The sequence below is a fragment of the Lissotriton vulgaris genome, chromosome 11 (assembly GCF_964263255.1).
Source record: "Lissotriton vulgaris chromosome 11, aLisVul1.2, whole genome shotgun sequence".
Classification (NCBI taxonomy): Eukaryota; Metazoa; Chordata; class Amphibia; order Caudata; family Salamandridae; genus Lissotriton; species Lissotriton vulgaris.
In genome coordinates, this window is record NC_141699.1 from 708,528,529 (window position 1) to 708,600,617 (window position 72,089).

Genomic DNA, 72,089 nt, shown 5'->3' on the forward strand with positions numbered 1-72,089 from the left:
TGCAATAATGTTGAATCGCTCAAGCTTAAGCATCAATGGATGGGTCAAGTTTTCTTTTCTCCTGCTGTCAATAGTAAAGGTAGTGTAGGTATCTTATGTCATAAATCACGAAATATCAAAGTTTTATCAATTGAATGTGATACGAATGGATGTTGGGTTATGCTTAATGCCACTATTTTTAAGAAACACATTACTTTTTTTAAACAGTTATGCCACTGTTAAATCTGACCCTGACTTTTGCATTATATTAAACTAAAACTATCCTCAATTACTAACCCCAATGTGATTGTTGCAGGTGACTTCATGATTGGTTAGACCCGTTCTCTGACATGAAATCTAATTGCAAATTTAAACCTGATAAATCACATAAATCCTTCCAATCTGCAAATGCCTCCTGGCCTTTGATTCAGTAGACAGAAGCAGCCTTTGGGAAGTGCTAGAAAACTATGCATTGCCGGAGGGTATACTAAATATTCTAAAAGAATTACATAGTGACAATTGGGCCCAGGTCATTAGAGACTCAAAGGGCTCATTAACGCAGAAAATCCTGGTAAAGAATGGCTTGAGACAAGGGTGCGTCTTGGCACCCTTGCTCTTTTCAATCTTCTTAGCTGATCTTCCCGTGATTTTAGAAGTTGATAAGAGTGCGAGCCCACGCATGAATAGTAATAAAGTTGCATGCCTTTTATATGCTGATGACCTAGTGATCGTGGACCAAACCGAAATGGGCCTCCAAAGGAAATTAAACGCTTTTAAAACATATTGTGATAAAAAGTTTCTAACGGTGAATATGGAGAAAACAAAGATCCTATGTTTTGGGAAGAGGGTAAAAAATTTTACATGGTTTTTAGGTTCAGATAAATTAGAGGTAGTAAGTGAATATAAATATCTAGGCCTGTGGTTTGACAGTGCATTAAAATGGAAAACTCACATGGCGGCACAAACTTCAAAGGCGTCCTCGTCGGTCTGTGGACTGAAAAAATTTAATAAGGACTATGGTGACATGTCTCATAGACCGTTACTAAAGGCTTTTGAGGCTATGATACCCCCACAAGTCCTCTACGGTGCTGAAGTGCTCTATCTGAGTGGTAAAAGGGGGTGGGACCGGGAGGAAGGAAAGATAATTAAAATGCTGTTGTCCCTACCTAACGGTTCCATGTTGCAAGCCATTAGATTGGAGGTAGGCTTGATGGCATGGGAGGTAAAGGCACAAATATCTTTACTAAGATTTTGGAACCGCCAGATGCCCGGTGGTGAACAGAAGGTGTCAATTTGGTGTAGGAAGGAAATACAAGCAAGCAGCTTACATTGGGCACGGGAAGTGAGGAAAACCCTTCAGCTAATAGCTACCCAATTAAAGCTGACTCTCGAACAACCTTCATTTGATTTAGTCTTTACAAAGAAAATGCTTAGTGACCGAGGGCACGAACGCTCCAGATCACAAGACCTAGAGTACCTGAAGTTTAAAAAATCAGTGAACTGGGTAAGGAATGAATGGGAAAAGGAGGTCCGGTTCCCATATTTGGATGTACTACCCAATAAATGGTTAAGGTACGAAATCATGAAGGTTCGGGTAGGATTAAACCCATGGAAGACTGATAGTAAACTAAAAGTAGCCCTGATCCAACCTGATGGTATTTGTAAATGTGGCCTAGGGGTAAAGAATGATATTTTACATATACTACTGGACTGTATATTGATTTTAACAGTGCGAAAAATGTTTTTACGCCCAATATTTTTAAAGTATAAGGTGAAAACACGATCGGAGGCTGTTGTTCTCCTTACAGAAATGTCGTTTTTAGATATCACAATTGCTTTGGGGAAATTTTTAAAAGCAACAAGAGAAGCTGTAACGGAGGCATCCAAGGAAGTTGAGAAATTTTAAGATATTAAGATGTAAAATATGGAAAATGTTAATTTAATGTTTAATGGTTTTAAATGTGTATAGAATGTTAAAAAGAACTATGATGTAACATATTCTATTGCTAAGTGGATCCATGGCCTTGTGTTTGGTTTATAGACTATTGTCTAAATAAACTTTGTTTTTACTACTACTACTACAAATGCCTCTTGTCCATTCTATGATGTACGGAGATCATGTAACCCTCATACATATGATATGATTTTTTTTCAAATTTTCATCATACTATGTCTAGAATTGATTATATTTTAGTTTCTAAATCTTTACTCCCCTCTATTCAGTCATCTGAAATTGGCTCTATTTTTTATTTCTGATCATGCTCCTCTTTTATCCTGTTTTGGCCTATCTTTTAATAATACCAAAAATGGTCATTGGAGATTTAACAATTCTCTGTTATTCTATCAAACTTTTATTTCGGAAGCCACCTCTTTTATTAAAGAATTTTTCCAATTCAATAAGCCTACTGACACTTCTGATCATAACAATTGGGACACCTTCAAAGCTTAAATTAGGGCCTTTATTATTGCTTATACTGCCAAAAAGAAAAAAAATATTAAACTCCCAATACCATTCCACTTTAGAACACATTAAGACTCTTGAGCATACCTACTTTACCTCTGAATCCCCCTTCTATTTGTGGGATCTTATCAAAGAAAAACCCATGATATGAGCCTACGCAGAACCTGGAACGCAAGCCATATTGAAGTGATCAAAGAGCTATATCCACAGGGTAACAAATTAATATTAGTCAAGTCCAACCATAGCAGAGTATTATATCCATGGGGTAACTAGTTAGTAATAGTCATGTCCAACCATACCAAAGTGCCACCAATTGGGATAAAAATATTATCCATGGGGTGAAAAGGAAATTGGGCAGATCCCTTGCACGAATCTGTGTAGAACATGAGACAGCGGCCATATTTCAGTGGTTTTAGGAGTATATTGACAAAATGAATTAAACTACAGCAAAACCCTTTGACTTGAAACTACGCAAAGCAAGGAATGGTGACCATATTGGAATGGTCTAGAGCACTGTGCTATTAGATAACTGTGAAACCCATGTTAGCAGGATGGGTAGACATAGTGCTAAACATGTACCACACAAAACTATGTGGTACTAACGATTTGATAAGTAAATCACATAGAGGATGTAGCCTTGAAGCTGTGGAACTGGATTCGAGTCTCGGCAATGACGCTCAACATCCCATGGTTCTGGGCTAATCAATTAATCTCCCCGCCTAACAAAAACAAATGTGTCTATCTGTAACGAAACTGGTGTAAAATATTGGGATGTCTGGTGTTGATCCTGTCAGTGCTGCCTCAAACCCATTCATGTATATTGAAGACAAAAATGGGGCAAAGACGCACCCTTGTCTAACTCCCCTTGTCATCAGAAACGGGTGTGTGCATTTCCAGTCTTTACCGCATCGAACACATGATGTGGACTGGAATACAGCTGGCGGATGAAGGTTTCTATTGGCACATCGATCCCTATCTTCTCCATTATCTTCTGTAGTTTGGAATGGCTTACACTGTATTTTTCTATAGTTAGGCTCAGGTTCAGGCATTGATCATTGTGCGCCTCCCTCTTTGGAAGCCACATTGGGCCAGGATCAGGATGTTCTTCTCCTGTGCCCACTCTTCCAGCCTGTGTAGCAATGATCGGCCGATTAGCTTCAAAGTGCTGTCTAGCACGGAGATGGGACTATAATTCTGTTGCTCATTTTTATCTCCTTTTATATAAATTGGTATAATTGTAGTAGTTCCCCTTGAGGCCAAGGGGCCTGTCTTAGCTATCATGTCAACTGCGTTCAGCAATGATGGGGCACACAAGACTTGGTCAGCCAGATATATATTGATTGGGACCCTATCTGGCCCCAGAGCCTTTGCCTTACTACACTTGCCCAGCCACTTTTTTACTTCTTCTAATGAGAAAATGAGGTAATCTGTTTGTGCAGCCTGGGGACTTTGCAAGACATTCAGATGGATTTCCTTTAATCCAAAACTCTTCTCAAAATGACTCACCCTAGCATGCTCACCCATGTGGGAATCGAATGTTGGATCCTTAGCATTTTTAAAATAGGGATTGTTTACCACTTTCCAAAAATCCCTACTATTTTTTGTGATTGCTGCCCATTCCAAGTTTTCCCAGGCCTCATCTCCCAAGGCCCTTTCTCTTTGCTTTCTTGCTTCTCTGTAGGCCGTACTCTGAGTCTTTATCCATACGTGATCTCTGTGTTCTGCATTCAGGGCTTTATGATGAACTTTTAAATATTTTGAACAGGCTTGGTCAAACGAAGGCATTACCGGGGCCTTATTTAAAGATTTACTGCGAGTCAGGGAATATTTAACTCCCTCTAAGATTTTTAAGAAGCCTTAGGTAAGGAGGTGATCGGGATAATCTGCATCCAGACAATTTAGTACATACTCCATATTATTGGATACAATTTAGGGGATTAATTTTGCCTTCTCTATTCTTTCCCATTTCAGTTGGTAGCCATTCTTTGTGCCCAGGATTGGCTTTTCTAAAGTTTGTGTTTTCTTCTTCTTGGGGGATCCTACTAGTATGGATAATAGGATAATGGGAGAGAATAGCATGATCATGAAAACGAGTAAATAGTGTATCTACTTGTGTCATCTTTCCGCGGAGAGATTCAGAAGCAAGTACTAAATCAATAGTTGATTTGTACTCGTTACATGCGAAAGTCTTTGTGAATTCTCCAGGAGAGTGTATCTACTCTGTTACTTATCTCCAGATTTCTAATGGATAGTAGTCTATTTAGGCTAGGCCCATATCTGTGGTGCAACAAATGATTAATTGGGTCCTCCACAACATCCACTATGCCGCAGACCGTCTTCGGTGAATATTTACACGGCTGTGTATTAAAATCTCCTAACCACACAATGTTAAAGTTATCCTGAATTCCTCCACCAATTTTGTTAAGTCTATTATCCAATAAGGCCACCAACGAGTGCATGTTCCCTTCAAAGTTATTATTGTAGAAGTTTATTAAAAGCCAATCCTGACCACAAAACTCTGCAAATAACTGGAAATGAAAGTAAGGGCAAAGCCTCTCAAATTTATTTTTTCTTTTTGGCAGGGTATTCAATGCTAACGTTAGTATGGCTCCTCTTGCTCTGCCTGATTGGAATGTGATGGCTTCTGTTTGGAACGAGCGGTAACCATCTACAAATATTTGGTCAATTGACCAAGTCTCCTGAAGGAATATTATGTCAAGACTCCCATAGGCCAACCAGTGCGTATTGCCCACCTTCACACTGAAGCCGGCTACGTTCCAAGAAGCTAACTTTAGCCCTCCTTTGGAATCCCCTTCTGCACTCTCTAGGGTGGTTGCTCTGTTTCTATGAGTTGTCCTAGAAGGCTAAACCCCGGTTTAGTGTTTATCAGCTATGGGTAGTCAATCGCAAGATTCTAGATCTGACAGGGGGGCAAATCTATTCACTACTCCCTGGGTGAAACTCACTGAGTTGCCTGGAATGTTGTCATCAACAGAATGTCGCCTAGGTCTGCCAGGGTAAACTCTGTGAGGTACCGAACTACATAAGGTGATGAAGCTGTAGAAATAGTCCAGTGATAAGGCAAAAATATGAGTTCCAGGCAAAGCTACATTGTGAAGTTGACCTCTCAGATAGTTACCAGAAGGTAATCGTTAAAGTTAATCACTAAACAATCCCCCTTTAAATCTTTATTTGAGGGGGCCACCCATTCCACTCTCCTTACCATGATAATATGACTAGCAAAAACCCTGTTTCTTTCTGCCCCAATATAGGCATGTGAGGTGAGCCAGTGAAGTGACTTGTCCATCAACTGCTCCATTGATTCTTTATGACCCTCTCTCAATGCCGGGACATTTGCCAGACCATGACTAAGGGGGAAGCGGCAGGAGGGAGGTCTAGGGTTTGGCTTTGCTGCCTATTATACTCTCATTACATGGACTTTAAGGCCACCGCCTTAGGTGATTCCCCCCTGCCGTGCACTTTTGGATGCAAGTGTACTCTTCTTTGCACCATTTTACACACTTCAACTACATACTCATGCTGTGCAGAGACTCAGTGGACTAGCGGGGAGAGATCAAGGGGAGCGGTAGCTGCAGGCGATATCAACAGTGATGGCGGCTTGAGCGCAATAGTGGTACTTCCCTACCCTGGACCACACATGATGGGGAAATACTGGCACCCTCCCAGGAGCATATGAATGAAATTCACCAGACAAAGCAGGTTTGCTCATAAACAGAGTGAAATTTATTGAATGGTACCAAAAGCATGCATCATTGCTAATTAGCAAGGAAGAAGTCATATCTGCCACCTTAGGGGCTCTCACACCGCTTCTTCCCAGAGTGACAGATTTCTATGTGTTATATACAATGAGTAATGCCATGTCAGTGGAACTAGAATAAGGCACCAAGCCAAATATGGCTGACATGAATGTGCAATGTCTGCACCATGCAAAACAGCCAGATATGGGCAGACCAGAAAGGCAGGCTCTGCACTGTGTAACACTTGCACATCATGTATTCAAAGACAAGCAAGGTGACCTGTAAGGGGGTATAGAATAGCTTGTTTAAGCTTGTCCAGTCAAGGCCAGATAGGAAGCCCTATGAGCTCCAGGCCTCATGTTAATGTGATCTTATATAAGCACAAAATCTTTGGAAGTACATGCAAATGAATTTATATGGATATTCATATATATTTTGTAACAACACACCCCTTCTTAATGGGCATTTCCCATATTCAGTACAGTGTAGAGACCCCCAGACCTTCCCTCTACCCCTACCCATATAGTCCCCTTTGATTCAAGGGAGAATATGCTTTCTTCTATCCTTGTCAGTCTATGTATTAAATGCTGAAGTAGAAGGGTAACCATGTTTTCGAGTCTGAGCCATCCAGCCTCATCGTTCATTGCCAAGCGAAAGTTGGCAATAGTTGACTGATTCATACTAGGCACTCCCTCTGTTGATGTTATAAGTCTCTCGGGTTTTGAGTTTTTTGCCAGTTTCGGCTTTACATTTTTCCACCCCTTTTCCTCTTAACCACTGGTTCGATGTTTACTTCCAATGTGGGGGAGGACTTGGTTTCAGGGTCCTCACCCAAGTAGCCATCAAAACAGGGGGCTTGAGGCTCAATCGAAGCTGGGACGATCAGTTCAGCACAGGTCTCGGGTATAGGCAGTTGAGCCTGTGCTCCATCTGCCCTCTTCCAGAAAGAGCTGACGTTCTGTGAGCTCTATTTCTTGAGAAAGGACATTTGCCGCCTTTGTTAAAAATGCTTCCAGTGTATTCACTATCACCCCACCCTGGGCTTCACTTGCTGCCTTCCACTTACCCATGATCTGGGGGCTCCTTCCAGCGATGCGTGGTAAATGGACTCCCTCCTTCTTCACTCGTTAGAGGGGTGGCCCAACCCAGCCACGACGGGCGTGGTGCTCTTAAATGCGTGACTACTTGCAGGGGCTTTCGGGAGCTGGAGTCTCCCCAGCGGCTTGCAGGCAGCTTCCCCACCAACACTCAGCAGAGTCCAGACAGCAGGTAAATGAGCAGGCAACAATACCGGGTGCATGTGCATGGGGCACTTTAATACATGATTACTTGCCGGGGCTTTCAGGAGTTGTAGTCCTCCCATCGGCTTGCAGGCGGCTTCCAGGTGACAGGCAAATGAGCAGGCGGCAACCTTTTTTGGAAATCTTTGTGTCCAAATGTTCAACAATATTCCAATGCAATATACCACTATCAATTCAGAATGTTTTTTCTTGGAACTATGGCTGATTATTTTGATGACCAATTTCCGAAACCGTATTTGATCTTTTTATTGCACTCACTTTTAAAGTTATACTTACTTGTTGGAAAGATCATTCTAAACTATGTTCGTTAACATGGTTGAATCTTATTTGTCAGAATATATACTGTTTCCTGTTTATCGTTAGCTCAGAAAATGAAATCTGGTTACCCTTCACTACTTTTTGTCTTTTCACTCATCTTTATCCTAATTTCGATATCTCTCCCTTTTACCCTTTCTTTCTCCCTTTTATTTCTTTCCATTTTCTTTTTATTCTATTTTCTCTTTCTTCTCTCCCCTATTTGCATAAAATATAAAATCGATTATAGTTAGAAATGTATTCTGCTCAGCTCTTTACATTTTACTACTATTTTACTAGCTTTGTATTTTAAGATTATTATTTTAACCACTAATCTCTATGCTCTGTATTTTGATACACCGTTCTTCCTCTTTTTGACGATTGTAATCTTTACTTCCCTTTTTGATTCCAAATAAAAAAAATAACTAAAATAAAAAGTACTTCAGCGTGTTAACTACAGCACTTATTGGGAAATTACAAGGATTAACAACCCCAATATATATAAAAGTTGGTAATAAAAGAATCTTGAAATCAAAAAAAAAAAAGAAATGGCATTATAAAAGGAAATTAATAGGTTTTCCCAATGTTTGTTTAAAAGAGTAGTGAGATACACTCTGGCACACAACTACCCAAGGTGGCCAAAGTACCTGTGGAAGTTACATTTTTTTCAGAGGAAAAACCCAGCAAAACCAATTTTTAGGTCGACAGATTACTGCAAATTGAACAAATCTGTTGTAGATACTTCCTTAGGAGATTACTTTGTTTGAGGGGAAATTTGCAGGGAGTAAAAAAAAATCACTTCACGACCTGCAACCTTTCTTACTTTAGCACTTCGGAAGTCGAATTGTAATTTGATCTACTACTGCATGTCTTGAGGCTAGGTGGGGAGAGCGAATCGAAAAGAGAACATAATTTGAACAGAGACTCACATCACAAGATACATCTTGATTATTAAAGTCTGATCTGCTAAACTGCAGATTCAGGGAAGTTTGCTCCTCACTGTGCTCATGATTATGGATATTCTTATTACCAAAGCGCATCATGTTTGTGCACCATTGTTGCTGTCCCCTTGAAATGAATGCACAATGATACTTTTAAATATATTCACTCTTGAAGTTTGTATATTACATCAGAAGTACAGCCATAACTTTGCTTAAACGTCGCATGTTGACCGGTATCAGTCCGTTATCAGTCCGAATTCACCTTACTCATTAAAAAACTGCGTTAGCTTTGATCCTTACCCTTTTGAACCCAATTAATAAAAAAGCAAAGTGACAAAGTTCTTTGCAGATTATCTTCCCGATTTCAGACTGTGCCTGTCTCTTATCATGAACGCGTGTGAACCTTGCCCCTCCCCAAAGGTATAAACGTGTCACGCGGCCCGACCGAACTCAGCTGCAGCTCCTCGCTTCAAGATTAGACCGCGGCACTATCCTCTCAGCTGAGCTCACCCAGACACAACAATGCCTGCCGATTACAATGGCACCTGGGAAATGGAAACCAATGAGAACTTCGAGGGTTACATGAAAGCGCTGGGTAAGAAGAAAGCTTATATGGGTCGAAATCACAGCTGGCATTCTGCTTTTGGGTTTGATTTGACATTGTGGGGCTCCTATGCAGGGCACGAGTCGGGGATGCACGCGGTTGGACGGCGTCCACCCACTTTTTTCACAGGGTGGACGCCGTCCACCCTGCCAAGAAGTTGGGCCCCACTAATAAAGATGTTGAATTCGTCTCGGTATAATTTCCAAACACCGGGACACTTTCAGCAGCGCCTGCACGTTGTTATCTGCTTTCGATCGGCAACAACGTGCAAGCAGGGAAGGGGCTCTGTCATTTCTGGCCCTTAAAAAAGGCCGAGTCTGAGAGGTCATCAGGCCTCCTTTTGTTCGAGTCTCCTGGCTGGCAGCAGTAAGGAGGCTCACACCTAGAAGCAAATGCAGAGAGGGGAAACAAAGGCTCACTCCTTGTTAGCACTTCAGACATACTTAAAAGAGGGAACTTTTTACTGTGTTCAGTACCTGTTTATGAAAAATGCATGCACTGTAAGAACGTCAGATGTGTTGATCTTTCCCAGTATTTGCGCAAAATAAATAGCATTTATATAGTGCTTACTAGCCCTGAGGAAGCGTTGTAATAATTTAGATATCGCTATTTTTTCTTTTAAAGCTCTGTGGCTAGAGGAAGCTTTACGCTGATAAAAATGCAACATTGTTTTATGTGTAGCGTACAAAAGTGTGAATCTTCTGTCTAAATCAGGAGGATTTGCAAGTATACTCGGAATGTGCTCAAATGTACTCATGATAGACCGGCTAAACAAGTATGTGAGGGCTTAAGGTCTGATGTCACTTCTTGTGATGCCACTTCCTGTGATGTCATGCGTCACACGCCGTGTTGTCATGTCACACGCTGTGATGCCACTTGCTTACTGATTAACTAGGTTAGTCCCCCCACTTCTTTTTTTTAGGACTTGTGCCCTGCTCCTATGTACCCATGTTTGTGCAGACGGCCGGGCTGATTTGGCTTCTGCAGGTTTTGGGTCAGGGGATAGAACCTTAGCGATGTTGGTACATTGTTATCAGCCTTTCACCAAGAGATACATTGATCTGATCAAGACTCTGCTGTTGATTGTTATGTATAAGTATACAAAAGGACTTGGGTGGTCTCAGCCTGAATCCTGGTGTATGCGCGCTATGCTTGTATTGGTTTGGTTTTAGTACAAATCTAATCCCATACATTTAAAATGTCAAAAGGTAAAAAAATCATTTTTGATCAGCAATATTGTGTGTACGATGCACAATACACACCATAACTCATGCCCTTGTTATGTTTTGCTCTTTGTAGACCGCATTTTTTAACACCTTAGCAGCTATGGAACGTCTAGCTCCAGTGCTGAACGTTCCATTGCGCAGGTGAGGTTCGAACGTCCAACGGCCGACGGCAGCACTCCCGAGGTAGTGGTGCTGTCGGCCGTTGGACTAGGCGCAGCACTTATGAGGCTAATCTGCACGCCATCTGCCAAGGGATGCTCTAAGCAGTGCGGGGGTGTGAGTAGTGCTGTGCATTGTGCATCGCTAACCATAACTGACAAATTTCAGGTATTTTGGGGGTTAGTGTTTGCTAAACTATAACTGACCTTTAACTGTTTCTTTGCCTCACGGGTTTTCATAATTTTTTTTATTGATACACCACATTCACCTGTAATGTGCCCATTCTGGGCTGTGCAGAGCATTTGGCAGGGAGCCGCCGGGTTGGTTACAGGGCCTGCCTTGCAATGGATTTAATTTGATAGCTTCCAAATTTCATGCCGATTCATCGAACTGCCCCAAAGTTATTTGTGATTGCATTTTATTTCCCCCTCATTAATCTTTGCTCCCTACAGATCTTCTCTAAACCTAACCTAATCAATAGAAGGCTAAACAAAATAAATATCTGAAATCTTTTGTGTGGCTTCATCTAACAGTGCCAGAAGAATTAGCACATGAACATTTCTTTGTTGTCTTGAATTCTGCAGCTCACCTCGAGGGATCTGCTTAAAACTGAACAAACATGAGTGGGCCAAACATGCTAAGTCTCTACCATTTTTCATGCAGATTTGTCAAACTGTGCCAAAGTTATTAGTGAATCAAAAAGGTTTTGACCCTCTTCTTCAACACCCCCTTATCAAATGGGTCTACACAAAAACTAAAATGCCTGTGCTCAGTATAACTTGCTAAGTGCTTGCAAACATTTGATGCTGATTCAAACGATGCTAAAGTTACCCATAGAAAAAACAATCCTTTCAAGGTTCTGCAACATTTTGTGCAGATTTAACACACAGTGCCAATGTTATTAGAAAACAAACTATTTTGCCTCACCCATTAAATTTAGCCCCCTCAATGGCTCTGCAGAAACATAGAAGAGATGGTTAAAGGTGCTTAGTTTCTGCAAAAAGTTGTGCAGGTCCATCAAACGGCGCCATATTTATTAGTGAATCAAAAAAAATGTCCCTTCCTCTTTTACTTTGAACACCCCCAAGCTCTGTACTGGGTTTAACTTGCCACATTTGATGTAAATTCAAACACTCCCAAAGTTCTAAGCAAATTAATATTTTTTTAACCAACCCTCTAACTTTGCCCATCCCGATGGAGTGTCATAAAATTTGATATACCAATAGAAAACGAATCCTTCCAGCTCTGCCAACTTTTGGCTAGATTCATCACACACAGTGCCAAACTTGAACAAACACCTGTTTACTCCTCGCTCCTTTGTAACTGTGCCCCCCAGGATGGTGCTGCATGAATTTAAAAACAAAGACAAGAGTAAATTCAACAGGCTAAGTGTCTGCCAAATTTTATGCATTCTCATCAAATGGTGCTATATGTATAAATAAGCAAATCAAAAGTGACTTTTCAACCGACAAAACATACAAGAGTTTTAACCCTTTCAAGCCCACCCATCCACATTTTAAAAGCTACTATTTCACAAATAACTGAAGGATCTACACCAAATAAACAAAAGGATGGTTTTGGAGTAAAGTTGCACTTTCATGCCAAGTTTGGTGTCAATCTGTGGAGTCGTTATGGGTGTAGATGTGAGATATATTTCCTATGGCAGCTAAAATGGGAAAACACTTCTTCAGCTATGTTCACCAATGCATTTGTATATGTGTTGTGATGCATGAGTGGACATGCATCGTAATGGCCCAGCAGCCATTACAGTTTATTTTACTGATCTGACTTGGCCAACTGTCATTTTAGAACAGTAAATTAAAAGTAAGGAAAGAGTGTAGAAGCACAAAAAAGAGCAAAGGGCCCAGTAGCACCTTGTAGCTGTCAAGTACTTGTTAAAAACACTAAGATAATGGAAGGTGGGATGAGGAGTAGGACAGGGTGCGCCAGGGATCATTAGATGAGCAGGAGAGAGGGTGGGCAGTAATTAGAGAGCACATGAGGAACTGATGCACTGTGATGTCAGGACGAACCAGTGGATGGGTGAGAGACCAAGGAAACACATGCACTCTCCTCAAGTCAGAAATGGAAGGCTACACCTCATTCAATCATAACACCGTGATAGTGAAATTATCCTGGATGGGACAAGCACACACATAAGAAGGAAAGCCATCAAATCAAGAGCAGAGACCTTAGATAGACAACAATATCATTCAGTACTGAGCAGAAGGTCAACCCAAGGGCCACTCTAAGTATACAGTATGCATTCTAAACAATAGGTGAGCGACAGACAGCTAAGGCAGTTCGTGGAAATAGACCTAAAAAGGACAAAGCATTCAGCAGGTAAAAAGCAGAAATACAGAAAAAAGTGAGTGAAGAAATAGGAGTGGAAAGATGCTCCCTCCAACAAAAAAAGTACTGGCAAATCCGATTGGTTTGGCATTTATCTGAACGTGCCTCCATGCCTTCTTCCATGCAGTCACTCATTCATCCTACTATGCACTCAGTCATCTATAAATCCATTCATAAACCCTTAACCTATTGTTGCATTCACCCACTCGGCTATCTACAATACCTCTAACACAGTCAGCAATAAATAGTGAGGTGCTCCCAGTTATTAGCCAGGCCCAATTCAGTCATTATGTGAGTGATGGCAAGAGATGAGGTTGAGTGCTGCTGATACTGTGTTATGGCTAGTCCATGAGAGGTGCATGAGTGTTTCCAGTTGTAGCTGCTAGTTTGTGAAGGGCGTGAGAGTGTAATTGGTAGTGTGTGACTGCTGGTGTGTGAGGGCATAAGTGATTCCAGTAGTGGGTCACTGCTGCTCCTAGAGGGTTGTGAGAATATCACTGGTTGTGTGTGGCTACCACTCTGTGAAGGGTATGAACGTGCAGTGGTTAATGTGTAATTACTAGTCTGTGAGGTGTATGAGTATTTCCAATAGGAAGAGAGGGGTTATGAAGCATGCTGTCAGCAGTACAAGACCACCGGTTTGTGACTGGTGTAAGAGTTCTTCTGGCACTCTGGGACTTCCCTTTTGTAACTAGCATGAGAGTGCTCCCTGCAGCTTGAGACTGTTCTCGGTTACTTTATCTGCCAATCATAGCAGCAGGCCATTCATTAGCAAACTAGGGGAAAGGCTTTCATGAAAAGATGTGGCATTAGATACGTATCAATATTTACACACTTATTCTATTTATTGGGACCAAGTGGAAGTGTAACTCTTAGTGCCAGTAGAAGAATGATTGATTAAGTATTTGCACTCCACACATGTTGATTCGAAGACTAAGGGTTGTGCCTAAAAGTCTTTATTTGCATAGTAAGCATCTCTGGAATACAATGGAAGCAATGACGGAGCACTCACTAGCCCAAGTGCATGGACTCATGCCACATGCCTGCCACTGACTCAACTCCAGGTCCTCTTTGACCTTTGAGCCCAAAACACGCTGAGCTTTCAAAGAAAGACAAAGCAGTGACCTTTGATCTAAAGACGGGCAAGAGAAAGAGAACCCCCTACAGTGCCTCAACTGCATAATGTGAAATCAGAAAACCTGGGAACAATCCCTGCTTCTCATCATCACCAAACAGTGCAACCCTAGGCAAATGTTGTATTTCAACAAGCCTCCCTTTTTCTTCATTGTCACATATGAGAGCACCTTCCTATACATGAGTTCAGCATGTGCGCTGTACAAAAATGTTTGTTTTTATTTTATTAGCTTTTAGTGTTGCTCTATATATTAGATTCTAGGCAGCATACTTTATACACATGACAACTGCCTTTGCCTTAGTTCGCTATGATCAGGATGGAAGTGAGGCAAGATTGATTCGAAATCCCATATTAAAACTATCACACTTAATAAATGGCTTTCATTGCAGTGATATAATCTGATGTACTAAGGTGAAACACTTCTGCATGAAAGAAAGATACTTGCTTGAAGTTGAAAGCGATTATGTCATATTTTAACGTTTGTTGCATGATTTACATGATGCCAAATATTTTCATAACTTGGCTCCTGTAAAGCCAAGTAAGACCCTAGGAGCAACTCAGACTTGGCAAATGAAAAAGGGTTAAACCAAACCAGTGCTTAATTTGTAAAATAACAAATAACTGGCAGGACTCTTGTCAGGAGGCCACTGCAGCTTGCACCACACATTGCCCCTGCCATGCTGCCAGTGATAGTAACAACATAACTTCTAACCATCACACTCCAACAAGTGTGACACTTCAGAGTATTCCAGGTCTCCAAAGCCATAAGAATGACATGGGTGTCAGGTTACAGTAATTTTTTATGAAAATATTGAATTAATAATCAACTTTTGTTTTGGTCATCGCTAAATTGGTCAGACAGCACCACCTTGTGGCAGACTGTACCAAGCGCTGGTGTTGACAATTAAGTGCAGGTACCAAGCACCGGAAACCAAGAGCTCAAATTATGCACCAATACCAAAAACATTCTCTCATTCTTCCCTAAATTGTGCGCCCATTACCTCAATTACAAGTACTTGCTATCTGAGAAGATAAGATATTGTTTCTGAAAATTAAAAAAATAGCTGCAAAAAAACGTAGTGTGATTCATCTGCAAAACTTCATTTTTTTCCGAAAAAAATTTCAAATTCTATGGGGCAGGTTTACAAGGCCCTTGCGCTACTCTAACGTAATTTTTCCCATGTTAAAAATTATGCAAAAGTGGCGGAAGGGGCTTGTAAATCTGCCCCTATATGTCTTCCACAAAGTTGGTATTGACAAAGCGTTGACGACTATATGTGTAAAAAATCAATAAAAATATGTTAAAATAAAAAAAATAACTGGCCCCAAAAAAGAAAATATGATGAGGCAAGAGGACGTTTCCTACTCAACCTCTAATTTTATATTTCTCAAGACAATATATGGGATGCAGAAGTGTGCCTAAGTGAAACAAAAAAGGACCCTGTGAGGGACAGTTTTTTTTGCCAAGAAGAATACGGTTGCCATCTTCTAATGAAGCCCAGGTCAGACTGGTACAATTGTGGGGCTGCACATTGAGCAGTGTAGGATCCTAGAAAGTTAACATCTACACTGTAAAATGATTTTATTATTTTTTTTTAAAGAAAAAGCTTGTTAGCGCACACAGAACGTGAAAAAAGAGAGGGGTGACGAAAGATGGCAACACCTAAACAACCTGAAAAGAAGTTTAGGCAGCTGCAGTAAAGGGGGCAGGCACAGGGGAGACTCAGCAGAAGGAAAACAAGTGCCTGTTGATGAGTTAGTGCTTTATAGCATGTGATCCAGCCCTGCTCAAAACCAAACCTCCAAGCCATCACTATATATCTTAGGAGCCAACACACTTTACTCGCCGGTGGGGCCCATGACACGAGAGTCATTCATTCACACAAATCACCCTGCTGCTGGATTAGCGGAGTGTCTTATTTCATCAATTTAATCTACATTTTATACACTAGATACATCTGCTGTTTATTAGATCTTACCATGGTTTTATCTTAAGAAACTTTAAAACAGCCCACTGTTTGGTCAACGGATCAGCTAGTAAAAGTTAACTAATGGACAACAAGACCAGCTTAATTCTCCATTTATTTAATTTTTATTTAAGATTTAATCTCCTAGCATGACCTTATTTTATTTAACCTTAATTCGAACACCATTAAACATCTAAATTCACCTAAAGAAAAAGAAGATTACATTCAAACAGTTTACATTTATTAGCAGAATAGTTCAGAAAAATAAGTCAAAGACATATTACCCATTATATCGGCAATGGAAATCAGAGTTACGTTAGAATGGTTTCCAAAAACAGCCTCTCTATTCTTTCTTGATGTTCACTTCCCATCAGGACTTTGTCCCCATCAAAGATAAAGTCAAGAAAATTTTAAAGTCTTTTGCACCATGGAAAAATCAATCAGTCCGACAGCATGTCGTGGTGCGAAAAATAAATTCAAAAGCACGCTACTTTCTTTCCTCCAAACAACCTCTTTTATACCCTTTTTCCCTAACTATCTATCTAAAACTTGAAACTTTTAGGGTCCACACTCAATTCTTATTCGTCCATTCAAGGGGTGGATGAGGATCACCTCATGTCCTTATTGTCCATATTTCCGCTTAGTCATGGCTTCATGCATAATAAGGTTTCGATTGTTTGTTATTACTTTTTTTCACTCATGTCCTTTAACTTGTCACTTCACCACACTTTCCCAGACTCATGACTCGGACATCTCAATCTTGGCACGATTCTGCTCTTTAGGCCACGCTGACCTTGACCCACTCTGCACGAGCACAGACTGCTTGCACATCTATTGAGCATAGTCGCACATTCGTGGAAAATCATTATCTCGGAGTCTCGCAAACGCTCCATTTTTATTTAGGCCACATGGGCTATAACGGGAACTATTATAGAAATAAACACAATTAAACGTTAGATTTTGAAGTATAGCCCTTCTGTTTACCTCCCCCCATTCTAAGATGACCCTGTTAGTTATTACCTAGCTTTAAAGCTACACATAGGCATTGTGGGCCTCATTTATGAAGGCCTTGCGCCAGTGGTACGACACTTTTTCCCATTTTAAAAGTGACGCACCGGCGGCGCAAGACCTTCATAAATAAGGCACTGTATTCTTATCATTCTCCATCATTTCTGCCACAATTATACATTTAGGAAGTATACATGCAAAGCTTTTTATTAGATCATGGCATTTACGCACTATATTACAGGCACGGCCAGTAGTAGGTGTAACTGCAGGGAGAGGGAGGGAAAGGGGCAGGGTGGGGGGTTGTAATGTATGGATTACGGACAAGTTTTGTTCGGGCTGGACTGTTCCCATGAGGCACAGGGTCAGACTGATTTGCATATGGCCATGTCTGAACTGGGGTGGTGTGGAGTGCAAAAAAACAATGGATTTAGGCCCAGGTCTCTGTACGGGGGTAAATGTATGACATTGTTCTGCATTCTGTCCATCAACTGTGGTTTTTGCAGGCTCAAGTTTCCAAGCATATTTTAGTGAATGTCATGTGACTTTTCAGATGTGCTACTTCCTTCATGGAGATAATTATATAGCGTAGATTAAACAAATAAGGAATGCATTCACCCTGTGCTAACACATATTCTTTTCTCTCTGTGAAGAATACATTCTCTCCTTGGACGACGCCAGCTGCTGCCCATGCAGGTAAGAGTGTTGAGGCCGGGTGAGGGGGATTTCAACAGTCGATGATGAGGGAAAATTAATTACCCATTTAATTTTCCCTCTTTATATGTCAAACCCATCAAATGCCCCACCTGGCCCCAATGCCCCATCGCTCTCACCTGCATCGGCTGCACTGGAGGAAGCCCTTCCAATACACCCCCAGCAAACCTGGGGGTTATTTATTCCCATTCATGTCATGGAAGAGGAGTTACTCAACCCCATGGCTCGAGTAATGCCAGCCTGTGGCTGGAGTAACCTTCTGACCATTTCTAGTGTGGGAAGTGGTTGGATTTCAGTTTGTGAATGAATGTTAGTTAGCAGTCATAAATCAAAAAAGCAAATTTAGCCTTTTAATGACCATTGCCCCCTTGTCTTCACCACCATTTGCAGGGGATTTCCTACTACTGGTTTCTCCGAACTCATGACCAAGCAATCTGCAATAGTAAATCCATTACACCTGCAGGATTCTTTCTGTGAATTATGGCATGCATAAATAGAGGTATTTTCTTCCTCAAACATTTGCTTGTGATGAAAATACAAATATGAATATGGTCCCAGGACTTTAAAAAAATCGAGCTACAGTCACCACAAAACCTTCTCCTCACAGGAAACTTTGCAAGCAAAAGATTAAAGGTTTCATTTACTTTATGTGACTGCTGCTTCTTAAAGTGAGTGCCAACAGAAATGTTGATACTCTTCTTAAGGCGGCCGTGAAAAGCAGGGAAAGCATCATGGGTGGTTGTTGCTGTAACGTGAAGAGCAAGCCGGGAATCTCAGACAGTCAGCTCTATAGCGTGAAAATCCTGATCGGGGTCATGAACTGCCAATGCTGGAGCTTCTTGTTGTCAGTCACCACATGTACTGACCCCTGCAGCCTGAAGTGCAAATCTTGTGTTGCAGGCCGGTGCTGGCAGTCTCTGTAGTGTGAAGTCGGGTCCACCTGAGCTTTGTGTTGCCTGTCGTTGCTGGCAGCAAGATCTTGGTGCGAAAGGGCCCATTCACAGTTGCAAAGAGACCATCACTTCTGGGTATCTCCTTTTCTTGACAGGAGGAGCTCAAATGATGCCATCCAAGGTCCCAATATTTGGTGAGGCATCTCCTGGGGTTCGGGAACTTAATCCAGCAGAGGCCAGCAGGGATCAGGCATGCTCAGTTGCAGGTCCAGGCAGGTCCAGTGGAGCAGGTCAGCTGGGCGTTGCAAAGAAACCGCTAAGGCTTGTTTTGCTCTTAAAGCTCAGAACAGGAGGTCAACCACCTGACCATTGGATTCACTCTGTCTGGGACAAAGGGAGAAGGTCCAGTTTTCTTCTCAAAGAGCAGCAACAGGCCTCCACAGCAAGGCAGTCCTTCTTTAGCAACGCAGGTTCAGGAGTGTACTGAAGAGTTGGTCTGTGGGTCCAATATTTCTACCTGGTGTCAGCTTTGAAGTGGGAGAAACTGCAGGAGTTCCTCCACCCTAAACAGATGGTATTGGTATTTCCTTCCTGTCCTAGTCCCAGGATGTCTGTAGTAAAAAAAGGCTAGTGTGAAGTTATTTGTGTGTGCTAAGGCAGTTACTTTGAAGTGTAATTGGGACTGTGCACAGCTCAGCTCTTCCCATCCTGTCAGGATGGTGCACCCTACCAACACCCAGACCCCCTTTGTGATACTGTCTGGGAGGAGTACACAAGGCCCAACTGTCAACTACACCTAGTTATCTCATCCAAATACAGACTGCAGGCACCAAATGGTTAGGACTGTAAAAGGACAACTTTCTAAAAGTGGCATTTTCAGAATTGGGAAATAAAATCGGACTTCGCCATTAAAGAGGATTTTAAATTATCATTCCTCACAGACCAAACATGACATTTATACCCGTTCCCAAATAAAGGTTATCACTTATGGGAGATATAGAACTTACAACAGTGTAAAATTAATTGAAGAGTTTTTCACTACCAGGACAAGTTAAACTTGAAAGTACATGTCCAACTTTTTAAATACATTGCATCCTGCCATCAGAGCTATTTAGGGCTTACCTTAGGGGCAACATATATATTAAAAAGGAATGTTTAGGCCTGGCAAAGGGGTTGTTTTGTGAAGCCAAATTTGCAGTTTATAACTGCACACACGCTGCAACGGCATCCCAGAGGCATGTTTTAGTAGGCTAACTAAATGGGGCACAATAAATGCTGCAGGCCCACTAGTAGCATTTAATTTCCAGGACCTGGGTACAGGTGCTACCACTTTACTATGGGATTATAAGTAAATTAAATGGGTCGATTAGGTGCTTCAATTTTTCCATGTTTAAGGAAGATCCCCATAAGGCTAATAGGTCTAACAACAGACACCTTTGGTCTCCACGTAATTGCCACAAATAAAACGTTTAGAACCATATTCAGAAATTACCCATATGTAAATGGAAAACTTGTGAAACCTGTTGTCGATTTTTAGCATATAATCAAGTCTGGTCTTTAGTTTACATTTTGGTAGATGCCACTCTTCTTTACTGATGTGAAAAGCAAATCGTTTGTCATTAAGCAATTGACAGAATAGGACTGGATGAGCCCTCATCCCTGACACTGTGCATGTTTAACCACTATCTGAGACACATGGTGTAAGCAAAAATTATTAGGGTGTGTGTTTGCCTCAGATATTTGCTGCCGTTCAAAAGAATTGAGTGACAAAGCGTCAAAGAAGAAAATAATTTTGGGGGGCAAGGACAACTGATGCGCCTTCAACTTGACCTGCATAGTTGTCCAATGCCATTTCTTACCTAACATAGGGGTACTTGTACTTGTGTTATTTTTATTATAAGTGTGCATCCCTTAATCAAAAAAATGACTGCTGATACCAACATTGCATTTGCTTTCTGTATGTGATAAAATTTCAGAAGAGGCATGCAAACATAATTTATAGGTGTAAACATCGAACTGCCCCACATATGCATTTAGGAAACTTAGCATATATGTACACTGTTAGAAACTGGGTCTCTAATTGGCAGAAGTATGCACCCTGTCCGACTAAGGACCACAATCCTAATAAGGGTAAGCAAGATACGTACCAATGGATTGCCTGTGCTCACCCTCTGTTAGCTTGGTACAGAGAAGTCACACTTATCCAAAGAGGCAATGTGTAAAGTATTTGTGCCACACACACAGTAGCACAATGAAAACACCACAAAATGACTCCACACAGCTTTAGAAACATAGGCAATAATGTTATGAATGAAACAAGACCAAACATAGAAAATTCAATAAGTAGAACCAGAGCTAGGAATTTTTAAAGATTAAATAAAAATCTAGCGCTTGGCGTCAAATAATGCTTAGGTGTTACTTGAGGTTGTGCTAGACCAGGGTAAATCTGAAGCTCAGGCAGACCATGATGGAGGGCAAGCCAGTTACAGGACTCATGTAGGTCCCGCTGAAAAAGTACTTTGATGGTGCAAGTATTGACTGGCTGCATCGGTTCCGATATGCGCAGGTCATGGAGGCTTCAGAGCTGAACCTCGTAATGTTGCTGGCACTGCATTGCTGTCAAGCTGCGCTGTCCATTATCATTGATCCTCGTAGTCCATCGAGGTGATGTAATTGATTGGCTCCTGGGGTGACATCGAAGGGCAATGAATTGGTTCCAAGTGGTGCAAAGTCATCACTGCATCGATTTTGTTGATTCTGGGCAGCAGAAATCATGTTTCAAGGGTCCAGGACTGGGTTGGCACCACATAGTGGGACAGGACTTATCAATGGCAGAGCTCAGGTACTGCTGCAGAGTTGAAGGAAGTCTTTGATGGCCCTAAGACTTTAGAACAAGAGGAAAGCCAGCAAGACATTGGAGTCACTCTGGGTTCAAGTAAGATGGGTCCAGTCTTTGTCCTCAGCAGGGCATAGATCAGTAGGCAGAAGGACAGCACAGCAAAGCAGTTCTTCCAGAGCAGCAGTCAAGCAGTGTGGCAATCCTTGTAGCACAGCAGTCTTTACTCCTGGCAGAATTCTTCAGATTGAGTAGTGCGCTGTCTTGGTAGGGCCTTAGCCCAAGTGCTTATACCCAAATGTGCCTTTGAAATGGGGGTGACATCAAAGCAGACCCTTGAAGTGCACAGGTCCCCTATCATCCCAGCCCTGTCTGCCAAGCTATCTGTGGGAGGTAATTGGCCTTTTGTGTAGGAAACAGGATCCTGCCTATTCAGGTGTAAGCATCAGACCCTCCCCTTTCCTTCTCAGGAAGAGCTATCAGAATGCAGAGGAGTTCTGTCACACCCACCCTTCGTGAGTTTGTGGCTGTCTAGAGGGAATGCACAAAGTGCAGCTCTCACCCACCAGACATCTATTGGAGACGAGCAGCAGACACACAGAGCTAAGTTAAGAGCAGAGAAATGTCCACTTTCTAAAAGTGACATTATTAAAATAGCAACTAAATATTTCAACTGGGTATACTCCAATATCACCATGTTTAGGGGAGAAGCATGTACACTTTAGCTCTGATCAGCAGTGGTGAAGTGCTCAGAGTCCTAAGGCCAACAGAAAGATGCAGCAAAAAGAGGAGGTAAGCAGGTAAAAGGTTTTTGGGGAAAACCACCCTAAGGATGACGGGTCTAACAGAGATGCATCAATAGAAGTATCCCCTTGTGTTTAGATTCAAGCAGCAAACTAGGATTCACTTGTTCTAACATAGGAGCATGAGTCATAGTCGATATTTTAGATAATGCAAGGGCATGCGAGGAGTCAAAGCACTTGGTTGGTGGTCAGTGCAGGCCAGACAATGTCTTTCCTTCAACCCTACTTCCCCACTCTGCTGAACATTTATGTGTCCGAACAAAATATTAATGTTCTACTTCAATCTGCACTTACATTGAGTGCAGCTTTCAATCCAGGGATCAGAGAGATTTGTGATCATGGATTTATTTTATTAGTGCTCTGAAGCAGCCTCTTGTTTGTATAAGAGTTATATAAATCCAATAAATAAATTAGATTAGCACGTATATAAATGGGGAAAAACATATTGTAAAATCACATGAATGTAAGGGGTACTACTCTCTTTTCTAAGTGACAAAAAAGTGGCAAGATTTTCAAAACAAAGTGCAGAAATGTTTGATCGGTACATTCAAAGGGAGTATTTGAGTATGCTTGTTTGACATAAGCAGGAAAAGATGTGGGTGGTTTTGAGCAACAAGGCACACTGCACCCATCCCACCATGGACGTTTCTGTTCTTGCAAAACCATTAATTGCTGAATATGTACAAATTCTGTATACATGTTTTTACCCAGTATCTTAAGTAAGCACAACAGAGCTTCTGCATTGAGCAGTGAATAGTATCAGTCGATTGAAAATAGAAGAATCAGACTGCACTACTTAAGAACTTGCTGCTTAATCCCTCTTGTTAATGTAGAGCCTGACTAAAAATACCATCAGATTACATAGCTACCACAGCATAACAGTGTAACGTATTATAACATAAAATACCACAACATAACACAGCACAACATAACAGCATTGTTTGAGATGCAATACATCACTTTCCCTGTAAGAAACATCAATGCTACTGAAAGCATGCAAAAATATAATTCAGCTTACTGACAAGAACACAGATATGAAACATTCACTAAAAAGCTTGAAAGCAGGATTACCTAGCGTTTTTCTTTAACAATCCTTTTTAAAACTCATAAATGAGAATGCCTGCTCCATTCCAGCCCACATTGCTGAGAGGAAATTGCCAAGTAATGTCATCATTTACACATAAATTTAGAGTTGAAAATAGAGAAAGACTAAGGGCTTTATTGTGAGTTTGGCAGTGCAGGAGCGGGAGTTTTCTCCTGTTTGGCGGTTAGTTCTTTGGTGTTTCCGGGGTGGTGCCTACGAAATAGGCACTGCAATGGGAACATCAAAGGTAGTACCTGCATGGCATGGACTGCTGCAGTCCAAGCCATGCAGGTACTGGTGTGCATGCACTCAAGGGGGCACATGTTGTGCCCCATTGGGTGCATCCACATGACGGGAGGCAACAGGGGCCTGTAGGGCTCCCTCTGTTCCCTCACAGCCACACTTGTCATGGTGGTGCCACTGGCATGAAAAGTGTGGCAGTGAGGAAACTCGTAATATGCTTGGCTGAGCCGCAGCAACCCCGCCAAGGGTATTGCGACTTCAATACTGCTGCACCACTTTCAGGGATCTCTAATCCATAGTGGTTGCATTGGTCCAAAGGCTGCCCGACAGCCCTGGTCGTATTGGAGTGGTCAAAAGACCACCACCACTGTGCCTCTGTGAGTCTGGCGGTCCATTCACCGCCAGACACAGAGCAGATTAGGCGCTTGCAGTTTTTCCTCGCGAGGAACTGGTAGCTACACCAAGTGATACATTTGTGCCACTTTTCTTCTCCCTGTGACTTGGTTTCATCATCTGAAGAAGCCTTAAGAAGTGATTCAGTTCACAGTTCTGTGCCAGAGAAGAAGTGCTGTTAAAGCAGATTGCAGAAGCAGGGGTCAAAAGGCCCTGCACGTCAGATATCACAGCTCACTTCAACTCTGTACTTTAGAGGCATCAGGCCGATGTGATGCAAGCACCTCACTTCAGCTCGTTGGGCGGGATCAGCAGCGCTGTCGGGGACATGAGAAGAAGTCAGAGATGGCCCAGATGTCAGTTAATTAACGACAGCCTGGCACCTTTAACAGCTTTGATTTCAACATCAGGAGTGGATCAAAGTCTGAGTATGATAACAGACACTGACAGCGAGTGAGATTTAGATTTTATTGCATCTCACCTGATTTCTATAGTAGAGCCTCCAGCTAACATACTTTCTGTAGACCAAGCACATGCTATCCACATAAAAAAGAGAGACTCTGAACTACATTAAGAATAGCAACCACAGACAGTCCTAAACAGCATAAGCACTATTTAACAAATACGATTTCCCAGCAGTGCTAGAATCCCTGATAAGCCAGCTCAACACTGATTCTCCTTTGGCCTTCTGAGAGCCCTATGTAGAGCTTAACCCCCCTCACCATCTCTTCCCTCTGAGAGGTTCAGAGACCCCTAACTGCCCTTCAGACAACTCACCCAGAGACCAACATTTCGCACACAAAAGCTCCCACATGTCTGGCAACAGCAGCTGGTCCATTGGCACCTCATTCTCAGAGCCCCCTTGCAAACGTTTTAACACCACTAGGTTCTCAGCAATCCACATCTATGGCCTAGACTAAACTATGTGAAGAGCCTGAAAAGGAAAACACCCCACACCTTTAGACTAATTCTAATGGCACTTGTCAGGCATACCCTAACTTCTCTAGAAGGAACATTTTTTTAATATAAAACACAACCTTTTTTTTATCGCTCACTTTTGCAAAAAAGGTGAAGATTTTTCAAAGAGTTCTTAAAGAGGCACTCATAGAAAAAAAACATATTCAAGAGCTGCCCACGGAGGCTGAACTGCCCCAGGAAGTGAACCCCCCCCCTTTTTCATTTTGAATTGATGGGGCCTTACTTTGAATGTTACAGCACAATTTTAAAATACATTTTCAAAAACCAATATGTCTTCCCAAATATACTCTCTTGAGGGACTCTTTTTGTTGCTTTTTTGTCAATTAATAGCTGGTTGGATTTGTGAATACTGTGACTCCTATGGAGTAAGAGTGTTCATGAGCAGCCACCTGAATTGTATAAAATATGTACCCATAGATAACACTTTGCATCCCACTTAGATGAAAATAATATGTTGATCTTGTTTGATTGGACAATTGAGGTTCATCTAGCTGACCTGATATAGGCATGAAAGTTACTGAAGCCACATTGAACAGGAGTTCCAGTGAGGTGATGTGTAACTCCTATTATGAATCAGTTGGATTTAGATTAGAGAAGAATAATATTCTGATAAACAGACAGGATCAGGGCCATATCTCTGTTTGTGGCTGAGAGTTCTCTCCTAAAAGAGGTGTGTGGAGCATTGATCCAGTTACATTTGTCCTCAGGAGAGCCTTATGTATGTTTGATGAAGAGACCAAAATGTCAACTTGATTTTGCTAATTTTATAGAACAAATATGATTCTGATTTTCTAGCATCAGTAGTTCACTAAGGCAAGGGGTTGTGTTGTAGAAATAGGAGACACAGGGCTACAAATGTATTTTTATTCATTTGTGTTTGTCTTATGTCTTCGTGTTATTTTTATGTATACATTGTCTCTATTGCGTTAAATCGAAACAAGGTTAATAAATGAGAATGCTGAAAAAGAATTTTAAGAATTATTTAAACTTTGCCCTATTGTAACTGTGAGGGAATGTTAAACGTTTGTGTACACATCATCATAAGTAAAATGATCCAACAACCTGAGTATAGAGGAAAACAAACAGATATGTCCATCTAGGGGGTATTGTTAATATTACAAACCCATCTTCCGCGAAGGTGAATGGCTAGCGCTTGGTATTAGATAAAACTAGTAGGTTTTACAGGAAGTACTGAAAAGGCAGTCATGACACATTGCAATTCTTGGTGTACTGTACAAGTGTGGACCTAAACAGGGAAATGTGCGAGGGGCGTTTTTCAGTTGAGGTCCCTCCCCACCAAGAAGACCTTGTAGAAATTATAACAAATGGAGCACTTTTCAATTAAATGTAGGTAAAGAATGATTTAAAAGCCACAATGTTCACAAGTAGTTCACATTGTTCAGTATTCAATTTGACATACCTTTCTTTCTTTTTTAAAGATGTTCAATGTACCTTTTCTCATATGTATCTTGCCCTTCCTTGCCTTTGCCTTTCCTGTTATCAGTCCCTAGACCCACAAGCATAGATATTAAAGATACATCTCAAGTTACGGATTCAGGCAGGAGATATGTCTTTAAAGTAACACCAATCTAACCAGCTGTTGCTTTAGATGATAGAAGTTCTTATAAGAATATCCGTAAAATGCATCAATATATATGATGAATTTCCTCTACATAACTCCTGAAATAACGGTCATAGATGAAAAGTAAGCTCTGGCACCAAGAAATGACATCACCAATACATACTACTACCAGCACATCATTTGAAAAACACCCTGTAATATATCATGTAAATGCAATTGTCTTATCGCCAAACTCCAGCTTGGCATTGCCTGAAAAACAGATCTCATTCCCACATGCCAATTTTTCATTTCATGTAATTAGACCCAATCCCATCGACAAAAAGATGCTTTATAAATCAATTGTGTCACTGAAGACCAGCTTTTCATGTGTAGTACAAATATACAAATGGGGTGTTCAAATAAAAAACAGCTTGTCATTTTTAGCACTTAAATGTACTAAGTGTCCTTTTGCTACACATGGGCATAATCTACCTCACATGCCCATGTATCACAATTACATATCTAGAAAACCAGTTTAATTAGTATGGCAGCCAGCAATTTAAGGGATGCCTAACTTGTCTGAGGATGTCTATAAAAGACTTGGATTTGCAACCACAGGCCATCAAATGACAACCATAATGCAAAAATGACTGATGATTTGCAAAGGGTGACCATCACATGCTACACACACCTTTATACCAGGGATTCCCAGAATAATACTAGTTTGCCCACAGTATGCCAATGAAAGCCCCCTTATTCCAGTACTGCCTTAATACCTAGAATGTCGTCAATATGCCACGGACAGCCACCTCATGCAATGGTCACCATAATGATCTTAATGGCAACAAAGTACTGAGAAAGTCTGCTCTAGGAGACAGCGCCCGTTGCGTCACCATTGTGCATATAAGACACCGAATATGGCCAAGAATTCAACCTTATGCCAGAGCTACTGTAGTGACTAGAATGCTAGGATGCCCAGGCTTCCTACCAGCGGCATATGCATGCTAACAACCACTGTAAGAGAACAACTTAAAAGAATCCTTTTACTATGTAAATGCATGTTCTAAAAATGAATGTTATATGTTCTTCTAAAAGTAAGTAACATTGACTGAACAATAATATTTCTTACTGTTACTGTATTAACTGTATCTGATGTTTCATGTTTTTTAGTACTTTTTAACCTCACTAGCCCCTAAAATCCAAGCATAAGACGAAGGTACTTGGCAAGTCCATGAGTTTGGAGTCACCAATGATAGGCATCATGAATTAAAGTGGAGATGGAGGGTTTTTATACGTTTATAACATCTCTGCAATTCTATAAGCACTGTTAGGACATTCCAAAACATAAAGGCTAAAATGTAAACATCTCTACCTTTAAGTCGTTGTTGCTGATGACATAGGAGTCCAAATTGATTAGCCTCTAAAAACTGCAAGTATCAAAAAGATGATTAGAGGACCCAGATTACTTGATCAACTCTGAGGAAGAGACGGAGAGCAAACATGGTACCACATATAGGGGCAGATGTATCAAGATACCCATTTGCGATTCTCAAATAGCGATTTTTTGAGAATCGCTATTTGAGAATTGCAAAATGGTATGTATCTAGAAATTCGCTATTTTTAGCGATTTCTTAAAATTCCTTAATTGCGATTAGCAAATTGCTAATCGCAATTAAGGAATATTTTTCCATTCGTTGTAAGGAATGGGAAATTATTCTCAATTTGCGATTCGCAATTTGCTAATCGCAAATTGAGAATAATTTCAAGGGTGTCTTAAGGAAAGCCTGCTGCACCCCTGAAATTTACATGTGTGCACATATGGCGCACATACATGCCCTAAGGGCATGTATAAGCGCCACATGGCACTTTTACAAATGTCAAAAAGTGCATTTGTAAAAGAATTCGCAAATTAACACCAACAACAAGTTGGTGGTAATTTGCGATTTCTTAGTGTAAATTCGCAAAACCTGAATGCTTCATACATAGCATTTAAAGAATCGCAATTTGCGATTCCTTAAATGCTGACGCAAACGTCAGGAATCACAAATTTTGTGAGTACTTAAGTTTGCGATGCGATTTCAATGATACATCGCATTTTCCGATTTTTTTGTCGCAAACGCTGCTATTTTGCGTTTCGTAGCGTTTGCGACAAAAAAAACTCTTGATACATCTGCCCCATAGTGCCTAAAAGTTACTATGAACTCTATAAGAAATTAAATCAAGGCCCATATAAGATAGAAACGTGTTCGAATTTGACAGAGGTCATAACCAGTTGAGTGGTGGCATCATAAATTAACAACATTGATTTTTAAGATATCTAGGATGATCATTACCATATTTTTATTACCAGGGACATGTATTGGTTATCCATGATTTCTGTATTGTTAAATATGAATGACCATGGTTTATCCTGGTTTTCAACAAACATTTGATCAAAGCAAGAAACCTAACATTACCATCTTTGTTACCTTAGTAAATCATGGGCCCTATATGATCCATATTTGCTGTAATCCTAATATCCTAGTTCAGGGGATGAGTGATCATTCTCGAGACTCTCTGTTGATTGAAGCGTGCAGTTGATGTAGTTTAACACAAAAGGCTAGATGAAGATTTGAATTTAACATCAAGATCCCTAAACTAAGATGATGATAGCTCAGGCTGACATCCATTACGGCTTTCTAGGAACAGAGGGGAGACATGTTTTCCTACCTTTTAACAGGCAGAAGTCTACACGGAAGCCATTTAAAAGAGTGTTGTCCACTAAGAAATGCTGGGGTTCACTCATCACCACTCATTCCAAAAGTAATAAGCAATAGACAGTCAGGCAGAAATGAATCACGAAGAACTAGTATTGGCTTCTAGAGATTTTACCACTGCTTACTTGTTTTTGTTTGACACCCTGATCGTTTTTATAAAGATATAGTGATGACACACCTCACCCCAGAGAGAACCACTGTTGCAAAAGTACTTACTCTACACAGATCTAAAAGAAAGCTGGATCTGACTTTAGAGTTGCTTTGGCTTACAATGCAAATGTAAATATTTATGAAGCCAACTCAATCCTAAGAATCCTTGTTTGTTCAGCTTTCTGTACTTAACTGCTGGAAAAAAGCACTCAATAATACAGTTTCCTTTAAAAAAGGGAACAATAATTGATGGAAACCTCAAAACACACTCTAGGTATCATGCTTGGGCTATTGAACTGCTTAGAAGACATCTCAGCACATCAAACAAGCTATCTATTCCAGGCGTCATTCACACACTGATTCCATATGATAATGGAGACCCAGGAATGTAAGTAAGATAGGATGTGCAAATTTTACAGTGAAAGGACACATCATGGTATACAAGTATAGGTTGCATTTACATCCTGTCTCTTACTACACAATACTAATGCATATTATTGAATTTGTTCTTTGAATATGGCCTACCAAAATTTAACCCAAGATGTACTATTCTTAACAGACATAGATTTTGCTACCCGGAAGATAGCAGTGCACCTGAAGCAAACAAAGGAGTTTGTTCAAAATGGAGATGTTTTCCAAACAAAAACGTTGAGCACGTTCAGAAACTACAACTTAGATTACACCGTGGGAGTGGAGTTTGAGGAGAAAACCAAGGGACTTGACAACAGGACAGTACAGGTACATGCGCACCCATGATTTCCTTGTTGCTATATCCCTATTGGATGATGACCCAAGTGCTTGCATGAAATTGTCAGAAACTATAACTGCCAAAAATTGCTAGTATTCTAGGGTTGCCACCGGGTCTAGCGAAACTCAATCAATGCTATATTAGGCTTGGTTGATACACAAACACAGTACTGGCTCCAAAGGAGGGGGACTTTCAATGTTTAAATACCTGAACAGCGGAAAATCCCCATGAACACAAAAAAACGTCCTTTAGCAGGTGGATTGTCTGATCAATTTACAATAAAATGTCACTAACATCTTTGACCCTCACTTTACTCAGCTTCACTTTACATTCATCATTATGACAGAGCTTGAACCCAAGTAGTCAGCAATCAGTTCAACCACCTTTCCCGTCAATATGGGGAAGTAGGTCGATGTAAAGACTGACTAACTCCTCAACCTTACTTCGCAGTTCAAAGCACGCATTGTGGTCATCTACTGCTTTCATGAATCAACTCATTTCTTCCTTGAGCACCTTGATAATTTTCTGAACTAATTAAAAACCGCTTCCCCAATCCAGATCTTTGGAGATTGTAATATTTACAAAACGAATTACACAGAAACTGCATTCTTTGTGCAGTTTCTCTCTGGCCGTGTGGCAACTTACACACAAATATTTATTTTATCTCTTAGTAACACATTTGACCTCCTAATAGTCTGTCCTTGAGGCCTTATCAGTATACATATCACTCAGCCTCCACACCAACCTCATTCACCCACCAGGGACCTGACCTGCCCCTCTCCCATTCATAAAATAACCCTGCCACCATCCCTTATTATAATGCAATAAGTTCACCTCATCCTAACATCAACAACAGTATATTCCTCTATGCTCTCGGTGTACACTACCCATGAAGAGCCACTACCCCTTCCACACTAGAAACACAACCCACAATATCTCTGGCTATCCGATCTCAGAAAAACAGCATGCAGACAAGTATGTGCAACTGCTAGAAACTAACTTAAAGATAATTTAAGACAGACAAACAATATATGTGCCCCATCACTAGTACTTTCACATTGCCAAAGCTAACAATCTCTCCCTCAGTCCCACCAAAATCAACTATCAGAGAAGCTTTAATCATTGCTTTTACAATTCCACATCTCTATCATTTCATCCACCCAAACAACTAATGATGGCAAATTCTTTCCATACTAACTTTCACAACATCAGAACCACACTGACTCCCTAGGCAAAAAAAATTTTTTTTTTACTCCTATCCACTTTTTGGCAGCTACAGTGCCATTCTTACATACTTCCAGACACCCTTGCTCATTGATCTCCCCCATTCTAAAACCCACTAAACACCTTCTGAACCTGTGCTAAACACATCTGTCCAAAAATGATCAAACCTCCGTCCCGCCCTTCATCCACCCTTACGTCATTGTTCCATCTTTTTAGTATCACCTTACTAGGATGTGCACCCACTACTTTAAGCCTGCTGTAGCACTATCTCTTCTATTCAACAGGCTTGCCTGCTACCTATTTTCCAATGACTTGTCCAGAACCGTCTAATATGGTTTCTACACAACACTCTTCACAGAAATAGCTATTGCTCAGCTCTTTGACCATGACCACGACCAATTCTTCCCTTACGTCTGGCCATGTGTCTGTTATTTAGAAACGTGCTAAATTTCTCACGTTGCTTAAAAAGCACTCTGCCGACCCCTTATTGTCAGCAAATTAGAGACCCATTTCACGATTACCGTTTTTCTCCAAGACCCTAGAAAAATATCCATTCAGTGATCTCTGACTACGCTAAAAAAATAATCTCCTACACCAGTGCCAGTGGGTTTACGAACCAACTACAGTACAGTGACTGCCCTACTAGAGGTCTCTGAGCTTATGAAGGTGAAGCTGGATCAAGGGGGGGGTAAAGCCATTCTGATTTTATTAGACCTTTCTGCGGCTTTCGATACTGTTCTGCACACTAGACTCCTGAACAGGCTACAGGACTGCAGAATTGGTGGAACCGTTCTAAAATAGTTTACCTACTTCCTTGAGAACAGAAGACAGGAAGTCTGGACTTCCACCTTTGCGGCCCCAACCCCAGACTGAATGTCGGAGTTCCTCAGGGCTCTATACTGGGCCCTACTCTTTTCAACCTGTATATGTCCCCCTTGGCACCACTGGCAGAGGCGTGTGGCGCTAACTTTATTTCTTATGCGGACAACACACAGCTCCTGTTTACCTGCGACAAGGGAGCTGACTTTGAGGGTGAGAAGATCATTACCTGTCTCTCAAAGGGGTTCCTGTGGTTTAGGAAGAACCAGTTCCAATGTAATCCAGAGAAATCTGAGGTTATCTTTGTTGGCTCCCCACCTGCAAACGAGTAAAAACCCTGGTGGCCCTCGTATATGTCACCTCCTCTCTCTGCACAAAGCACTGTCAAGAATCTGCGCACCATGAAGGACAGCACTATCTCCAGTCAGTAGCTGGCTCCTGTTTTGGGCTTCTACGGATGCTTAGAAAATGTCTCCCCCTCTTGCCTCTTGAACACAGGAAGACCGTAGTCCAGGTACCTATCATCTTCAGACTGAACATTGTCAATGTCCTGTACCTAGGCCTCCCTGAATATTTGCTCAACCGCTTACAGGTGGTCCAGAATGCTTCTGCTTAAGCCCAGGACTCAAATGTCTCCTCACCTCAAGGCTTTACACAGGCTCCCTGTAAAAAATAGGATCAGTTTTAAGGCTCTGGTACTAATCTTCAAGGCCCTTCAGAGAAGCAGTGCGGAGTACCCCAGAGGAGAGTCACGTCCCATGTGCTGCCAAGAACCCGGAGGTCCTCCACGTTTAGCTTGGCATCCGTCCCCAGGATATGCTGCACCCGATCCGGTGGTCATTCCTTTCAGTTCCATGGAGCCCACGCCTGGAACCTTCTCTCACGGACTCTCAGGAAAGTGACTGACATAGCCGTTTTTAAGAAAATGCTAAAAACCTGGCTTTTCTGTAACTAACTCCTGCGCTTATTTATATTTTTCAGCTGTCCAACCCCCCCAAAAAAAACTCTTTACCACTGTTTACCAAACATGGTTTGCATTGCATAGAAAGCCTGTGTATTGCACTCACACTCACACTCACTCACTCATTACCCTGTCGCATTTCATTAACACTCCCAGTCACTCAGTGCGTACTGGATTAAAAAGGTATGAATGCTGTATTCAAACGTTTTAATTAAAAAAATGCACGGACCCAGTGGAGTCTTCACCTATGCTTTACTGAATTTGTTTGACATTTTAGGGGTGGCCTGCCCTGCAACAGAAGACTACCCTTGGAAAACCTTAACATTTTAAATTACACAATATTAATTTGTAGGCCTGCGCATTCTAAGACATCTGAACTGTGATGCATTTAACACACCCACCACTCCTTTTCTGCACACTTTGCCTGGATACACTAAATTATTGCAGCAGCTTTTGTATAGTTATTCATAGCTGCCAAGTATCCATATGGCAAATGACTCACTTAAGTCAGTCCTGAGCTTTTAACAGACATAACATTGGATTCTGAGACTTGGAATTGTGCTGCTAACATTGTAGCTGTTTGGTAAAAAGTCAGAATTGGCTAAAGATATCAAACATAACAATTGGACCTCTTGCCGCTGTGAATTTTGTTTGTATGCGTAAAGTCTTGTTATTTTTCCACCACTATACAATATGCATGGTGACAGCATGCTATTCACTGGCATTTGACGCTACACCTTGCATTAAATTTTTTAAGCCTGGGGTGCTAGGCAGGTGACCTGCTATTAATACTTGCTTGTTAGAAAAGAGGTTTCAGAACAGCAATGGTTTACTGATGCCAAAAGGTCTCAGAGTGTTTTAGAAAAAACACAGTATGTCCTATATTTTTATAGGACCCAGCATTATACAGTGTATAAAAGGCAAGTATAGAGCAGGACACCTTTTAACATTGTAATTCAAATACTTTATTCATTGCAGAGTATCATTTTATTTAAAAAAATATATAAATAAATATCTTGATTCAGTGCTTACAGTTAAGTGAAAAAACATGCAGTGGTGAGTGAGAAAACATTAAAACATGCACCAATTTAAACAACAAGAAACTAGGCTCCTTTTAGGCAATTTGTTATTTAATAAAATATGGAGTTAGGTTCTTCTATGGCGTTTCGATCTCATGTGATTGAGATCATCATCAGAACAGGTGTGTGATCACCTAATATTTAATGAATGGCCGGACCAGCCAGCCTTGCTGTGTGGTGAATGCAAATCAAGTGAAGGCACAGACAGTTCGGCTTAGAATAGGCTGGCCGAGTTGGCTATCAACTTAGTCAATCAGCTGATGCCTACGTGAGTCTTGGCGGGAACCAGCATTCAGCAGGCTCTTGTTCAGATAATTGCTGATTTTTCTGAGTGTAGATCCTAATATTTCTGGCGATCATTAGCATAAGTAGTGAATCAGAAAGTCAAACAGTAGCTCCGGTATCCAAGAGAAAGCCGCACAGAGAAAAGAGGGCTGATGTATGAAAGGATTATACCCATTCTGTCTGTGCCGTGTGTAAATGTGATTGTACACATTTCCCAAGATTCCTATGAGTCAGCCATTTTGTCAATCTGTGAAAGAGTTCAACACTGACAAAAGATCAAATGTGATTTTAATATATTTCTAGATTCTTCACAGAGAATAAAATAATTAGATCAGACTTAAACATGCTTCCAATACTCTGCACCTTTAATCTAAGCACACTAAACTGTAGGAAGCAAAAGGAAGTCGAAACAATATTTTAATGACATTCCTAAACAAAATTCAATCAGAATAATCTTAGATCAGTCATTCTTGTTGCTACCTTGTATAACAAGGTTACATTGTATTGGGCCCTTCAGAAATAAATAAAGAAAAATACTAATTCTCTCTCACTTTCCTTTCTTTGGATGGCATTTTAATTCATTCAGGTGCTTCTCAGTGTTTCGGTGGGGTTTTAACAGTTATTATAGGTTGAAACCTAAAACAAGATAGCCTAAACATAGCACAGAGTTGTTCATTTTCATTCCACTATATCTATTCTTGGCATTCAACACTGTTGACCACCCAAATCTACTTCAAATTCCTCCCTGGGATTACAGTTCGATTATTGAACAGTTAATCTCCTACCGCGCCAATCATATTGACCAATCTACACCAACCCTTCTCTTTGTGGAATGCAATAAAGGGTCTGGCCTTGGTCTGCTCCCTTTCCCATTCTTTATTTCATCTCCGAGTAATAATTTTCTCCTTTAGTTTCTCTTGACAAATCTAGAAAGATAGCCCATGGGTCTTCTCTTTCCCTTCTATCTTCTCCCAAATACAAACCACATTAACTGGCCGTGTTCTAGTTGTTCACCACTAGGTGATCTTACACTCCCTCATGCGCATCTCCACAAAGACTGAAGTCCTGTATGTGTGCCTGCTTCGTTCAACATTGTTCTCTAAAATCCCTCATGACTTTATCTGTAACACGCCCCCCCCCCCTTTACTCCATTGCTCAAAAAAAACTAGGAATGCTCTTTGACTCTGTTTTAAATATGATTCCTTTATATCTTTCACATTATCAGCTGAACTGTGCCAGTTTCTTATAAGAAACATTTGTTGCTAGCTGTCATTCTTTACTACTAATAACCTTGTTAACCAACTTTTCATAAATAAGATTCACTACTGCACAAGTGTGGTCAGTTCTCTCCCACCCAAAATCTCATTTTAAACAATTTATATATTAGTCAAACTGAAATGCCTCAAGATCTTTGCATGGCATGTCACAGCATTGGTTATATTTTCAGCTGAGATGAATCTTACCAGACCAATACGTTTGAAGACACAGGGCCCGATGTAGGTAAATCTACATTTACCACTTCATAAATACCGAATCGGTATTTATGAAGTGGTAAATTAGAGGGGGGGAGATGTAGGTATTTCAGATTCGGTATGGGCTTCTGAAATACCTACATCTCCCCCCCTCTAATTTACCACTTCATGAATACCGATTCAGTAAATACCGATTCGGTATCCCCCATTGCTTCCTATGGGCCTTGAAGCCCATAGGAATCAATGGGCATTACCGAATCGGTAATTACCGATTCGGTAATTACCGATTTGTGCAAGGGTGCTGGGGGTGTCACTTTGACACCCTCCAGCACCCCAAAAAAGGCATGTGAGCCATGTGGCACACAGACATGCCCTAAGGGCATGTCTGTCTGTCACATGGCATAGGTGTGCATGCACACATGTGCATGCACACCTGGATTCGGTATTTTAACACCCAATTGGATTGGGTGTTAAAATACCGAATCTGAAGGGCCTGTGGGACTGAAAGTAGTTCCACCTACATCCCAAATTTAAAAAATCGGTAAAATTACCGATTCGGTATTTTTGCGATTCGGTAATTTTACCGAATCGGTAAAATACCGAATCGGACAAAAAAAGGTCCCCTACATCTCAGTAGGCCAAATACCGGTCGGAAACGGCCGAAATCGGCCGTTTCCGACCGGTATTTGGTACCTACATCGGGCCCTTTATCTCCATCAAAAATTGTGACTCAGTATAAACAAGGTGTTGATTATTTGATTTACAGCAGTTTTAAGCAGTTGTATGTCATAATTTCAAAGTAAAAATATTATCAACCTGCATATATATATAGACATCACAATATCGAGTGTCACTAGATCATCAAGGTAGGTATACATAGAAAAGTGAAAACATAATGTTCTTAATACTACATCCATGTACCTTGACATTATAGTGCTAGTCAAAATTGTTTTAGATTGAGATTTCAGCCACAATATTGTGGCAGCCCCCTTCTAAGTAACTTAGAGCCTCATTTATGAACAGTGTTGCATAGCTGAGGTAAAACAGCAATGCAACACTATTCAGTGCGCCCTCCTTTCAACACCATGGATTAGCTGTATTTACTGTACGGTGCTCCATGCCGCACGGATTGACAGATACATCAGGAATCCTGGCGTATATGTCGGCGCAAAAATGGCACATTGCTGAAATGTGTCTGCAAACAAATGTGACTTCTGCAAGGTGCCATTTCACATGGGCAAGCCTCATGTGAAAAGGTCTGCATCACTCCTTATGCCTGCTTCAAGCAGGCGCGTAAGGATTTGACGCGGTGAGGCTTTAGAAGTGAAGAAGTGAAATCTCATAGATTTCACTGCTACACTTCTATGAGCCTTTTCTGCGTCGGAACGCCCACCCCGCATACATTATACCTGTTGCAGGTATAATGTAGCGCAGGGGTTGACAAAGTGACGCATTTGCCTAGATGCATCACTTTGTAAATATGGCGCATTGTGGCCCATTTTTGCTCTGCTGCAGTGTCACACACAGTGACGCAACCCTGGCATAAGGGCCTCATAAATAAGGCCCTTACTTTTTACAGATTTACTTCTTTTGTCCATTCTTGGTACATTTGGTCTATTTATCTCCATCATGTTTTTGTTAATTTTAATTGTGTTTTATTTTCATGATGGGGCAAAGTGTCATTGTAAGATACCAATGTCATAAATTACACAACAGCCATGAAAACCATAGCTTACATGCGAAATGCAAAAACTCATGAGCTTACTCTTGATGTGATGTGACACATGAAATTACAAATGCTATAAACAATATTGCAGATCTTATTACATATCCCATAACACTATCAATGAGACAAGAATGAATATGCTGTTTTTATAGGTGTTTTGTATTGATCTTGTGCTTTTAGGTGTTATTTTATTTTATTTTTGTGTGGTCATAGGCAGACTTACATGCCTCAGCAGAGTATCAGTCCAAATAGTTCTCAACTTTTTTAACTCAATCCCACCTCAAAATGTTTTTAAATGCAAATTTCTCAAAACTTACTGTATGGTTATAAACCAAAGCAAGCAAAGGCATTTCCATGGCTAGGATTTTACTTTTATGCCATGATCTCTTGCAGCCGCCATTTCAGGTCATGGGGCATGGTCTCTGCGCCCTAAAAATACATACAAAAGGCCACTTAAAGAATCAGGGGGATGTCACAAAGCCGCGATCTCCAAAAATGTATTTGGGGTGCCGGGAGATCCACAGTAGGATTCAGAAACCCAGACAGGAACAGGTCCACTGCATTTGCGATCCATTTTCAGCTTACTAAGGAATGGTGTGCCATTTTGGATGAGTCAAGGTTGCAGCCATGTTAGCAGGACCATGAAATCCATGAATCTATGTAGGGGTGCACTTTCATAGCATGATGTCCCAGTGTTATTAGCAAAAGACTGATACAGTATGGGCCTCATTTATGAAAAGTGACACATTGCTGCGTGAAAACAGCGATGCGTCACTTTTAATTGCGCCCTCCTTGCGACATGCTGGATGCTTCATATTTACAGTATGATGCATCATGTCGCAAGGAGTTACAGATACGTCAGTATCTGTAGGCGCAACAATGACGCATTGCTGTAGTGTGTCACGAAAGTGACGCAACTACATCAGTCGATAATTTCACATGGGTAAGTCCCATGTCAAATGTGCCTGCTTCAGTCTTATGCCTGCTGTGAGTCAGGCGTAAGATATTTGCATCCTAGAAGTGACGCAGTGAAATCTCATAGATTTCACTGCATCACTTCCACGAGGCTTACTTGCGTCAGAACGCCCACCGTGCATACATTATACCTGACGCAGGTATAATGTACCTAGATGCATCACTTTGTAAATATGACGCAACATGGCGCATTTTTTTCCCTGCTGATGCGTCACAAAAAGTGATGCACCGGCGGCGCATAAGTGACGCAAGGGCTCATAAAAAGCTTCTATATATATTTGAGTTGCAACACAGCACTGGCATCACCGATCCCATTCTAAGGTCCGCTTATTGGCCTCTGTAGGACTCTTTCTTCGATTTTTTTTGCTCCCATGAGCTCTTATCGTCTGTGGTCCTTCATGCAGGGAATTACACAATTCTCAGATATTAACAAGCTCTGTTTGCGCCTCATTTGTCTGGTGTTGCACCACTCGTCTGATAATCTTAATTGCCCTTCCCCTCCATGCACCAGCTCCTTTATCACAATCCAATCTTCTCAGGCAAGAAGGACTGATTGTGAAGCGAACTCGTTTCTCCTTATTAGTACTGATCTCTTCTTGTACCTTGAGCATGCTTGCAACACCACCTTGCAGCAGCAACTTTTATGATACAAGTCAAGTCACGCACTCTATATACAGCACTCAACATTTTTCTCACTCTAACCTGTGACTGCTGTTTTGGCACTTGCAATATCTACTTAGGGCCTCGTAACAACCTTATCTTATGATTCGCCGTTACTGCCTGAGAAATGCTCGTAAAGTTAGCACATTGTGCAGATAATCAGCGTGTCTATAGTTTCAATAGTGGCTTCCTGGATGGGTGACCATGTCCGTAGTTCTGTGTGGGAGGCTCGAGGGGCATTTTTACATTTCCAAGCGATTGTCTTACAAAAGTGGTTCTTAACCTCGGTTCCACTGCGCCCCTCTCCCCTCCACGCCACCCCCTCCCGAAGTCTGCAACACCCACTTTATATTCTTTGTAGGAGCAGCACAAGCAAAGTAAACAATCGCGGATATGGAGGACAGGTGACCTCAGTTCATTTGAAACATTGGAATGCGCTCACAAAAAGAGAATAAATTAGGAGACAACAGACACATTGATATGCTAATATCTAGCAAATTGTTTGTCTTTCAGAAAGGAGACCAGATTTTTAAAAGCTCCAACATTCCCATTAAAATTTCGATTTTTTTTTTGTATTTTTTGGGGATTGAAATACATGTAAATATGGCGCATCCCTGTGCTTTTAAAATGACACCGCTCGGCGCAATTAAAGTGGCTTGGGGCACGGGATGTTGGAACTAAAGACCACAAGCAAGGAAGCATGGTGTTACTTCCGGAGAAGAGTGATAATTCATTAAAAGAAGCATCCACTTCTAAATACCATTCTGGAAGCTGAAAAAGGCATTTTTAAGGTGCAAATCTCATCTGTAGACAAGGAGCGGAAGTATAGAACTGTGCGTGACCCTGATGACATGGTAATACAGATGGTACTGACACTAGAAACAATGAAGCCGCCACTGAGTAATGACACCATATACCAGTAGGATGTCTCACAGAAACTCAAGCTCCACATTCTTGAAATTAGGTCATTGTGCTCAAAGAATGTTGAAACAGGATAATGTAGTGGAGACAGCGTGAGGAGGGGTTCTTTTGGAATGCACAGTCAATCCCTGTTTTCCAGAACCCGGAACCCTAAAATTACTCTTAGCACCCCAAAACCCAAACCCACCATGAACCCTAAAAATACCCTTGCTACCCCAAAACACCTACCCTGCCAAAAACGTAAAATTACCCTTGGCATCCCAAAACCAAAATCCACCCTGAAACCTAAAATTAACCGTGGCACACCAACACCTATACTGCTGCACCCCAAAATCCCAACCCACCCTAAACCTTATACTTACCGGATACTTATATGTAAAACACATATGCCTTTTACATTCATACCTTTATAATTAAATTCTCTGTAAAGGCACGCGTGGTAAAGGCATATGCATTGTAAGGCTATGCATTGTAAAGGCATTGCGATGTAAAGGTAGTTGTGTTGTGTTGGCATGCGTTGTCATAAATTTGTCACAATTGCTGTTTCCCAATGTGTACTGATGCTTACCATTAAAGTCTACCTCACAATAATAATTAATAAATCAAAGGGTGATCTATTTGAATGCCCCTGGTTTCAGTTGGCACAGGATGGGAGTGAGGACAGCTCCTCGGACGGTTTAAGTATATCTCATGCATTACTGGAGATTGGAGGAGAAGACCCAGACACTGAAGTCAGGATGGAGACTGGGCAACATTACTTAGTCCAGAAGGCCTTTGTTTAACAAGGAGAAGCAGATTACTCTTTTTGAGCACTGCTCTTTGGTAGTTGGCAGTTGTCAAGGGTGCAACTGCAGTTTCAAGGTGAGGACGTTTCTGGGCATAGCCCATCTTTTGTCTGTTCTTGAATACTCCTCAGGATGGCTCACGATAGCCAAGTGCAGTGTTCTCACACTTCATTGAGCCCATGTTGTGGGTTCTTCTGCTTGGGGCCTGCCCCAGTGCTCCCTACTGTGAAAACGTCAGTTTTCACATAAACTGGATCTCCAGGTTAGTTGAAAAAAGAGAACCCACTGTGCCCCAATATGCGCTCTGTAAAAAGAAAAAAGAAATATATTTGACCAGGTTATGGCGCATAAGGTAGATTCACAATAATGTGGTAAATGCTGCAGCCACAGAATTGCATAAATCCACTGGCCATCCCAATTGTTGTTTAATCAACAGTTTAAACCCAAAAATGTGATGCCAATCAGAGTCCATTGTTAGACACACTTGGAAGAAGACAGCTTTTTCAGGAAAGGTACCTCAAAATAAACATTTATTGTGAAAATTCCCAAAAGGAAGCATGTTTAATATGGCCCAATATTTCCGTCTTGGAGTTCTGGTACCATTTAAAAACCACTAGGCCTTTGGCTTTGTGTTTTATGATAGCAACAGAACCACTAGATGGCAATATTGGATCATATTCTATGATTGTGCAATACATATCCCCAACATATATTAAACACTGACATTCGCCACTGTGCAAATATTGGATTATCATTTAAACAACTTTTGTTGTTGTCTTAACAGCTATGATGCCTTTTAATGAACCAGCACAACACGTTCCAGTGCAAAAATTCATCCAGTTTGGGTTTCTATGCAAAGGCTAGGGCAGAACTGTCAAGGGAAGCTTAATTAAAAGACAAAGCCATTAAATTACATTTTAAATTTTAGCTGCTATAGGAACCTTTGCCCTCCACTTTAGATGAAAATGGAACTACATTCAGCTGGTCAGGAAAGTATCAGAGCCTTTGCTTGGTTTGGGGTAAATTTGTTCAGTTGATTTCAATACGTTAGTGTAACAAACACATTAGTTGATCTTGAAAGGGTTAAAACGTTTGACATATCTGGAAAAGTAATCAGTGAAACCGGTTTGAAAGTGATAACAAATTAGACATTTCTGGAAATGTAATATATGAATCCTCCATGAAATTGTGAATCCACTGGGGATGTGCAGATCCAGTTAAAAAGATAAATGTACACCTTTGGATGCGAGAGTTTTTTCGCTTGTTGTCCATTCCAGATTCGCAAACCCTGCTGTATATTTGCAGATCTGTTGCACTCTTGATTGATGGGCCTTCATAAAAAATGATCTATTGCAGGTTCTATTTAATAACATTGTGCACCATCTACCATGTTAGCAAAAAGGAAAAAAAGTAGGGCATAAGGTGGCAAGGTGGCCCTACCCGAACCCTATACCTCAGTTAGGAGAACACAAAGGGCCTCCCCAGTGTTAAAATAGAATTTTTTTGTATAGTTGGACTCACAAATCCTTCACTAGATTAGCAAACATTGGACCGTTCTTTAGTCGCAAGTCACAAGCCTGGCATTAGGTTCACAAATGTAGTAAAACGAAAAAAATATATTTGGTGCACTACAGTTGCCATGAGCAAAGGCCTGCTGTGCACAACATCCAGTAGGAAAAAATACTCTTGACTTATATCACACACATCATAAAATGTACTAAGATTGATATAGTCACTCAATTCACGCCCATCACACACATTGTCTATGTGATACAGATGCCCCTACTGACTCCATAATCATAGATGCTACACACTCTTAGGAGAGACACACTTCTTATTTCTGAGACATGAAGTCAAAACACACACTCTCAAGACTCAATATACACTCCATAAGTCATTTGGTTATCAGTTGAAAGGGGTGGAAGACCTACTCAATAATAAATACAATCCTGGTCAGTGTGACCCACAGAAGTGCTAAATTAACCTGTGTTTAATCTTCTGGTAGCTTGGCACCAAGCAGTCAGGGTTACCTTCAATGAAATGTGTAAAGAATTTGTGCTGAACACAAGCGATAATAAAGTGAAAACACAACATAAGCCAAATCCCAAACCAATGTAGAAAAATAGAGTCAATTTGAATAAATAAAAGGACACCAAATCAACAAAAGTTCAATTTTTAGAATCAGAGACATTAGTTTTTAAACTTTTCATTGAAAATAGCAGCAAAAAGCACATGGTGCCCTTCATGGATAGTGATCATCCTGGACTGGGAAAAAGTCACTAGTTTGGGCTGACCTCAATGGTGCACAGTTTGGAAACAGGGGCCGGGTTAGCACCGCTGAGGAGTTACCTTCTGAAATCCTACAGGAAGAGTGCTGTTTCGTGCTGGTGGTCATCAAAGTTTGTTGCTGTCAGCCAACGAGCAGGTCCCGCTGGATATCCGCATTAGTAGTTGTCACAGGAGGACGTTTCCCGGCAGGAAGAGGTAACTTTGCGGTCCTGCAGAGCCCAAAACCTCTGTACCTTCATTGTTTCTTATGGAGGAGTTCACACTGGTATCTGCCACAGGTGAAGGACCTCAGGCTATCTCTAGGGATCAGGACTCTTTCCAGCAGAGGCCAGCATCAGGGCTCAGGCATATCCAGTTGGTACGAGCCAGCTAGGTAGTTGTAAGGAGGCATCTTAAAGTTTGCATCATTGTAGCTCACACAGAAGATCAGCAAGCTGTCCCTTGGAGTCACTATGGGTAGCTGGGTCCAAGGCAGGCAATTCCAATTCTCCTTAGGTCAGCAGAGGAGTCTCTCCCTCTTCCTCAAACAGCAGGGTAGTCCTTCTGAATCCTCCACATGTCTAGTAGTGTTCTCATGAGGGGATTCTGAAGGTTCCACCTTTATACCTGGCCACAACCTTTGTGTGGGGGAATTACCTGACCTAACCCCAAAACTCATTATGATCAGTTCTCCCCCTGCTCCTGGCTCCAAATTGTCTATGATGACAAATGGAAGGTTAGGCATGGTGCCAGGTTCCTTTGTGTGTGCTGCATGCAAGGCTCTTTGAAGTGGAATCGGGGCAGGGCCCAACTCCTACCTAGCCATTCTGTCAGAAAGACCCTCTCCCCTCACACCTTGGACTCTTATCTCAGTGTCAGGAAAAAATATTCAACCCACAACAGGAGAGACATCCACAGCCATGTGACCCAATACACTGGCAGAAAGGCAAAGTTGGTTTGGACAAAACAATCCAATCTTCCTAAATGTGGCAGTTTCAGAACTGTAACTTAAAATCCAACATTACCATGAAAGGGGATATAAAATATAATTATATTTGAGTGGAAATAGCATTTATCGATCTAGTCCCAAACTGAAGTTAGCACTTACGAATTAAACTACAGTAACCTAGTGTTAGTCTATGGGTGAGATACCCTTAAAGCACTGAAAAAAAAATGTAGTAGTGTTTTACTACCAGGACACTTTAAACTTACACCCACCGTCCAACTTTGTAAATACAATTCAACCTGCACTATTAGTCTTTAGGAATACCTTGGGGTGACAAAGGTGTTAAAAGGGAAGAATTAGGTCACTCTTCTGAAAATGACATTTTTAGAAAGTTGGCATTTTCTTGCTCTAATAATTTGGTGCCTGATTCCTGGATCACACAGCTGGGTGCAGCTGGTCTTTGTGTATTCCTTCAAGACAGTGAAACAAAGGGATGGGGGAGTTGGTGCAGGCAGGATGGGGGAGGGTAGGTGCAGGCAGGATGGGAGGAGCAGAACTGTTCCATGCCCCACTTACATTTCAAAGGCTACCTCCGGCATGCTCAAGGAACTTGATATCAGTCTGTTGTCACCACAGACTCCTTGGAGACTAGTCAGGGGAAACAAAGAAATTCCAGAACCAGATGGGGGGGTTTGGAAGTTTCTCCCACTTCAAACGCTGGTGCTAGGTATACATATTGGACCTTCAGATCAACTCTTTAGTAGGTATGTGGGAGATAAGGGGTAGAAGTCCCAGAAATTGGGTGGATTCAGAGTGTTTAGATATGATTCAGAAATGGGAAAACCCCTAACCCATGAAAACGTAATAGAAAGAGAGATAAAGGACAGAGCTGAGTTGCTGTATAGTACGTTGTTTTCTGGTTCCAAATTTATCAAAGAATTTGTGATCCTAGGTTAATGCAGACTGTTTTTTTATTATAAAGTATAGGGTTCCAAGACAAGAACCACTGTGCATAGGAAACAGCTAACATGTGTTTTGCCCCCCCTGCCCTGGGGCTTTCTCAAGGCTGACAGTGTAGAACATCACAGGTAAAAGGAATATATAATAACAATACATTTGACAAAAGGCAGCCACATTGGTATATGTTCACTTTTAGGGCAGAGTGGAGAGGAGAAAGGTCAAGAGGTAGGAAAATAAATAAAGAATTTTGTGTATTCGCCATATTTGTGCATGGCCTCAACCATAGTTAGCATAAGGGAAAACCGAAGGAAAAGTTTTTTATTTTTAAAGTTGAAACTCAGCAACTTGGTAATTTTAACACGTTAACGGTAAAATCGGAGAATACTACATGATATTTGTAAACATAATCAAAGTGGTCATGAATATGCATGGCAGTATTAGTTGTAAGTGGGTAATATGGTAAGAATTTCATGCAAGTACCAGATGCAGCAGATTCCAGAATATAGTTCAGGAAGAGAACGGCGCCAGGGTTGTGAGAAATATAACATAATGTAGGGTAATTAACAAAACAATTGAAGTAGTCAAAGGTGTATATGTCAGGCGCGCAACGCCGATTGGCCATAAAAGATAGAGCTCAGCAACGCGTAAAGATTCCTTTCTGACCTCTCATTTAATTCGCCGGGCGAATACTGCTATATCAAGTAATGAATTTTCAGATCATTCTAATATTTCATTAGAGATTGATCTTTTAGTTACAACACCTCAAATTTACAGGTGGGTCTTTAACAAAGGCCTGCTCGCAAATGGACTATGCGCCAAACACTAGAGGAATTTTTGAGTTTCAATCTGGACACCGCTTCCGACTTTATGGTTTGGGAATCTTTAGAGTTCAGGTTATCTCCTTTCAGACAGAGCAGAAACAGCTGAAGAAGGCCACACCTTCTATACTTCAGACTGCCTTGAATGATGCAGCCAAAGCCCATGATCATGGTGCTACAGCACACATTAAGATTGAGCTACTTTAGGCTAGAGAAGCATTTCAGGATTTCTTTATTTCTAGGGAAATAGTTCATCATAACTCATGCCTCCAGAAGAGATATGGGGAAAATTAGCATCTAGCCATTTAAAAAAAAAAATCTTGTTCATCATAAGGCCAATGTTATTAAGACGATTCGGGACCCGACAACTGGCATGATTTTCTCACAAACTCAATGAATTGCAGATGTGTTTCGGGATGATTATACTAGATTATATTAGCGCCTCTCCGGAGGTCATAATGAATTGATTAGATGCAGTTGATATTCCAAAACAATCGACTGATCAGGTAAAGAATAAAGATTGTGTCAGCTGCAATAATTATGAGAGGTGCAATAGGTGATTAAATCAGCGCCCTGCCTGATGCTAGTGGTAAGGACGGGATTCCTGTAAAGGTTTACAAGACCTTTTTTGCCCCAGTTATGTCCAGTGCTACTGCGTCTTTCCAACCAGATTCTTTCTGGCTACACTATACCCGGCACCTTTACTGAATCCCTTGTGGTAGGTTTTCTTAACAAAGAATAAACCAGAGTGTGACATTAACTCATATCGCCCCATAAACCTTTTAAATAGGGATTATGAGTTGGTTACCAGGATTATTGCAAATAGGTTACCATCTGTGGCTCAATCCATTTTACATAGGAGATCAGAACAGCTTTCTTCCGGCTAGCGATATGACTACAAACACAAATATTCTGGTTCAATCCATAGATTTGTTATCTAAATCAAAACACTAAGGCTGCTGTGGTAATGCTGGATGCAGAAAAAACGTTTAATCCTGTTGAGTGGGAGGTTCTGTTTTTAATTCAGTTTCTTTTTCATTATTATAGTCACTTGTGACCTGGGATAATGATAAACTAGTCTGCGTCCAGAAAGGTGAGAAAAATAACCGAGGCTGGAAGCACTGGATTGAAGGAGATATTTTGCACTTGGTAAGTTGTACTTAAGCAGAAAGTAACCAATGTTATGTGAAAATTCGGATGCATTTGCCTTATCTTATGGGCCATGACAAGTCTAGATCCTGCATGCCACTCTGTAGAGAAGAACGCAAAGGACATCTCAAATCCTAGGTTAAGCCAGCAAATAAATTAAGGAAATTGTTTCAAGGAAGAGGAAAATTGCTGAAAACCAAGCACTTATGTGTAGGTTTAAAAAAAATGTATTAACTGCTTTTTAGGTCTGGCAGTAAAGGGCTTCAGCCAGCACAGCACCATGTATCCTGCCTCAACAGAGTTTTAATAATTGATGCAAAAAGCTAATGCGGTGGCACTACACCTCATGCTAGTGGCGTAAAACAAAAGATTCTATTATGCGATTCCTCTGGAGTTTATGCTATACCCTCTCTAATAAGAATTATTAAATGTTGTATGGTGAGTGTGTTAAGTGCAATTCCCAGAAGAGCAGATGGAGGACATAAGAAATTGTTATGGTATATACATTGTATAGTGCAGAGTCTTCCATTGGTCTGGCCTTTTAGCTACTTTTTTAAGTCTGGTTGACTTTCCAAACAGTTAGGAGTTTGTGATGTGTGTGATTTGAGGAGGATTTATATAGCGCACGAATGCCCAAGGGCATCTAGGCACTCATATCGGCAGAAAGAAGCCTGAGTTCCTGGATTCGATCATTTAGATTGAGTAAATTAGTTTGAGAAAAGCCATGTCTTTAACTGCTTTCTGAAACTGAGTAACGTTGGACAGCTCTTGATGTTTATTGGAAGTGAGTTCCATATTTTTGCTGTTCCAAAGACAAAGCTTCTTCCACCCCAGTTGCCTTTCCTGTATTTTGGGATCTGGAGGAGTGTGTTCTGTGCTGAGCAAAGGTGTCTTGAGGGGTGGTACCAGGTAAGATGTTATTTCAGAAAGGCTGGTCCCTGACCATGTAGTGCCTTATGTGCTAGGCAGAGAGCCTTAAAATCTATTCTCCTTTTCATAGGGAGCCAATGGAGTTTTTTAGGCCTTCTGAGATGGACTGAAATTTAGGGATGTTCAGTATTAATCTGGCAGCTGCGTTTTGAGTACGCTAGAGCTTGGCCAAATGCTGTTTCTGAATGCCCAAGTACAGGGCATTTCCGTAGTCCAGTCTAACCAGTGCTAGAACTGTGACTAGCGTCTTCACTGCTTCGGGGGGAGTAAAGTGCATATTTTTCATATGGATTTTAACGTCAGGAATGTTGTTGATACAACTTTGTTGACCTGATGTTGAAAGGACAATTTGTCGTCAAAGATGACACCCAGGTTCCTTACTTTTTGAACTGGGATGAGGAACGCACCCATGCTATGGGGCCACCAGTTCTGAGCCCAAAAAGAAGTTTCTGATCCAAATAACAGAACCTCTGTTTTAGAGCTATTTAGCTTCCGACAGTTCGACCCCTTCCATAAGTTTATGTGGTGCATACAATGTCTAAAGTTATCTGCTGTATCTTCTGGGTCTCTTGAAATTGATACCACAATTTGGGTATCATCGGCATAAGATATTAATCTAAATCCGTATTTCCTGATGATGTGGGCCAGAGGAGTTACGTAAAGATTAAACAGAGTAGGCTCAATGCGGAGCCCTGCGGCACTCCATATGGGAGCATGAATTTCTCTGAAAGGGAGCTGCGACCTTGACATATTGTTATCTGTTGTTCAAATAGGATGACCAATTTTAAGGCAGAGTTCTGACTCCTGCTTCTTTGATCCATTTGATTAGTATGATGGTTCACGGTGTCAAAAAGCCGCCGACAAATCCAATAGAATTAGGGCGGCTCTGGCTCCAGTGTCCAGAATTGCCCGGATTTCCTCTGCTGCCGTGACCAGGCCAGTTTCTGTGCCATGCCCTTGTCGGAAACCATACTGGGAGGAGTCCAGTATGTCTGCCGAGGAGATGTTAGTTGAGAGTTGAGCATTTTTTCCAATACCTTGGCAGGAAAGGGAAGTCTGGCTATGAGCCTATAGTTACTAGGATCCTTGGGATCAGAGTTGGCTTTTTTTAGTAAAGGCTGGGTTGACACCGTTTTCCATGCATCAGGGAAGATGCCAGAGGTTATTACTTCTTTATAGAGTGGGCTAAGTTGTTCACCGAAGATATCTGGTGCCATGTGAAATATCATGGGTGGACATGGGTCCGATGGTGCTCCAGATTTAATGGATTTGATAGTTTGAGTGGGTAATTCAGTGCTCGGTGGATCGAAGGAGTCTAGGATGCTATTGGGGGGTGGAGTTTTTGAGGTGGAGGTGGTTATCATGTCATCATCCCCGTTTGAAAGAGACTTGAAGATGGTGAGCACCTTGTCCTTAAAATTTCCTGCAAGTTGATTGTGGAAAACTACGCTGGTGTAGTTTTTTAGTGGTTCTGGGAGTTTGACAAGTTCCTTTAGTGTTGAGAATAGTTCTTTACTGGAATTGCCTGCTTGTTATATTTTTTCTGAGTAGTATTTACTTTTCCTGTCTATTATCATTTTTTTATAAGTATTCAGTGCTTGGGTATATAATTCTCTTTCAGCAACAGTATAATTGCCTCTCCAGCGCCGCTCGGCTTTTCTACAGATCTGCTTCTGTGTGGGTAAGGGATCACAAAATTAGGGTTCTGATTTGTTTGCGCGCTCACCGGTGACACTCTTTTCCGGTGCCAGCAGGTTTATTGCGGACTTAACCCAGTTGTAAAAACGGTGTACTGCTAGGTTTGACTCTAAATTCTGGTTGTGATAGGAGGATGCTAGGGTATGTTGCAACTGATGGGAAATAATGTTCTTTAGATTACGTCTTTTGAAAGTCTTATGGTGGAACTGTGGGTTGGTATTGTGGTGTGATGTGGTTACAGTGAATAGGATGGCTCTGTGATCTGACCATGGCACTGGCAGCACTTCTGTTATTTTAAGGTGAGGGTTAGATGTAAATACCCCATCCAAGGTGTGGCCAGCGTCATGTGTGGAGTGCATAACTTTCTGTTCCAGTTCTGCGTTTGCCATTTCCTCTATTAGTGTTAGTGTATTATGGTCTTCTAGGTTTTCAAGATGATAGTTAAAATCACCTAGTGTGCAATAGTCCTCAGAGTCAGTGCTGGCTTCTAATATTGGACTTATAATTTCTTTGAATTTGCCTTTTCTTTGTCGCGCATTGGGGTCTATATAGTAATGTTCCGTTGAAGGTGTAATTATCGCTAAGGGTGATGCGGAACGAAAGCAGCTCACAGTTTGGGCTGCTGCCTGCTGGGGAGCCTTTGACACCCAGAGAGTTGTTCGCTATGATTGTCAGTCTGCCCACCCCGTTTAGAAGGTCTGTAATTTTTGATAATAGAGAAACCTTGGGGTATAGCTAAGGCCAGATCTGAATCTGAGGTGCTATGTTATGTTATGTTATGTTATTTATTTGTTAAAGCGCAACAGCTGCCCCAGCAACGGAGCGTCCCGGCGCTAACCTAACCAGTACCTGAGGAGAAGGGGGAAACGAACAGAGGAATTAGATGACAGAGAAGAGATGGGTTTTGAGTTCCTTTCGGAAAGCGATCAGATTGGTTTGGGTACGGATGTGTGGAGGTAGGGAGTTCCATAGTTTGGCCCCTAAGACTTTGAAGGAACGTCCACCCGTTCTACAGAGCTTAGTTCGGGGGACCATCACGAGGTGTTGTCCCAGTGAGCGCAGGGTGCGCTGGGGAGTGTAGGGCACCAGAAGCGGGCGTAGGAGTTCAGGACAATCAGAGTTGAGAATTTTAAATGCCATGGTAAGGGTTTTGAAGTGGATACGAGATTCAATTGGTAGCCAGTGTAAATTGCGGATGGTGGTTCTGGCAGAGCACCTACGTGGGAGACCAACCACTGCTCTGGCGGCCGAGTTTTGGATACGTTGCAGCCTTGCTAGTTCTGCTTTGTTTGCCCCCAAGAGTAAGACATTGGCATAGTCCAGCCGGGCAAGGATCATAGATTGAATGATGAGCTGGCGGGTTTTGGAGTCAAAAAATCCAAGTATGGGGTTGAGGCTCCTCATTAGACCCACACACGTAGCTGCCACTTTCTTCGTGTGGGACTGAAAGTTAAGTGAGGGGTCGAGCCAGACACCTAAGTTTTTGACAACATTTTTTGGCACGGGGGTGGGGCCAAGCACAGAGGGCCACCAATGATCGCTCCAATGGCTGGGGTTTTTTCCCAGGAGAAGAACCTCCGTTTTCCCGGCATTTAGCTGCAAGCAGTTGAGTGTTATCCACTGTGCGACTGCTGCTAGGCCATCTCTGAATTTGGTTGCCGAAGGTGATGGGCCTTCTGAGAGTGTGATGACCAGCTGTGTGTTGTCAGCGTACGACACCAGCGTGAGGTCCCACTCTTTTGCCACCACTGCGAGAGGCTGGACGTATAGATTAAAAAGGGATGGGCTAAGCGCCGACCCCTGGGGGACTCCTTGTCCGATGGAATGGGGTTGAGAGATGTAGGGTGGGGCTGAAACTCGAAAGGACCTGTCTTTTAAGAAGGACTGGAACCATTCAAGAGCTAATTCGCCAATCCCTATGGCCTCAAGTCGTTTCAGCAAGATGTTGTGTGAGACCGTGTCAAAGGCCGCGCTGAGATCCAACAGGATCAGCGCGGCACTTTGACCGGCGTCCAGGATACCTCGAAGGTGCTCCGTAGTGGTCAACAGAGCCGACTCAGTGCTGTGACCTGGTCTGAAGCCGTTTTGGGAAGGGTCCAGGACATGGTTTTGCTGCATGTGGTGGGATAATATTTTGTTAACGTGAGCTTCAGCCAGTTTTGACGTCCAGGGGAGCAGTGAAATGGGCCGGAAATTTTCTGGTTTTTTGGGATCCAATGTGGGTTTTTTGATGATGGGTGAAACCCATGCAGATTTCCAACAGGTGGGGACCACCGCTGAGGAAAAGGAAAGATTGAGTAGTTTGGCAAGCGGGGGGGAGGAAGAAGTCAAGTGATTCCAAGAATTTGGACGGTCGCATGGGGTCTGCTGGGGAACCAGACTTGACCTGTCTACACAGTTTAGAAAGGTCGTCGAGGGATATGTCAGGTATTCTTAACAGTTTTGATGTCTCTGCCGCCGCGTGGGGGATATTAGTGGGCGTAGCATCGTCTTGCGGGAAGGACGTGTAGATCTTCCTCACTTTTTCAATGAAAAAGGTGGCAAGGTCTTCGCATTGTTTCAAGGAGGTGATGCAAGAGCCTGGATTGGGAATTTTCTGGAGACTTTGGACTAAGTTGAAGATGGTTTTGGTGGGATTGGAGCTGCGTTCGATTTCCTTTGCGTAGAAGGAGGCTCGAGTAGTGCGAATCGCCTTGTGGTAAGTGCGAAGTTTAGATAGGTAAAGGGTTTTATCACTGTCTAAATAGTTTTTCCTCCACTCGCGTTCGGCTTTTTTGCACTCTTTCCGTAATGTTTTGAGTGAGTCATTGTACCATGGGTTAGAGGGGGAACTGCGGGTTTTGGTCCATTTGGCCGGAATTAAGGCGTCAAGCCCTGTGACAATCCATTCGTGGAAGGCGGCGTATACTGTATTAATATCGCTATTCTCATCAGGGAGGTGGAATTCTCCTAGGTGGTTGATGAGGTCTCCGGAGACGAGTTTGTGCCATGGTCGTTTGTGGCTGGGGTTGGCCGCGGCTTTGGGGGGCGGTTTTTTTGCCATAATGGTTAGTTTAACAAGAAAGTGATCAGTCCAGCCCATGGGTTCAGGGGGATCAGCCGTGGCTTCCGATAAGTTAGAGAAAACGGGATCTAATATGTGCCCAGCAATGTGGGTGGGGGAGTGAACCAGGGAGTTTAACTGCAAGGCCGTGATGTCGGCTAGCAGGTTTTTGATAATGGAATCAGTGGTGGAGTCGAAATGGAGATTGAGATCACCCAAAATGGTGAAGTTGGGGGAAGAGACTGCCAAGGTGTGAGCAAGTTCCAAGAGTTCCTCAATAAATCTGGCGGAGGGGCCTGGTGGCCGGTAGATGTAAAGGCCAGAGACAGTGAATTGCGGGCAAGTGGCAATCTTGAAGCGTGCGCATTCGCAACCCCAGATTTCTTCTTTGGTGAAGGAGCAGTTGTATGTTGTTCGATATACAACGGCTATTCCCCCGCCCCTAGAGTCTCTGTTGACCAGTTTCATGGAGAAACCGTTTGGCAGCGTAAGATTTAAAATGCTAGTTTGGTCGTTATGGAGCCAGGTTTCACATATGAACAGAATATCTGGGTTTTCGTCCGTAATGAGGGTATTGACTTCTGCATGGTGCTTTACGAGAGATCTAACATTCAGTTGTAGAACCCGGAGGGAGGGCAGCTTAGGTATCACCGCTGTACAGCTTACCAGGCTGGGCAGGGGCGTAGCAAAACTACAGGACTCACATTAAAGTGCAGTTTGTCCGAGGCAGCCTTCGAGCTTGTTGCATCTAGTTTTGGCGTTTAGTGCATGGAGATGATCTCTGTCATAGCTGACTCGAAATAGGGGATTTTGTGCAGGGGGACTGGCGAGAGGCGATGTCTTGGCGATGACGGGCGCAGACGGGCTTGCCTTAGGCGCGCCTTCGGCGCGCAAACGGCGCTCCCGCTGCGCTCGTCCGCTGCGCTTCCTGTACGTGCACATTTATCCCTGTGAAGAGGGGGCGTGGCCTCACCGGGGGCGTGGTCAGCGCGCACGCCTGCCCAGATGGCGGCCGCTTTGTTTGGTGGATTGCGTGGAAGGAAAGCGCGACTACAGCTATATCGCCAGCTGTGCGCTCCAGGCCAGAGTGACTGGTAAGATGCCAGCCGTGTTTAAAAACACAGAACGTGACACCACACCACACAAATCAACGGTCGATTAAAAGACTTCTCGAATAGTACCGCCAGTCCCGGCTTCCGCCTCAGGACTGGGAAAGGATTGTGTTGACACCGCTAAGGTCGGTGTTTTATATCGTCAGAAAGTGGGCGTGGCCTCACCGGGGGCGTGGTCAGCGCGCACGCCTGCCCAGATGGCGGCCGCTTTGTTTGGTGGATTGCGTGGAAGGAAAGCGCGACTACAGCTATATCGCCAGCTGTGCGCTCCAGGCCAGAGTGACTGGTAAGATGCCAGCCGTGTTTAAAAACACAGTACGTGACACCACACCACACAAATCAACGGTCGATTAAAAGACTTCTCGAATAGTACCGCCAGTCCCGGCTTCCGCCTCAGGACTGGGAAAGTATTGTGTTGACACCGCTAAGGTCGGTGTTTTATATCGTCAGAAAGTGGGCGTGGCCTCACCGGGGGCGTGGTCAGCGCGCACGCCTGCCCAGATGGCGGCCGCTTTGTTTGGTGGATTGCGTGGAAGGAAAGCGCGACTACAGCTATATCGCCAGCTGTGCGCTCCAGGCCAGAGTGACTGGTAAGATGCCAGCCGTGTTTAAAAACACAGTACGTGACACCACACCACACAAATCAACGGTCGATTAAAAGACTTCTCGAATAGTACCGCCAGTCCCGGCTTCCGCCTCAGGACTGGGAAAGGATTGTGTTGACACCGCTAAGGTCGGTGTTTTATATCGTCAGAAAGTGGGCGTGGCCTCACCGGGGGCGTGGTCAGCGCGCACGCCTGCCCAGATGGCGGCCACTTTGTTTGGTGGATTGCGTGGAAGGAAAGCGCGACTACAGCTATATCGCCAGCTGTGCGCTCCAGGCCAGAGTGACTGGTAAGATGCCAGCCGTGTTTAAAAACACAGTACGTGACACCACACCACACAAATCAACGGTCGATTTGCCCAAGTCTCTGGGACAAAAGCCATGTCCAGTTTGTGGGCATACACTAGTTCCGCAAATTCGACATTATGCTTTATCAGAGAGCGAGTGTTTATTAGTAATCCTGTGAACATTTTGGGAACCGATATTTGTTCACGAGAGACATGTTCAGTTTTGGAGCAGACCCTCGTTTTTGTGAACAGAAACTTGATCTTACAACGAGGGCATGATTTAGGCTCCTCTAAAGGGTCAAACCGATGGCATGGGGATATTGGATTAGATTTGTTGAGCCTCCGAAGAGAGATATCAGTATAAGTTAGTCTTGTCTCTGCTTTCAAGGTGTCCAGGCCAGGGATTCTAGCCTTGGGCCCGGTCCAGGCACGGATGGGTGCAGACGGGCTTGCCTTTGGCTTGCCTTCGCTGTGTCAGCGGCGCCCGCTGCGCGTCTGCTGCTGCATCTTGCTTTGATGGGAATGCAGCAGGGAGTTGGCGCGCAGGCAAGAGACTGCCCCCTCTGACCCTGAAGTCAGCTGGAGTGCTTCTAGTTCCGTCTGCCCTCCACAACAAACAGCACCAGCCACGGTGGAACAGGGCTTAGAACCGGCACGAGGAAGATAAGAGAGTGAATTTAGCAGCACTATATGTGAACAGGTTATCGTTTTTTAAAAACAAGTATAAAAAGCACAAGTATAAAAGAACTATGTTCCTCGGTTTGGGAGGTGCTGGCAAGCCTAATCGTTGCTCAGCAGTTGATGCGGTGTGTGAAATTATTTCAGCGCTAAATCAGAGTCTGATTTATGTTACAATAATAGATAATGGTTTGTGTTGGGTTCGGTCTTTTGTTTAGGTGTCTATAGTGCTGATCTATAGTATGATGAATGGTACTCCATCCATCAGGGTGGCAGAGAACATTACGTCTGCCATCCTGATAGACCTAAGCACCTATGTAAAAATGAGGAAATAGTTGCAGAATTTACTGGCCATTTTTTCCTGGATAAGTTTATATAGGAGAGAATAGCAGGATGGTATAATGGTTGCACATCTTAGATTCTATTAAGGGTCCTTTCTTGCTTGTGTTCTGGGTCAGGGAGGATGCAGCCTAGCAGTTCGGTCTCAACTGTTCTTTTTGGGGAAGGGTAAAAACTGTATTGGATATGGCTAGGCCCAAACTGAGGTGGCATTGTATGCAAAACTAATGATGGACTGGGATGTGGCCCCAAATATTCACCAGTGCCTTAGATGAAACTAACATTCCACCAACACTTTTTTCATTCTTCAGTGTGAAGGCCTTTGTGGGACGGGTATGCCCAGACGTGGGTCCCTTGCACACTGTGCCACTGGACCCAAGCTATATCTGTCCGATAAGCCCTAAAAAGGGTGAAAACAGTCCTGGATTGCTTGCGTTCCGGTTCAGGGAGGACCTGAACTGGCAGTTCGGAATAGACTGTTCCTATTGGAGCAGGGTCAAGGCTGATTTGCATATGGCTGGATTCAAACTGAGGTGGCATAGTGAGCCAAATAACGACATACTTGGATACGACATAACTAATTACCAATGGCTGGGATTAATTCAAGCATTTCGAGCATCTCTTTTTTTGTATAATACGTGATAGGTCATAATGAGGTGGTGCAATCAGCTCTAACGGCTGTTCGTGGTCTCGAGTACAAAGCAGCTAGGGAGAACTGAAGGCCATCGCTGGGGTGAAGAAGGAGTGGTTCCTTAACCTGGAACTTCATCTATAATGGGAACATAAACCAGAACAACTAGGATCCCCTAAATTGGTCTGGGAATGACCAGGTTGAAAGATGTAGTTACCTTCCAAAAATGCAAGAATATTTTAGCTGCATCTATTTATTTGGTATAGTACTGTAGTACTGAATTGCAAGGCCTGTACGAAAAGTGAAAGATTTCAAATGTCAACAAATCCACCTTTTGCAGTGGCCGTGCCAATTATGCCATTCTGTGTCAGTCGCCAGATGTGGTGAATGAGGCGGCAGCTCTGAAATGCAAGTTGAGAAAATCTCATGCTGTATATCGTTTGTACTTACAAGTGTCTATGTCATTTCAGGAGCTGACCTGTGAAGATCAGGTGTGCCATCAGACATTCAAGAAGAAGAAATAAACAGAAGCTGTCCGTCTTCCACAATGTGCATGGTCTCTGAAGTGGCAGTCTGAAACATCCGCAATTAAATGCATTGGTTTCTTTGTAGCAATTACATGTTTAGAACTGTACAACCATAGTTCATCTAAAACCTGTTATAGAAGTTTGTGTCTTTTTTACTAAGATTGAATATAAAACATTTACCCAAATTGCATCTGATATCCTTTTGTTACTTGCAAAAAAACTAGTCACCAAAACCAATACGTTAAGGATCTTAAACGCCTTGTAATGGGTGAAATGCCTTTAAAGTTATCAATATAGATTGCTAAATGCTTTCGTTTATTCATCATTTATGAGTTTTCAGTACCACTGCATATCACCTAGCAGCTACATATTAACCCTGTATATGCTCCAAAGGTATCACAGAGGCTTGGCCCCTATAAAGTATTCCTCATGCTGCACAACCACAAAATCTTCAGCCTAATCAAAGCCCAGTCTGAATGAATCAGTTTTCAAAGTGGAATGAAATGCATATAGAAGGTTCCACCCCGAATATCAAGTTCAGGCCTTCACAAGCTACCTGGTGTCTCTAGATAGGTTTTATTTTGGGGGGGGGTGGGTGGTGGGCACACATACACAACTGCTGCCACAGAAACACACATACACTTTTACATAGATGTATTTATTATTTGCAATGGCGGTTGCCACTGTGCACTTATAGTTAGATCAGAGTTTCCGAAGGAAGAGCGTTATTTGTTTCCCTAATATATTTGTCCTAGTTTCATGCATCTTCCAGAAGCTTTAAAAAAAGAAAAAAAGTTGATTCACCTCAGCTCCTTCCCGGAAAGTGTGGTGATCAGTCAAGCAGGGGTGGAAAAAAATGAGGGTGGTCGCCCAAAACAAACTTTGGACAGCAAAATAGAAATTGTCTATTGTACAGACCCCCCAGGATATAGCGGCATGGATTAGCAAATTTAGCGGCACAAATATGGAAATTTAGCGGCACAGATATGGAAATTTAGCGGCATTTTTGCGGCACTTTATTTTCCTTATAATCATTCATATTCAGCCTTAAATCGATAAACTGTTTTAGCAGAGTACTCCACTTTGAAATAGGCATGTTTAGAGCGCCTGCAGCTCATTGGAAGCATAGCTCCAATCCTAACCTCATGAGAGGGGGTCCTATTTCTCTCTGGGACGTTCTAGCATCCATGTACGCACCCCTGCTGGGCACCACTACCTCCTGGACCCATGAGGCATGATATCTTTTTCTCAGGTGCCATAGAGCACATGATCGTAGTGGGTGGAAGTGCATTGCCATGGCTAATGTAAGCATGTTAAATATTGCTCTACGCAGCACTGGCATAATTAAACTAGAGGGGGCAAGGTATGTGGAGGGACCCCCTCCGAACTCAATCGGGAGCCTTCCAGCCAGATTATTGTGCTGACGGTGGCCTATGGAACTTGGGGGCCCCACTGAATCGCGGGGGCCTGTGTTTCGCCACTGCTACGCAGATCAGAGGCATGGGGTGGGTGTAAGCCCTTTCACAATACAGCCCCACCTCAATGTGACTTACAGGTGCTGTGTGTACAGTCTACATCCCAAATATGAGACCATTTCCACCACAACTCCACTGCAAGAAACCCCCCCCCCCCTCCCCAGGCTTTTGGCACAGAAATATTTGTGTTACTTGCAGTTCTTACCTTGCAATCTTTCTAATACAGCCTAATGCCTTGTAATATGGATGATAGAGGACTCTTACACGTTGTAACCCTTTTTTTAGATGTAACGTCATAGACATTTAATTCACACGTGTATGATTTAATGTCTCTGTTTAATATGTGGGTGTGATGCAAAGCACTAACATCATGAATTAGAAAGAATAGCGCTCTAAAAGAATTATATTAAAATATTGTAATTATAAGTGCTTTTTAAATTGTTGCGTAATTAGTCAAACAGATCCCCCTCATTTTGTGTATGGAGGTAACTAGTCCGGTACTACATATGACCGTACCCAAGTGCATATGTTAGAAAGCGGCGGCCTGACCTACCGGAACATAGTGGGCAGAAGCCACAAGAAGGTTTGGCTTGTTTCGAGCTTGATGGTCCAGTACCACCGCATACGGAGTCAAAGCCAGGTAATAACTTGGGTTTTCAGTGGCTGTCACACTTCTTATACCCAGGCAGAGTATTGTTTACATCAGGGTTGAAGAAAATAGGCCCCAGTACAATTATCAAAGAATTGGTGAATTCAGCTTTGTTCCCCTGATTTTGATCACACTTTCACCCAAAGACTTCATGTGTTTTCAGCAGCCAACATAAACCAATCTGCAGAGTTCCATTGGCTCTCCTAATCCTGTTTGGGCTGGTAGCTGCTCTTACAGGCTCCCTGGAAAATAAGAAACCTAAACAGTTTTTTTTCCATCGGAGGATGCACATAGATAGATTAGCATGTGCCCTGCTTGCCTGACTGTATGCGAATGCGCATCCATGCCTCAATATCCTGGGAGGGTCTGACTAGAGGCAGAAGCTAGTAGGGAGGGAGATGTCTGGGGTTCTGGAGGGTGTAGGGACAGGGTGCAGAGATGCCGGGTTGGGCAGTGATTCTAAGAGGCTTGAGGCACAGAGATATCAGAATGAGAGCTGGGGGGGCAGAGGCTGTCAGAGCATTTTAGGGCAAAATGTGTGTCGAGGAAGGAGGCAGAGAAACTCAGGTAGGGGGCTGCACAGAGGAGCAGCACAGAGCTGAGAGAGGAGCAACATACAGGTAGGGTGGCACACCACGGAAATGTAGTCAAGCCACACCCTTAATTACATAGGCCACGACTCATTAAAAGAGAACTTTGTTCATCCCACTTAAAGCCCTGCTTTTAGTATATGGAAATAATAAAGTTTCTCACGAATGCTGTTTCGAAAATCTTTAAAAAAAGAATACAGTACATACTGACTGTTTACATAATTAGCCTGCTCCACTCGTTCTCTTATTTCCTCGAAAGACAGCGCAGCAAATGGAAATACTCAGACATGATAGGATGATGAACCTTTTCCTTTTTGCATATTAAAAATACAGCGGCTATTGCCGATTCTCTATCTGCTTTGCGAGGCACCAAAAATATTAACATGGAACCTTTTCAATCAAGGTTCGGGAAACGTAACGTTACCATTTCTTTTACAATTGCTGTGTACTATAGGAAATTGAGTTCCCCCTACTTCATCTATGCGCGTCTGTGAAAGGCACTACCGTTTACTCTGAGTTTCTAATCTTGCTCCAAAAGTCAGAAGCTTGACTCGCTACGAACTTCACAGGCATGCATCGCCCCCGCCCTCTCCAGTCCAGGCCGTGTTTTCATGCCCCTCCGAAAGGGAGCAGAGGTCGAGAGGTGCCTGGTATTTGAAAGGCCACACAACGTGCCTAAAACATCACCAACTTGCTAATTGATGAGCAGGCTTCCCCAAGCACAGCCAGAGTTCAGTTGCGTTGACTCTGCCTGTCACAGTGTGGCTAAAGGAAACTACTAATGTAGGGCTCAGCTGTACGGAGACACGTAGTGACGTGTTTGCGTACAGCCAATAAGTAGCCATAATTTTTCATGCTTGCCGGGAGTCCCTTATTTTGCGGCCGAAATAGGAAATATCGCGGCCTTTTGACAAACCAGCTGATTTCGCGATTTTTTCGTGAATCGCGAAATCGCGAAATGCTGGAGGGTCTGATTGTATAACTACACACTGGCATCTGCCTCTATGTTTCTCAAACACACACACACACACACACACAAACACACACCTTCTCTGCTATGGGAGCACTTTTCTCAACTCATCAGGGATTGAGCACTCTCATAGTGCGGCAGATAGTGGTTCAGCTTTCAGAGGCTTTAGGCAGGGAAAAGGAAACTTTCCAAAAATATATTTCCTTAATATTTATTAAAAATCCAACAGCTTCACCATTCACTTGGGTTTTTAATAAATATTTTAAAAAGTTCTCAAGTGTGGTTTCTAGCTGTTTCCTAGCCCAATACAGCCTTATTAAATGTAATAGTGCATCTTAATGTTTCTCCATGGACAGCTAACCTTTCTACGATGAGTATAACGTTAGGTGCCAGTCACCTTAAGGACATGGTTATCATTCACTTTCTACATGTCCTTTTAAATACCTTATAGTCTGTCTTATGGGCTATAAGACCTAAAAAGAAAGTTTTAACCTGTCAAAATGGTTTGACAGGTCAAAATGCAGTTTTCAGACTGCTACAATCTAGCTGCATGGTAGACCTGGAGCCAGGTCTGCACTGTCACTGTAGTGGATGGCACAATAAGTGATGAAGCCCACAAGTGGCATTGAACTTACAGGCCCTCAGTACACCCTGTACCATATAGCAGGGTTTTATAAATTAGTAGTTAAATATGCCAAATGAGGAGTACACCAATTTAGCCATGTTTAAAGGGGAATCACAGGCACTGTAATATTGGTTAGTAGTGCTAAAGTGCACAGAGCTCTACAGCCACCATAAACAGATAGGGGAAAAAACCTGGGGGTACACCTCGCAAAAGATGGTCATTTCCTACACACTGCATTTCACTCTCTTCATCTCTTCATCTCCAAACAAGGCAGTCTGCTACATTCCAGAACTCAGCATGTCAAAACGCAGGTGCAAACAATTCAAAAGCATATGGCACACCAGGAGGAACCACACCAACAGAGCCACCTTCAAAGTAGTCCCCAATGACAACCATTGACAGATCAAAGAGACAAAGAGGGGGCCCTGACCCACAGGATCGACACCAGCACTAACCAAACCAAGGAACTCTTCACCATTTTCAGAGAGTTCACCTGCCCGTCAGCCACTGAAAAATGTATCCCCTCATCACAGGAACTCCGACACCCTTGTCGACCACTTTCACAATATAATAGCAAGTATCTATAAGAACTTCGATCCCCACCCCTGCAAACTCCTAAGCCTCCAATCAACTACCGACCACCCACTCATCACATGGAAACAACTAAGCGCCCCTAAAGCAAACCACCCTTCTGAACTCCCTCCACTCAGGAGCACCCATCGACCCCTGCCCCCATGACTCTTCAACCTCAGAAGAGATTAGATCAGCCGTTAGCTCACCACCATTATCATCATCATCATCATCAATGCCTCTCCTACTATGACCACCTTTCCCTATTCCTGTAATCAGACCCACTCCTCAAGAAACCCTTGTCAAGCCCTAATGATCCCCAGAACTACCATCAGATCTCCCTGCGCCCGTTCACCACCAAAGTCCTGAAAAATGCCATTAACTTCCAACTCACCAAACACCTGGAGAGAAACAACCTGCTAGACCACTCCCAATCAAGATTCAGAACCAACCACAGCACTGAGACAGCTCTGAACACTGCAACAGACGACATCTGCACCCTACTTGACATACAAGAGTCAGCTACCCTGATCCTGCTTGACCTCTCCGCCACCTTCGACATGGTCTTCCACCACAAACTCAGGGGCGGCCTTAGGCAAGTGCAAGCTGTGCACCTGCACAGGGCCCCCAAACCCCCAGGGGCCACCACGCCAATATATATCCTTACTATAAAAATCCTCTGAGGATGGATACATATTTGCATGGCGGCCCCTGGCGGGGATTTGGCGGCCTCCGGCTCTGTTCCACTTCCAAACACTATGACCCCCTCTCTTCAATGGCCTCCATGGTCCGCCTGCCCAGCCCCCTCTTCCGGGGCCCCCTACATACGCTCCCTGCACAGGGCTGCCATGAGCCTAGAGCCGCCCCTGACACACTTATTGATCGCCCACGCCAGATTGGTATAACAGATGACGCCCTCAAATGAATGGCATCCGTTCTCACAGGATGCACACAGAAAGTCCACCTTCACCCCTTGACATCGCAAGACAAGCACAACACCTGCAGTGTTCGAAGCCTCAAACCTCATCCCAACACTCTTCAACGTCTACATGACACCACTTGCAGACATTGTCAGATTGCACAACATCCAGTAGCGGCCGGTGGTGGGAGTGCTGCGGAGCAGTGGGGCAGGGCAGGGGTGGAGCAGGGTGTGGGGTAGTAAACCGTGGAATACGGCCAAACAGAGTAAAGTAAATCAATAAATAACTAAAACAAATTTCATTGCGCACGCTGCATTGCCAAATATGATGCAACGGGCGCAAAAAAAATTGTTTTATTTATTTATTTGGTTACTTACCTCCGTTGGGCCGTATTCCATAGTTAACTTCCCTCCACCCTGCTCCCCCCCCCGACCCACCGCCCCACAGCACTACTACCACCGGCCGCTACTGACGACATCAATATCATTTCCTACACTGATGACACAGCTCGTCCTATCACTCTCTGCAGACCCGACGTCAACAAAGCCTAACTTTCACCACTACATGAAAAACGTTTCAGCATGGATGAAGGACAACTACCTAAAGCTCAACAAAGACAAGTTCCCATCTTCAGCAAACACATTGCCCTCAGGACCGACTCATGGTGGCCATCAGAACTTAGACCCACCCCATCGCAGAAAGACCACGTTCGCAAACTCAGCATCATCCTAGAGAGTGAACTCTCCATAAAATGTTAGGTAAAAAATGTCTCCTCAGCATGCCTCCACACACTACCCATCACCACCAGGAAGACGATAATGCATGCCCTCATCACCAGCTGCCCACTACGGCAACACACTCTATGCAGGCATCACCTCCGAACTCATTCAAAGACTCTAGATGTTCGAGTGCGCAGCTGCCAGACTGATCCTCAACATGCCCAAGAGAACCCTCATCACCCAGCACCTGAAAGACCTCCTCTGACTTATTGTCCAGAAGAGATGCTGCTGCAAGCTCCTGACTCATGGCTACAAAGCCCTCCATGACCTAGGACCCACCTTCTTGAACCACCGTCTGCACTTCCACGGTCTCCCCTGAAAACTCTGCTCCACACACCTCACCCTCATGCAGATCCCTCAAATAAGACGCTGCCATGCAGGAGGACTCTCCTTCTCCTTTCTCAGTGCCAATGCCTGGAAACACCCCACCTCCACACCTCACCCTTTCTGACAGACTTCAGGAAGGAGCGGACCTGGCTCTTCAAATGAGACCTAAAGCAAGCCCCCTGGATACCCTCTTGGGTGACAAGACGTGATTTACAAATAGTGATTGATTGCTATTTGTTAAGAAATCTATTTTCTTTTCCTTCCATATCATCTCAGATTTTTTCACTCCATTTCTTTCCCTTTCATTCTTTTCCTCCCCACAAATACTTATGGTTTCACCCAGTGACGGCTTTTGTCTTTTTTCTTTCTATTTTTCTCTCTCATGAACCATTCGATCATCTTCAACATTTGCACCTCTGCCATGTAGGGGCAGGACTTATTTATTTATTTATTCATTTAAAGAGTTTTATATAGCGCTGGCTAGACCCGGTGGTATCAGAGCGCTTTACATGAGAGTCAACAATGAAACAGAAAAAGTTCAACAATTACACAATAAATCCCCCTAAAAAATAGACAATACAATTAGGAGAGGAGAGAAAGGAGAGAGAAAAGTAGTGGAGGGGGAAGGGGAGGTGAGAAAGGGATGATAAGGGGTGAAAAAGGGAGGATAAGGGAAAAGACAGTACGGAGAGACGACGAGACGTCTGTCAAAAGACAGACTGGGTAGGTGAAGACCAAGGAGGGAATCCACGGTCCATCTCACCTATAGCTAAACCAGGTAGCTCCATCGGGTATCAGACAGAAAAATTCAGTCTCAATACATTGAGAGAGGAGAGAAGGAGAGACATAAATAGAGGGAGAATGCGGGAGGGGACGACAGGAGAGACGAAAGGAAGTGCAACAGTGTGGTTTAACAGTATAGTAGTATAACAGAAAAAGATCAACAATTACTCGTTACATCAAACAATCAGCAATACATTAGGAGATGAGAGAAAGGAGAGAGAAAAGAAGTGGGAGGTAGGTGAGGTGAGAACGTGAGGATAAGGGAAGAGACAACCATAGCGACGAGAGGAAGTCTGTCTACAGACCGACTGGGTAGGTGACGACCAAGGAGGGAATCCACGGTCCATCTCCCCTATAGCTAAACCAGGTAGCTCCATCGGGCATCACACAAAGTAGTTCGGTCTCAGGTGTCAAGGGAAGAGTTTCGCAGAAAAACAGGATGGGAGGGAGAAACGGCAGAAAGACGAAGGAAAGTCTGCCCAAAGACCGGCTGGGTAGGTGACGGTCGAGGGGGAAGTCCCAAAACCCATCTCCTCTATAGCTATCAGGTAGCTCCACCCGGCTTTGGACAAATATCTAGGTCTAAATGGGAAACATTTAAATAACATGGAGGGCAAAATAAATGGAGAGTAGAGGGGAGGGAACAGGGAAGGTGAGAAAGGCAGGATAGGGTAAGAGACAAACCAGGAAAGACGAAATGAAATCGGTCTAAAGGCCGACTGGGTAGGTGACGACCAAGGAGGGAGTCCACGGCCCATCTCCCCTATAGCTAAACCAGGTAGCTCCATCGGGCATCAGACAGGTTAGTTCAGTCTCAATACATTGAGAAAGGAGAGAAGTAGAGATATAAATAGAGGGAGGAAGCGGGAAGAGATGACAGGAGAGACGAAAGGAAGTCTGGCTAAAGACCAGCTGGGTAGGTGACGTCCAAAGAGGGAATCCCCGACCTGTCTCCCCTATAGCTAAACCAGGTAGCTCCATCGGGCATCAGACAAAATAGCTAGCCCTCAAATGACGCTGGAAATTCACAGGTAAAAAGGGTGGGGACTAGGGCAAGGACAGGTGAGGGCAGAGGTTAGTGGCAGGGAAGAGAAGAGGAGTAGAGCGGGGAATGGTAGGGGGTAGGTAGTTCGGTAAAAAGTTCCCATGGATCTGCTGCGAGGCATTCAAAAAGCAGGACCGTTTCTTGACAGGCGCCATTATGGAGTTCTCCGAGCGGTGCCGCTGAGCGGTGTCCGGGTCCTAATACCTTAGAACACTGGTGGGGCGTCTCAACACAGTCAGGAGATAGCCAGAGGATAAAATCTCCCCCCAAATTCGAAATGGCGGCTGGCGCCGCTATCACATCCACCGCGGGCGCCATGTCATGTGATGAGGTCATCATAATAATTTCTCCACTAGAAAACTGATGCAGTAACAAAGTAGGTCTGTCTCTATGGGAAATCGAAAAACATGTGGCAGCAGCACAGGCTTCACTCTGACACAAAAAGAGTTCACTGCACTGGATTTTTTGCAAACTTCATACGTAAAATAGATACCGCACTGCCAGAAGTGCAATATCCCCTCACACAACTGCACATAGTCAGCAAGCATGTTTTCCTCACACAGAAAATCGAAGTAGCTCTAAGCTACCCTCGCACTAAACAAGTCCAATTCAGAAACTAGTCATGCAGCTTCCCTAACATAAAACAGGCGAAGCAAGATAACAGCACAGGAGACCTCATGAAAGAGATGTTTCATGAGAATGAACTGTGCAAGCCTTCCTCGTACAAAAAATGAAAAACAAAAGCAAGACCTCTGTAAGCAGTTCACGAAAACGTAAAGCAGATTAAATTCAGATGTGAAGTCCATCACAAAAGAAGTACAGTGCCCGAATTAAGTTTACACTTATATGTCCAGGGTGGGAAGCTGTGTAATCCCCTCGTCAGAAAACAAGCATTGGATAAAAGCAATAAATTTCGCATATGTGATTAATAATAAGCTGTTTTTTGTTGTAAGTTGTAGCTTTCTGAATAGTTGTACTATATAAGTTACATAAAGTCTTTTAAAGTGTTATGACTTGTTTATGTACAAAAAGACAATATATTGTGCTGTTACTAGTGGTATACTGCTGATAAGTAATAGCAAAATGTTGAGAAATAAAAGAATAAATGATGTAATTACAATATTATGTTTTAGAGGAGTTCTGACAACTTTTGGCTCCGTTGCTACTGCATTAGCAGCACCATTAAAATCATGACCATATTGCCTGTAGGGTAACTTCACTTGTGACTGCCTGTATGGTAGTAAAATGTTGCAATATTTGGTGTTTACAGGGGTTCCTAGAGCTTTGGACCCTGGTGTCAGTGTACCTGCTGCACCATTGAAGTCCAGACCTTAGTGCCTACAATTTAACTGCACTTGTGACTCCTTATTTAGTAGTTAAATAAAACAAAAATTGGTGTTTAGAGGAGTTCTGACAACTTTTGGGCCCAGTGCCACTGCACCTGCTGCACCATTCAAATAATGACCCTATTGCCTGCTAAATAAATGCACGTGTGACTGTCTTGTTTAGTTGAAACATTTAGCAATAATCCGGGTTTAGTGGGGTCCCTAAAGCTTTTGGGCCCAGATACACTGCATCTGCTGCACCATTCAAATCAAGTCCCTTTTAACTGCATGGTAACTGCATTGTGACTACCTGTTTTGTAGTCAAATATAGCAATATTACGTATTTAGAGGAGGTCTGATGACCTTTGGGCCCAGTGCTGCTTTAACTGCTGCATCATTCAAATCATGACCCTGTTGTCGGCAAGGTAAATACACTTGTGGCTGGCTGTTTAGGAATAAAATATAGCAATATTAGGTGTTTAGTGTGGTGCCTGGAGCTTTTGGTCCTGGTGCCACTGCACCTGCTGCACTACTGAAATCATGATCCTAGTACTTGCTAGATAACTGCACTTATGACTGCCTGTTTAGTTTTAAAATATTGCCATATTAGGTATTTAGAGGAGTTCTGACAACTTTTGGCCCAGTGCCACTGCACCTACTACACCTTTCAAATCAAGACCCTAGTGTCTGAAAGATAACTGTACTTGTGACTGCCTGTTTAGTAGTAAAATATAGCAATATTTGATGTTTAGTGGAGTTATGACAACTTTTGGCCCGGTGCCACTGTACCTCTTACACCACTTAAATCAAGCTCTTTTCACTGCAAGATAACTGCAATTGTGACTGCTTGTTCAGTAGTAGAATATAGTGATATTAGGTGTTTAAAGAAGTTCTGACAACTTTTTGGCCCTGCGCCACTGCACCTGCTGCGCCATTCAAATGAGGGCTCTGGTACCTGAAAGATAACTGCAATTGTGACTGCCTGTTTAGCAGTAAAATACAGCAATATTTGATGTTTAGTGGAGCTATGACAACTTTTTGCCCCAGTGCCACTGCTCCTCCTGCACCATTTAAATCAAGCCTCTTTCAACTGCAAGGTAACTTTAATTGTGACTGCCTGTTTAGTAGTAAAATATAGTGAAATTAGGTGTTTAGTGGGGTGCCTAGAGCATTTGGTCCTTGTGTCACTGCACCACTGACACCATGACCCTGTTGTCTGTAATTGCACTTGTGACGGCCTGTTTATTAGTATAATATAACATAGCTCTTGTATAATAACTTTTTTTCTTTAACTTGCAATCTTTATCATTATAACATTCAGAAATTAATCATAATGACCACATAGATTATGTTGAAAAAATCAATCCAATAATGTCTACAAAGTGCAAAGAAAGGTACTGAGGTATAAATAAGAAATGTCACCAACGTCCTAAGGCTAAAGCATCTGCTTTACACAACTAAGTAATATAAAGCAAGCATTCATGCATACTGTCGGAAGCGGTCTGCCTGTTCCGTGGGAAATGATTTGATCTTGACAGTGAATGGGGCTTAATCATTCTGAACAGCATTAGTAGAAGTTTGGTAAATATGAGCGGCCAGGGTAAGTTTAAAAAAAAAAGTTCCAGACAAAAGCAAATGAACATAGTAATTCAGCCATGGGAACTGATAAGGCCTTCTTTCAGATATATTAAATACAAGAGATTTCAGCAGGCGAAACCTAAAAACAAGTCTGGAGAACAAGAGCGACGCTATGTCACAAAATAGCACATCGTAGGCAGCAGTGTAGGGATAGATGTCCACAGTCACCAAATGACTTGTGGAGCACCTTTTGGCTCTGTCAGCTTTTTCTACAACAGTACTTTGCTGGCTTTTAATAACAGTAAAAAGGAAGTTGTGTGCCCTCAAAAATTTCACACTTGTGTTGGTTAAGAGCCTAGCATTGGGCAAAGGTGTTGAATACAACCTGTGTGCCCGCACGCGGATGTAGATAGGCAAGTATACATGCATGTATGCAACAACTCCTTGTAATGTGCCTGGCATCCACTCTTCAAATGGGGCGACAGGCGACTACACTACAAAGCTAATGTCAGAGTGTGAAATTAAGAACAGCTCAATTGTGACCTTTGGAATGTATGTTTCTTGGACTGCGGCTGAGCTCTGATATTTTTAAAGCCCAGCTTATGAATAAACGCCAGGAGAAGTGAAATATATGTGCAGTGAAAGAGTGAATGAGCTCTCTGCAGCGCTTCTTCCTAGGTGCCCAGCCGCTTTCTCCACCAAGCAGCAGGCAAAGGATGATGGCTGCAGTAGTCCCAGGCAAGAAGTGTCCTGCTGTCATTCCATTCTATTGGTAAATGTTTTGGGGAGCTTAGTGTATACCACATTGTAGTAGACTGGTTTGGCCATTGCCAACTATCTTACTGGCTCCACACAGTTGGTTGTACCAAGTAAGGGTAAGATTCTGCAGGGAGGTGTAAATTAAAGTGGACGCCCTTGACCGTGTTAATGATTTCGGGTGAGAATTACAAATTGATGCCAAGAAAACTTAGGTCAATTGCCTTCATAAGTAGAGGATTTCCCAGATTTAGTGGCAGACCACATTTCCGTTGCCATAGCAATATTATGTGACTACTGCACACCTACAATTCAAGAGCTCAAAACATTGGTATTTGTCTTATCTATGGCTCAAAAGGATTGGACCATGTAATCCCACATTTAAAATCATACACTCAAAATGCCTGTCATACAGAAGGTTGCCTTCAAAACCCAATGCCTGGGCCCAGCGGTGTAGCGTGGATTGCCAGCACTCAGGGCGAGGTAAGTATTGCACCCCCTAAACCGTGGACCGTTAGCACATCCTGGCACAAAATGTTAAAAGAAAAATAATTTGTGGTACAATTTTCTTTCTTTTAAAATTTTGTGTGCCTAAGAATTTTGCGCCCCTATGGCCCCACACACGCTACAACACTGCCCTATTATCTTATAATGGGGAGGGCTCTTTTCCAAGAAGATGTCACAGCTACACACTTGGGCTGAGGATACTGGGGTGCGGTCATGCCATAGGGTACAGTGGTATGCTCTGGTTTCTCTACTTGTGTCTCCTACCTTGTCTCTCCATGACAGGTTGTGGTCCCCTCCACTGGAAACCAGAGAGGGTCAGGGACGCACTGCTCCAGCCTTTGCTCCCCTCCCCCATTGCCACTCACCATGGCAGCGATAGGCACCAGCGGCTGGGAAGACACCCGCACCGACGGGCCATCCCGAGCACGCATGCCACGAGGCAGCTGACTCGGAGCACACGCCCAGGGATGCCAGTGAACACAGAGGAAGGGGGTTTTGAGATGTGCTCATTGGTTGCAGCAGACAGATGGTTATTTATTTCTACCCCCCACCAGGTCACGGCCCTTCCCCCTGGTCTATATGAAGGCTCTGGACCCAACCTACTGGCTGTGTCATCGCTGTCACTGCTTTCCACCCCTCCCCGCTTCCTACCGGCACCTCCATTGCTACAACCGCAGCAGGAAGCGCAAGGTCGGGGAAAGAGAGCAAGACCAATCACTCTCAGGCCTCACTCTCACTTTTTTCTTTGAAAAATGTGAACCTCTAAGAATTCTGCGCCTGGGGCAACCGCCCAGTAGCCCCACCGATGCTACACCACTGCCTGGGCCACAAATCATCTCACTGTACAGCCCTTGACTATCTCTGTAAATTTTTCACTCCATTTCACCAGACTGGACAAGTAAGGGATACAGGGGATGATCTTTGCACCATCCTTATGAAACTCTCTTCCTGAGCATCTCTGCAAGGAACCTAACACTTCCCATCAAAAGAAATTGAAGATGCGCACCTCCTCTGAATCGTTAAACCTAAAAACCTTTTCTTCTAGCCATCATCCCTCCCCCATGATACTCCTAGATCTCTTACGTCCTTTGGCTGTATAGTCAAAGTGGCAACAGAAGCATGAAAAAACAAGCAGAAAAGAACAAAAATGAAGCCAATACGTCAAGAATCTGAGTCTGTTCAGTAGGTTTAGGGTACTGTTTCAGAAGGAGCTTGAAGAAAGGGAAATCAACTCAAATATCATTCCTAAGGTTGCAGTTAAAAGGGATTGTACTTGATTCAATTGCTTAAATAAGACTTCATGGCTGTACCTACTCCAGAAAACTAATTTTATTGCAAAACCGAAGACTTTAATTAGACATTTTTACAGCATATTTACTACTGTCACAAAAACATTAACTACATAATAATTATGGACTATAGAGTCTTCGACCAATCAACAGATGCACACTGATCTCAGTGCTATCCAGAAAGCAGTATAAACCGTGTGTCCCCAAAGAGAATAATCAGTAAAAACAATAGTTATCTACCCACTTGGTTTCATAGACCCTTCAGTTTACTGTAACAAATGATGATCTGATATGTTGACCACATTCTTAGAAGTGTGGTCTTGCTGGATTGGCATTTCCACAAGACATTCAGAAGCACTTTGCTTCAGATGATTTGGAAATCTGTATTTATGTAATTCTTGTTGTTCTCACTTGAATCTGAAAGAGCTTAGCCCCATTTCAATATTGACACTCACTCTATAATCTTTTACATCTGCAATGAGAGTTAACAGAGGGAACACATTCAGAATTCAAATTTTCGATAAAGTGTAACCAAATAGTAGCCGCACAACAATCCAGTCCTCAACTGAATGAGTTTAGTAGGATTTAATTATAAATTCAAACATAGATTCACATATACCAACCTTTAACATAATGGTATAGAAACACAAAACAAATAGAATG

The 72,089-nt window shown here is 42.7% G+C and overlaps 1 protein-coding gene across 1 annotated transcript; it reads left to right on the forward strand.

The window, feature by feature from the left end:
• Positions 1-9,173: 9,173 nt before the first annotated feature.
• Positions 9,174-57,426, forward strand: RBP2 (retinol binding protein 2). The gene is made up of 4 exons (XM_086943784.1): positions 9,174-9,329; positions 30,153-30,331; positions 47,288-47,389; positions 57,182-57,426. Exons 1-4 carry the CDS (start codon positions 9,257-9,259, stop codon positions 57,233-57,235), a joined length of 408 nt encoding a protein of 135 aa, XP_086799910.1. The 5' UTR covers positions 9,174-9,256; the 3' UTR covers positions 57,236-57,426.
• The last annotated feature ends 14,663 nt before the right edge of the window (positions 57,427-72,089 follow it).

Coding starts and splice junctions, on each gene's coding strand:
- RBP2 (XM_086943784.1), top strand. CDS start 9,257: ATGCCTGCCGATTACAATGGCACCTGGGAAATGGAAACCAATGAGAAC. Junction 30,332..47,287: donor TTGACAACAGGACAGTACAG/GTACATGCGCAC, acceptor TCATTATTATAG/TCACTTGTGACCTGGGATAA. Junction 47,390..57,181: donor AAGGAGATATTTTGCACTTG/GTAAGTTGTACT, acceptor ATGTCATTTCAG/GAGCTGACCTGTGAAGATCA.